The sequence below is a fragment of the Eurosta solidaginis genome, chromosome 5 (genome assembly GCF_040869045.1).
Source record: "Eurosta solidaginis isolate ZX-2024a chromosome 5, ASM4086904v1, whole genome shotgun sequence".
NCBI classification, from domain to species: domain Eukaryota; kingdom Metazoa; phylum Arthropoda; class Insecta; order Diptera; family Tephritidae; genus Eurosta; species Eurosta solidaginis.
Genome location: NC_090323.1, coordinates 144,806,992 through 144,879,080, shown reverse-complemented (window position 1 = coordinate 144,879,080; position 72,089 = coordinate 144,806,992).

The window sequence follows — 72,089 nt, the reverse complement described above, 5'->3', positions numbered from 1 at the left end:
TTTACCCACGCTAGCATGGATAAAGCGATCTGTTGAAGAACTACAAACGAGAAAGATATTCATGAAAAAATTTCTTTGCAGATATCAGACAGAAAGATTGAGGAAAGGTATTTGTAGGGCATAATAGCTCAGGGACTAATGAATAAAGACGATGGAACGGAAAACGATACTACAACACCATGGCGCGCCGTCAAATATTTCTGGAAAATATCGAATATTAATAGGAAATTTATTGCAAAGAATTTACTGTGAGTTAATATGTCCCAACTAAGTCTTAAAACCAATGAGCATTTCTATTTTCATCTGCCACATACAGCAGCGAGCACGAAAAGAGCAACGGCAATAAATTTCTACAATTTCGTCAATTAAGTTATTCTTTGTTTTATTTGCGACTATTTGAGAAAAGGTTTCAATTAATATTTTAATTGAAACTCTGCAAGCTATTTGCAAAATCGCTTGCGAAAATATCGAATTTTTATTTAGAGTATTCTGAATCGGCGGCCACCGTGATATGATGGTAGCGTGCTCCGCCTACCACACCGTATGCCCTGGGTTCACACCCCGGGCAAAGCAACATCAAAATTTTAGAAATATGGTTTTTCAATTAGAAGAAAATTTTTCTAAGCGAGGTCGCCCCTCGGCAGTGTTTCGCAAGCGCTCCGGGTGTATTTCTGCCATGAATAGCTCTCAGTGAACTCATCTGCCTTGCAGATGCCGCTCGGAGTCGGCATAAAACATGTAGGTCCCGTCCGGGCAATTTGTAGGGAAAAGCTAGAGGAGCACAACGCAAATTGGAAGAGAAGCTCGGCCTTAGATCTCTTCGGAGTTTACCGCGCCTTACATTTATTTTTTTTATTTATTCTGAATTTTGTTTATTGGGCTATTCAAAAAAATCCTGAAAACTGTAAATAATTTTATGAAAATGTTCTCCAACTTTCGAATTTTTTCGAAAGCGGGTTTGAGATTGGTTTGTTTAAGTCCAGTTACAAAATGCATAAAAATGTTTGCTTGAATTATTGAAAATAAAGTAAAGAGAATTTAATTGACGAAATTTGATAAAATTGCCACTGCTATTTTCGTGTTCGCTGCTGTTAGTATTTAACCGTTTATTTTGTAAAGGAAAATCAATTACCCACATTGAACTTGTAAGACAAACGACTTAAAATGCAGAGTTTTTTACATACAACTATAAATATGTAGATAAATGTATGTACATTCCTTCGTTCAACATGTGGGTCAATGCAATCAATTTGACCTTCGGATATTCCTAATCCATCAAAACTCTTTGAAAATATTTGTAATTTTAAGTCTTAAATGAAATCACATTAAAATCTTGAATCAAACTGCAATAATAATTGATTTTCTAGTACAATGGAATTGTCTTTATTTTCAAAACAATGTCAGCACCTAAACTGTCAATACTCGTATCAATGGGGCGCTGTTGTTATTAGTTTTAAATAAAAAACAAAAACATATTTTCATCATTAGATATTTGATTTGCAAAATTTATTGTTTATTATTGGAGGTTATTAACCAAAAATAATTGATGCTTTTAAAAACTTGTGTTGCTGGCAAGCGTAGTCGTATTTGCAATGGAGTTTTTGTTAATTTTGCAAATCTATTCATTTCCGAAAGTTAAATTCTTATTGCTAACAATAATGCATAACTTACCGTGAGTTTCTTTAATTGATTTATTATATTAACGGGGACAAATTTGTTAAAAACTGCTTCTAAAAACAAATAATTTTGTTGTGGTACAAAATCGTACTTAATGACCACGATAAGAAAATCCAGTAAACATTTTAAAGTACGAAGGCAAACCCTGCTTTTGATTATTTAATATCGCAATAATCTGACTAAGGTTTGGGAGCCAGCATCAACTCTAGAAACAACATCAGCATTGAAATCCAGCGAAGAATAAATCTTGCCAATAAATGCTACTTTGGACTAGGTAGGCAACTGAAAAGTAAAGTCCTCTTTCGGCAAACGAAAATCATACTCTACAAGTCACTTATCGTACTCGTACTGCTATATGGGGCAGAAGCATGGACCATGACAACAGCAGATGAAGCGGCTTTGGGAGTGTTCGACAGGAAAGTTTGAGAGATTTATGGACCTCTACGCGTTGGCGAAGGTGAGTACCGAAGAAGATTTAATGATGAGCTGTACGAGCTATACGCAGCCATCCACATAGTCCAGCGAATTAAAACGCAGCGGCTGCGCTGGCTTGGCCATATTATGCGAATGAAAGGTGATGCTCCCGCCAAGAAAGTGTTTCTATCGGAACCCGCCTATGGAAGCAGAGGTAGAGGGCGGCCCCCACTTCGTTGGGAGGACCAGGTGGAAAACGATTTAAATTCCCTTGGTGTGACCAATTGGCGCCGGTTGGCGGAGCGAAGGAGCGACTGACGCGCCTTGTTGAACGGCCATATCCGTTTAGACGGTTAAGCGCCAATTAAGTAAGTAAGTAATCTGACTAAGGTCTCTGCAAGCCAGATGAGTATTCACTGAGAAGCTTTTCGTGGAGAAAATACACTCAGAGTGCTTGTCAAGTCACTGCCGAAGGACGAACCAGGTTCGAAAAACTTGTTTCTAATTGAAAAAACTTGTTTATAAATTTTTGATGTTGCTTTGTCTGGGGCTTGAACCCACAATATTTGGTGTGGTAGGCGGAGCACACTACCACCACATCACGATAGCAGCGCAATTCTCTACTTTTGAAGCGGTTTTAAGATCTATGGCGGCCACCGTGGTGTGATGGTAGCGTGCTCCGCCTATCACACCGTATGCCCTGGGTTCAACTCCGGGCAAAGCAACATCAAAAATTTTAGAAATAAGATTTTTCAATTAGAAGAAAATTTTTCTAAGCGGGGTCGCCCCTCGGCAGTGTCTGGCAAGCGCTCCGATTATATTTCTGCCATGAAAAGCTCTCAGTGAAAACTCATCTGCCTTGCAGATGCCGTTCGGAGTCGGCATAAAATATGTAGGTCCCGTCCGGCCAATTTGTAGGGAAAAATCAAGAGGAGCACGACGCAAATTGGAAGAGAAGCTCGGCCTTAGATCTCTTCGGAGGTTATCGCGCCTTACATTTATTTATTTTTTTTTTTTTTTTAAGATCTATCCCGAAACGGAGACATGTGACCAAGCACTCAGTCAGATGGTAGCACGGGATGTATTGAGGCTTATTCCAGTTAAGAATACGGCCGTGCGTAGTGGCATATAATGTCGCTCTCGAGGTGGTTTTTAAAGCTCTAGTTATTCTGATACTTGATTATCTGCTTACCTGCTATCTTCCTTAAAGACTGCAAAAGTCCGGCCCTAAACCGGATATGTCATTTGGCTTGAGAAGTGCGAAATCGTTTCCTTATTGTTTTGTCTGCTAAACTTGTTATAGCCCTTAAAGTATGATTTTCTTTTCACCCAGTTATGAAAAAACGCCTATGTGAAAACGACTCTACAGCTGAAAAGAACGTTAAGATTACAACAACAACAAGATCATTAAGATTTTAAAGAGAGTTCAAGGAGTTGTGTAGCGCAACTCTAAGAAGAAGTGCTTCTCACAAGGTATGAAAAAATCCACTTCCACTAAGTTGCAGGGATTAAACATAGTAAAGGTAAATTTTCCCGAAGAAACCATCTTGACATAAGCTTAAACTATTGTAAACTTGTTTATTTCGTATGGGGACCAACTTATCCTAATGCTATGCACATCCCGAAGCGCCAGGCCTTTCACATAGTTGCTTCCTGGGATGCAGTTGCTATTTAAGACCACAGCAATATCACCTTCGTATGCCGTTTATTAGGCAGATCGTATTTCAAATAGCCTCCATTGTGAATTAACCCTCCAGCAATATAGCATACAATCGATTAAGACAGCAATGTCTTGGAAGGTCAGAGCTGGTAGAATCATTTACAATTACCATTACCATTACAAATACTTAAACTTGGCCCGATATACCTCTAAGGAGGTTTAGGTCGAGTTTTTCTCCCAATTTGCGTCGCGCTACTTTTCATTTTTTACCGGACATGATCGCAGTGCTTTTGTGTATGTGCAAAATAAGAGAAAAATTAAATTGTTTTAAAATGGGTGAACATTGGCACAGAGGAAATGTAATAGAAATCAAGACTTATAGTCAGAGCGCCAAGTAGCGGGACATTCTAGTTCAAGAGGCCCAGTGAAAAATCTGAAAACGTTTGTCTCAAAGCTCTCTACTTCACATTAGGCTGCATTTATGTAATAGAAAGTGTATTCAGACCCTCTAGTTGCCACAATAGGTCGCATTGGATTGATCGCGAGGTTGCTAAATTTAGCACATTCCTGGGAAATATAACATTGTAATGAATTTTAGTGGTATTCCTCTTATTTCACACCTTCTACTAGCGTTCGTATCGCTAAATCATTGAATAAATAACTCCAATATTCAATTATGCAAAATGGTCTTTATTAGACTACTTTCACAATAACAATTCTACTCCTCGACAGATAGCGTGCTTAAATCAAACTGAAAACAGATTCTCATCTTTACCTCCTAGGCGTTTCTAGAATTTAACTTAGTTACCAGCTATAAAATTACCAGCTATAACTACAGATGCGCGTGTATATGTGAGTAATACTTGCACAAATTATTGCCTACTTTTGTGAGCATTTCAGATAAGATATATGCATGTGTCTGTGCGTTTTCTCTCCGCTGCGTGTACGTACATATGTGTAGACATAACGATTGATTATTTTATGTAGATACAAGTGACTGCTTGCTTTATTGTTGTTGTGGCTTTATTTACTTAGTATCAGATTAGTGATGTGGGTATCACTTAGTGTCACTAATGTTCGTCACAATATTATACAATAATGAAAAGATGTACCTCTAAGACTAAGTCGCGGTGATCACCTCTTTATGGTCGAACAGTCGCACAAACATTGTTAAACACATTTTTTTAAGTATCTTTCATCCAAGTGAAGTTGCATTTTAGAGATGAAGGTTGGTTTGACGTCCCCCGGTACTGCAGATTGGAAATAGTTACCTAATGTGAATCTGTAAGGTGAAAAAATTCGGCTTTTAATTCAATACAAATTTTGATTTTTAAACTAAGAAATATGCTAATTATTTTATTGAACGGAAGTATTATTTTCTAATTTCTAGATCTTGAAATCATCAGAGTTCCGTTACCCGAATTCCTTTCGTCTCTTTGAGTTTACTAGGTATTAGCAAATACATAATTGAAAATAATTGAAAGTATTTCAAATAACTGATCAGGAATTGAAAAAAGATTTATTCATTACCAAGTAAAAGTAAAAAGAAATTGTTCTTGATAAATACATTTTTTAATTACCAAATACTTGTAATTGACCAATTACCATTACCAAGTATATACATTACTGCACAGCTCTGTAGATGGCTTTCCGTGTTTAGAACATCGTTATGCAATGCAGTGTCGCATTTTGTGTAGGTGTGTTTTCCTAATGAAAACCGAAGTCTAATTTATATACACCTCATGGAATAGTGCCTAAAATGTTCATTAGCAATACAAATAATACACCGGGTCATATGTTAATATGTGAGAACATTAGGGTTCAGTGCTTTCGAATGGCGAAAAATTTTTGTTGAGTTACGAAGCAAGACTTCCCTTAAAACTTTCGTTAGGTCATAACGCGGACTGTAAACATATTGTGGCGAATTTTAGCATCACTAAGCTCCTAGTAAATAAAGGCACAACAACAAAAAACATTAAAGCAAGCTACACTTGCTTACATGAACACATCAATAATCATTTATACATATACATACATAGAAGGCGACGAAGAGATAACTCACTCACACACATGTAATCATCAACCGAAATTGTTACTCACACATACACACGCATACAACTCAACTACCAAGCAGGAGATACAATAGTTCTAGAAGGCGAAACGTATAGACCTTAGCAGAAATATGCGGACGACGCAACAGAGAGTATAAAAGCAGCGAAAGCTGAGGAATGATTAATCAGTTTGATTAACACACGCTGTTGTGAAGTATAATTCTATCCCTCCCAAAGTAATCCAAATAATTACCAGTTTGCAATACTGAATATTGGAGTGATTTATTCAACAGTTTAGCGATTCGAACGTGCGAACAGAAGGTTTGAAATAAGCGGAATTTCCAAAAATTCGTTAAATATTTTAAAATCGGATAACTTTAATATCTGTCGCAAATGCCCTAAAGGTTGTAAATTGGGCGTGTGTACTTAAGGTCAAAATAAAAATGTGATGTTTTGAGGAATTTTACTCGAAAGCCGACGCTTAAGTTTAATATGGTGTTTTATCTCTTCCTGCGGTTTGTAACCAAGCTTCGCCAAAATAAGTGGTATTTCATTGAATTGGAATGCTTTATTTATTTTCATTTAATCCCCTCAAGCATTGTAAAGAATTTGTTTGTGTCATTTAAAAAGATTTTTTTTTTCAAAACCTAGAGCGGATGGAAAATCGATACCTAGTCAAGTCTTGCGTTGCAGCAAAAGGTGGCCATATAAGGCGGCTCCTAATGTATACCCACAAATACATAGTTTAATATGCCCATTCGTAATTATTGTACATGCAGACGTAAGATTTATTGTGACTGAATTGCGTTGGATATAAAAAAATTGTAATTTCAAAAGAGATTAAACTTTTGTATGACTGTCTACTGATCAGGTGTATTGTGACTTTCCGAGTGGAATTCTTTTGTTTGATCTTATTCAACCTTTCGTTTCGTAAATAACCATAAAAGAATACTTAGAAGCATGAAAATTGGCTCAATCATAAATGCGGCTACACAATCATTACGTATAATTTGGTGAAGGTCATACTTACTCTACAATCGTACATTAATAGAAAACCAGTAACAATAGTAAAATGTTGTGCGGGTGGTAAATGAGGAAAAACACAACAACATATTCAGATATATCTGCAGCTACCTAACAACTAATATTAATCACAATCCCAACAAGACATCCAACTACATTTCTGCCCAGCATCTCAACGGCGGCCGCCGTGGTGTGGTGGTAGCGTGCTCTGCCTACCACACCGAAGATCCTGGGTTCAATTCCCGACAAAAGCAAAAACAAAAATTTAGAAACAATTTTTTCAATTTGAGACAAGTTTTTCTAAGCGGGATCTTCCATCGGCAGTGATTTGGCAAACACTGCAAATATATATCTGCTTGAGGCCAATTTGTAGGAAAAATTAAAAAAGAGCACGATGCAAATTGAAAGAGAAGCCCGCCCTTAAATCTCTTCGGAGGTTATCGCTCTTTGTATTTATTAATTTTATTTATTTATTTATAGTAACTCGTATGGGAGCAACTCTTTAATATACTTTGGTTAATACATATATATTTGTAGATTTTTACTTTTTACTAGTGACCCCGCAGACTTCGTTCTGCACGAACTTTGGCTTCCATATACTCATATATTTTTCTCACTCAGCTCTCTCTCCCTTCACCCTAACTCTAAGTCTAGTTCTTCTTCTTTTCCCGTTTTATCTCCTTCTTTTCACTATTCTCATTCCCATTCCCACTCCTTAACCCTATTCTTCGCCATTCACGCTCTTACTACCACTCTCTCTCTCCCATTCATACCCATTCCCACTACCGTTCTTATTCCTTTGCCCTATAATTCGACGAGTAAATTATAGTTTTTGTCGAAAATTGCCATACAGTTTACTTGGAATTCGCCGTCGAGTTTTGAGGGGAGCAAACTTTTTAGTCTTATTTTCGCCTTCGTCATAAAATTGGACTTTAATTTCGCACTGCAATTCTTTTATTGAATTCGCATTCCCCCCTGAGTGCTAGGGATCAAGAATATACCCGCGGTAGGTATATCGATCGTAAAAGGCGATCAAAATACCATGGCTAACCAATAAATGAGTAAGGTGTCTTTGCTCCAAAGGGAGCAGAGTGGACGCGGCGTATCACCTGCGCGACCCTACCACGGTCTTTAATAACTGTGCTCGCGGGGAGCAGGTAAAGCCAGTTGTGACCTGATACAATGCATCGCGCGATGCTTGTATTCAGGCGTCACCTCATCTACTTGGGATCGGCCCCCTTGTGGGAGAATCGCGGGCTGTGGTTTCACCCCTAAGAGTTCACTTATAGATCTGAGTAGACAATAAAGTTTTTCCCTGGGAGTTCAGGCAGGGGAATTCGGGCTCTTGCTTGCCTCGGAAACCTCAATCATTGAAAATGACCCTGAGAGGCAGACGAAAAGGGTGGACACATCCCATAATTGTAACAATCGGAGAAAAAATGGTGCTTAGATGGAGAAACGTATGCCTATCGTCAGCTAAAAACAATCGATAATTGTACGAGTGGGACAGTGCTCATCTTGACTTTTGATATGTTTGAAGCTGCCTTAAGCTACGTTAAGAAAGGATGCATGAAAGGATGCTTTCGAAGAATGGATGGCCACCTGATTATGTTGGTCGACAGCAGTGGACGAACTCCTTTGCGAAGATATTGTTGAGGCATGAGCGCGTTGCAGACAGGTCTATGATAAGAAAAGGTTAGCCACAGCCCTCAATTGTGGTTTAAATTCGAGTGGAAATTGCAACGAAAATTTAAATCATAATTGAAGTGAAAATTGAAGCGAAAATGAAGCGTAATGAAGATGTATCTTGTATCTAATGTCTTTGTCAAGGGCCGGGGATTTAAGCAAGAAGGTGCATAATGTTTGGCAAAGGAAGTTCAGTTTTAAGCAATATCGAAACAAATGGAGTTTGTCGTCAACAATGTATCATACGTCGTGGCAACGGCTGGGCAGAAAAGGTTGGTCACATTCCTAAATTGCGATAAACAAATACATATCTCATACTGATTAACACCTTAATCAGATATTGAGATAACAAAAATTTATGAAAGAGGGATACTGCGACAGGCTCGGAACTCGCAGTGGACCTCACCAAGGCTGGTTGCCTTGAATACCCAAATTCAGTCCATTGGTACCAACTTTGTTGGGCCGGTGATCAAAGGATATTGATCCGTGTTTAAGTACACCGTGGGGTTGGGTCATCCATGACAGGTGCCCACGTAACTTTTTACAGTAGCTGAACCCAAATTAGCTCCCCTGCGCATAAGGGGTCAAAAATATGCCTGCGCTAGGTATACCGATCGATCATCAAAGGCAATTATAACACCATGGGTAAACAATCCTGAGTGGTGATAACCCGAAAGAGAGCAATGCGGCACGTGCATCGTTTGCGTCACCCTAGCACGTTTATTGACTTTAAAGCGGGGAGCACGATAAGCCGGTTGTGACGTGATACAATATATCGCGTTATGCTTTTATTCAGGTTTTGTGCTTTGACATAGTGAGGTTGAGCCTAAGAGGCAGGTACTCACGCTAAAAGCATATTATTAATTGTACTCGCAATAACCCCGAATTCGCATTTCACATTTACGTTCCCGTTCAAATTCATTCGAGAACTTCGTTTTTCTGTTTTTCTTCAACATTTCTTACTTGTACTTCTACCCTTTTTTCCCTTCTTTTTTCTTACTCCCAAATTCTACAATTGTTGTTTTGATTCGATTTCTGGGCACGTCTCGTTAGACTTTTAATTCAAATTACAAATACGTGAAACTTTATGAAATTCTTCTGAGTCGAAACATCTTGGTAAGAGATTAGAATGTACCCCCAGTAGCTAAGAATAATCCTGTGGTGGGTACGCCTGTCGTAGAAAGCGACTAAATCCGAAAGTTCTCAGCTCTTCAAACTATTGTGGTCACATGTAAGATAAAAAATAACTTAATAAAACACAATATACAATTAGCAGCATTAGAAAACAATGATTATAACCTAAGAAACTCTCAGAACATCAGGACTCGCTTTTTTCGAACGGAAATATGCGCTAGATCTATTAGAAGCTACGGTATAAGATTATTCAATAAATTACCGTTAGAGATACAAAATATATATATCATCCTACTATTCAAAAGATATGTAACAAATTTACTTCTAACTACAATTTTAGAATATAAACATATATATCACCACATACTTAGAATATTTGTGGAACAATCCAATCCACCGTGGTGTGATGGCAGCGTGCTCCGCCTACCACACCGTATGCCCTGGGTTCACACCCTGGGCAAAGCAACATCAAAATTTTAGAAACTAGTTTTTTCAATTAGAAGAAAGTTTTTCTAAGCGGGGTCGCCCCTCAGCAGTGTTTGGCAAGCGCTCCGGGTGTATTTCTGCCATGAAAAGCTCTCAGTGAAAACTCATCTGCCTTGCAGATGCCGTTCGGAGTCGGCATAAAACATGTAGGTCCCGTCCGGCCAATTTGTAGGGAAAAGCAAGAGGAGCACGATGCAAATTGGAAGAGAAGCTCCGCCTTAGATCTCTTCGGAGGTTATCGCGCCTTACATTTATTTTTATTTTAATCCAAATTATTTTTTCCCCTAATTAGAAATATTTTCTCTTGCCAGAACTGATTGATGCAAAATGAGAAAAATAATTCGTTATCAGTATGAGCTTTAAGCGGAGATTACCCTCATTGCTTTAAATGTATGAAAACATTTATTTGATGCAATTTTTAATTTATAATTTATTTAATAATTTGGAAAAAATTTAAACAGCGTGACATCAGGACGGACAAACTGACAGCTGTTTCGATTATACATTGTAAATCTCTTCAAGCAAAGGCAAAGGCTTTGAAGAGATTTACAAGGTATAATCGAAACAGCTATCGCCTTGCCCGTCCTGATGTCACGCTGTTTAAATTTTTCCCAAATTATTAAATAAATTATAAATTGCTTCAAATAAATGTTTTCATACATTTAAAGCAATAAGGGTAATCCCCGATTAAAATTTATACAAATAGACAACATTGGTTAATTCGTTGTAGTTCTGTAAATAGAACAAAAGCAACAACACCAAGTTTCTTTCAAACCGCCTTACCAACGCATAACTTTACCACATGATGCCATACGAAGTGTGTACTGTGAATAAAGAAAATATGCAAAGAAGGCAATTGGGGTAAGGTTTACAACAACTAAGGCATGACGTGGCTGAATGCGTTTGTAACACTTCAACCATCGTAGAAGTGTGGGTTCAAATCCAACTCTCGGGAGAAAAGGCTTTGAAGAGATTTATTTATTTATTTATTTATTTATCTCGTTTTAATCTAGAAAATGTGAACATTTTCATACAGATTACAAGAAAAAAAATAGACACACAGTTATTTAATCGTAAAAACTAAAAGTTACCTAAAAGTTTACGTACATAAATCATTTAATATCGATTTAAACATATGTTTTGTGGAGGAAAAGTCCAGACCCACAGGATCTGATAGCATATTAAACTCTTTTAAATCTCTTGAAATTGGAGCATTAGACGCGTAATTTGTTCTAACCGTGTCCAGCCAGAAAGTATCGTGATTGCGTAGACTCCTCTGTGGGATGTTGAAACAAATTCTGGCCAGCAGAAATGGGCAGTCAATCGCTCCACTTATCAAGTCAAAAACAAAGGTGAGAGACAGAATAGAACGTCTGCTGTTTAACGATTTTAGGCTTATGAGCAAACAGCGACTACTGTAAGAAGGAATCGGGTCATTGAAACGCAACGACCGTAGGGCAAAGCGAACAAAAACTTTATGCACACGTTCAAGCCTGGTAATGTGACAATTATAGAATGGCCTCCAGATAAAGACGGCGTATTCTAATTTAGACCGCACAAGAGAGGTGTATAGCAATTTTAATGTGTAAGGATCGGTAAAATCAGAGCTAAATCGTTTGATGAAGGCAAGTGTTGAATATGCCTTCGCTATTATGTAATTCAAATGGGCTTGAAACAGAAATTTACAATCGAATACAACACCAAGATCAGTAATTTCACTTAAAGTGGATAATCGAAGACCATCGATTTTATACCATGTGGGTAACGGACAGCGAGACTTTGAGTAGCAAACATGTGAGCACTTTTTTATATTAAGATTCAACTTATTACGTTTACACCAGTCGGTAACATTATCTATATCAGATTGTAGCCTTACCATGTCTTCATTGCTCGTAATTGTCGAAAAAATCTTAAGATCATCAGCGTACAACAGAAAATTTGCGTAATTGAAACAGCTGGTTATATCATTGATGAAAATTACGAAGAGAAGCGGGCCCACTATGCTACCCTGTGGAACTCCAGAAGTCGCAACGAAAGGATCAGATGATGCCCCAGCAACCGTAACCACACATTTACGAGAGGAGAGATAGGATTCAAGCCATTTTAAAAGAGTGGAAAGAAGTCCTAGAGCTGTCAGTTTCAATAATAAAATTGTGTGGTTCACCTTGTCAAAAGCTTTTGAAAAGTCAGTGTAAACTGAATCAACTTGAAGGCGATTTTGAAACGCAGAAATGCAGTATTCCGAAAATACGGCGAGGTTTGAGACTGTTGAGCGATCTTTAACAAAACCGTGTTGTTGAGCGGAGATCAAGTGATTTACCGTAAAATAAATTTTGTTTTTAACTATAGCCTCAAATAGTTTTGAGACTGAGGATATCTTTGAAATTGGCCGATAATTCGCAATATTGTTCTTATTACCACTTTTAAACACTGGAGTGATAGAACTGACTTTCCACGCATCAATAAACACTCCTCGTTCAAGTGATTTATTGAACCGAACTAACAATGGGGAAGCAAGGGCAGAACATTTTTTTAATAGGTATGAAGACAACCCATCCACATCGGTTTTAGTAGACATCTTCAGTTGTCGGATTCCTTCTTCTATATCAGCGAGCGTTAGGGTTAGCGATCCAAAATTTATTGGGGAATTTATGTTCGTGTAACACACCTGATCAAAGTGAGTGTCAGCTTCGAAGTTTGACTTGAAGAAATCAGCAAAGAGATTAACAGCTTCAATAGTGGAGTGCGCTTTGGTCTCATTGAGATAGACAACAGAAGGTATACTCGAACACGATTTTCTGGAATTGACATATCTCCAAAATGATTTCGAGTTTTGCTTTATATCCGATTCGAACTTACGAGTATAATTACGCTTCAAGTCCCTGTTCATGGATTTAAATTTACTTGAATAAAACAGAAATTTCTCTTTATATATAACAGATTTGGACAATTTAAACTTCTTGAAATATTTGTTTCTTAAATTCTTAACTTTTAACAATCGTTTTGTATACCAAGGTATTTTATATCTGGGTTTCTTAAGGATTGGGTTGTGCTTAACGCAGATCTCACCTAACTTATATTTAAAGATTACAAGGTATAATCGAAACAGCTGTCGCCTTGTCCGTCCTGATGTATTCGTTATCTTCTCGCACAAGATTTTATATTTTTTGAAAAAATTTACAATATACTATATACATACATAATGTATATCAAAGTTGTTATTATTATTATTCCATACTCCATTAGGAGCTTAAGGATTCAACAAAAGTTTTCCAATTATCTCTATTTCGTGCTATTTGCCTTAATTCGTTAAACGATTTTCCAGTTTCCTGAAGAACCATTCTTCTCCAAGTCATCTTTGGTCGGCCCCTGCATCGTGTCCCTTGAGGATTCCAGGTTAAGGCAGCATGTGCAACGTCATCGTATGGCTTTCGTAATGTGTGGCCTATCCAGCCATATTTACGCTTCCGTATTTCAATATGTACACTGGTTTGGTTGGTCAGCCTCCATAACTCTTCGCTCGATATCGTTCTAGGCCACCATATCTGCATTATATTTCTCAAGCAGCGGTTAGCTTTAGTTTCAGCAGTTACAAGCCAAGTTTCCGAGCCGTACAACAAAACAGACTTCACACATGCGTTAAAAATTTTTATTTTTGTTTCACTTCGAAGGTTGTTAGCGCGCCATACACCACGAAGTCTGACAAAAGCTCCCCGGGCTTTTTGGATTCCAGCGTTTATATCTCTTTTTGCACCACTATCTACGGCGAGAATACTTCCCAAGTATGTAAAGCTTTCGGTATCTGCAAAATTTTGGCCATCAATTGTGAAATTTGCTGAGTTGTTACCTTTAATGCGCATAGACTCGGTTTTTCTTATATTTATTTTCAACCCAAATTTTGACGACTGGTGATGCAGGTGGTCGAGTTTTGCCTGTATGTGCTGGTGTGTGTGTGATAGCAGGACAATGTCATCTGCGTAATCCAAATCCTCAAGATTGGAGTTAAGTCTCCAGTTTATGCCCTTATTTTGCGAGTCGAATATTTCAAACACCCAGTCCAACACCAAAATAAACAACAGTGGGGATAATATACACCCCTGCTTACACCTGTAGTCGATTCAAATGCATTGCTTAGTTTCTCATTATCCAACACTCTGCATTTTGAATTTTCATAGCTTTTCCTTATAATGTAAATAATTTTTTGAGGAACTCCAATTCTCTGCAAGGAAAGTCAGATGCAGTCCCTTTTAATAGAATCAAAAGCCTTCTCAGAGTCTACAAAAATTGCATACAACGTGCTGCTGTACTCAATGCATTGTTCTATGATAGCTCGCATAGCGTTAACGTTGTCAATATAGGAGCGATTAGGACGAAAACCAGACTGTTGCTTTCGTAGACGTTCGTTTAGAGGCTGAACAATGCGCTCCAATATAACCTTGTTGAAGACTTTGCTCACCACAAGGGCAAGCACAATACCTCTCAATTGTTGCAGTCAGTTAAATCGCCTTTCTTTGGTATCCTTACGATGATTTTCGTAAAAACCAAAGTTGTTAATAAAGGGAAAAAAAAATTCCACAGACCCGAAGTTTCGAAGGGTAAAAGAAAACGTCCTAAAAGCAGCGGGCTTGTGCCTTATTTCTGCTAGTACCAGAGCGCACAAGATTTATATCTGGTACAGGATTGCCTACATTCGCAACATTCTTCTAATTCCTCGAGCAGTGTTTTTGCTATTACAACCAAAAACAACAACTTGCTACGTGCCAATTCAAGAAGAGATCACTCGATATGAGAAAGTACTGCTTCATTACACAAAAATGGAAATGTGTATATGTATAAATTGAAGCATATTATTAGCGGAGGTTTTGTACATTTGTAAGTCGAGCCGTTTAACTGAACCAAATCTCATGTTAATGGAAACCCCCACTTTTTTCATTGCTTTTTCGTCTCTGATTTCATCAAGAAAATTACATATTTCACAAAATTTTGCCATTCAAATGGTATAATAACCTTAATATTATTTTGAGAACTTGCAACATACTTAGAAGATTTGTATTTATGTACACTAAACCACATGTTTTGAATAATGTTACGAACAGAAAATTGGGAAATCCCGCGGTCGCAGAGATCTAACGCTACCTCTGCTGCATTAGCATTGAGTATTGAAGGGTTTCGTGAATTATTATTACTTTTATTTAAACTTGTTGGATCATATTCAGTAATAAATAGAGGCTTCAAGTTACACAAAAGCTTTTTTGGCAATGCATGTTTTTGCTGTGAAGCCTAGGTTGATAATTTAAAATATTAAACATGCGGTTTGCAACAAATGGCCGAGACACAATGAAGTTTTTCATATAGATGCGTTCAACGTAATATTTGTAAATATGAAGGAACTTCGAAGTTTATTTCGCCTTGCCCATAAACAAAATTTCGCGAAGCACTGTTATAAACATTCTCACTGTACAATAAATTTACTTGCTAATATATTTTGTGTCCTATTCATTTGTTATATTGCAGTTTTCAACTGTGAAAAATGTTAGAAAAGTTACCAACGAGAGGGAAAAATAATTTCACTTGCAAACTGTGAAAGCACCTTTTGCCAGCAAATGTCAAATTCTTCTCCTTATGCTTAGCTTGCAACAAAAGTTGCAAGTTGGCTACCTTTTGATGTCAGATGGCGTCAGTGTCGCTCAATCTACCGTTTTCCATAAAAATACGTGCAATCTACTCATAATGCATAAAATTGAGTAAAACGCATCTATATGAAAAACTGCTTATGGGAGGGAGCTTAAATGTGTATGGGTACATACCGAATATACATATGTGTATCTACAGGTAGAACACGTGGAGGTAATGTGGTTTAGGGTACGATTACAATTCCGTGTTTAATGTTAGGCTATGGAAACGATTTCTATCATATCTCACAGTTCACGCTAATTCATAACCGGAGTTTTCTTTATTATTTGCATGTTTGATCCAATTAAAGTGCATTGCAATATTGCCCGCCAAATGGAAGCTCTCAGTTGACTGTAATCACTTCAAATAATTGTTGTAGCAAAACATTGAGCCAAAGCTACGGAGGTACATATGACTGCATGTAGCTTTGGTTTCCAAGTATGCAGCCTTTTTTCCTCACATCTGGAGATCGCGCAATCGCAAGTCTTTGTTGCGGTTTTATTTGATCTGCCACACATTTGCAACTTTTTTTAAATTTATTAAATGTGTAAATATTGTTATTCGTTTGTAAATTTGTGTACTTAAAATCTGTCAGCTTACATTTTGGTGATTAAAAAAAAACACATCTATATATGAATGTGTTTGTGTTTAGAGAAATATGTCAATCTAAAGAACTTCCAAAGAGTATACAATTTACCACCATTAAAAATATTTTATTAAGTCCCTTAAATGTTTGTGATCGAAAATCATTGCAATATTTATGAACATACATACATATGTATGTATGTTCGCCAATATATTGTGTCCTTCAATTATTTTAGTTAGCATATCAAAATTTCAAGCCATACCATAAAACCCAATGTTAAATCTTGATATATAACAAAAAATTCATAAGTAACGGATCGAATTAACTGACTGTCATATTTCTAATTAACATGCACACTATCATTAGAAAAAGAATACAAAACTCAAAAAATTGTTCAAAATTAAGAAATTTCCAAGTTTTTCCTATTGTCATATTTATGTAAGTCGAATGTTGTTTCCATGCTGTTAAATATAATAATTTTTAAAACAACAAATTCATCGAATAATGCACAATAAGAGGCCAGTGAACTCCATAAATGTGTGTTATGAAGCCATTGGGTGCATAGGAAACTAATGTGTTTAAATTAACTACCGCCCGCACAGGGGTTGTAGTTAAACCACAACAGATGTAACTTTACCTAAAACAAATAATTTCAGCTTTTTGAAACGAGCTTTGTCGGCTTCTTATCGGTAACAATTGACACCGATAAGTTATTGTTTTATTATAGGCTTGCTATCGAGAGCGAATTAGTATAGTCGTGTTAACGGTTTATTATCTCCGAGTCAGCATTTTCTTATCGACTTATCCTATCGGCTTATTATTGAATTCTTATAATGGTATTTGTTTCATAACAAACCGTTATATTTATTTCATAACTAATCGATGAGCCGCTGCTAACACTATGATAAGAAATCGATAAATATTCAATAGCACGCTGATAACAATTTGGCAACACTCTGATAACTAATCGGTTTGTTTTTTAAAAATTAATCGAAAATTTTTCGATAGCAAATCGAAATTCTTTCCATAAAACACGGAAAACTTTTTATTCCCAGCTGTATTCCTCATGGAGCATAACAATCACAAGCTACATACGTATATACTCACTTTCTATATTAACCGATGTAGGTAAGATTCTTAATTACTTAATCAATTCACGATTAACTTTTTAAGAAGGAGCTCCAGCCGCTTCTTCGCTGTTGTAGCTAGTGGAAACTAGTAATACCGAGGGAATTCAAATCATTTTCCACCTGGTCCTCCCAGCGGTGTGCCAATCTTCTTTCTCTTCTTCCGTAGGTGGGCTCTTTCTTTATTACTTTCTTAGCCAGAACATGATATTTCATTCCCATAACATGGCCTAGCCAGTGTAACCGATGTCTTTTAATTCGCTAGACTATGTTGATGACTGCGTAAAGCTCATATAGCTCATCATTTAATCTTCTTTGGAACTCACTGTTGCTAATGCGTAGCAGCCCGTAAATCTTTTGAAGAACTTTTTTCTCAAAAACTTCCAGAGCTGCCTCAACTGCTGTTGTTAGGCTCAATGTTTCTGCACTATATAGCAGGACCGGTACGATAAATGACTTGTAGAGAATGACTTTCGTTTGCTGATAATTGCCTACCTAGTCAAAAATAGGAGTTATTGGAAAGAAAGATTCTTAGCTGGATTTCAAAGCTGATGTTGTTGTTTGTGTTAATACTGGTTCCCAAATAAACGAAGTCTTTTACTATTTAAACATTATGGCTGCCAACAGTGACGTCGTTGCCAAGGCTCAAATACGCTAACAGCAGGTACATTATTTTGCCTCATTCACCATCAATGTGGGGTAAGCAGAACCTACGTACTAAATTCCGGATTCGCGCATACCGCGAGAAAAGATGTTTGAACAACAAAAAAATCAAGCGATGTTGAAATAGTACCCACCTGTTTTGGTGTGATCTTGCGAAGCTACTTGGATGAAAAATATTGCTACTAAATACATGATTTCTGCCTATGTAGAAATCAAAAATCAGATAGAAAACGGAAGTGAGTCAACAACTTAGACATAGGAGCTAAACAATTGTAGAAAATTAGCAAAGAATTAACAAAGAAGCATGTCTTCATTTGCCTTGCGAAAAATTTGTGACCAAATATTCTTTCTGACACATGTAAATTACAACTTTGCATGCACTCGTTCATATGTATGTATGTATGTACTTAAATTCCTACCTATATAATGTAATAACTTGCCACATAATGCAAATTTGCCAACACATTTTTGCCCGCATTCCTAGTTGACATAGTCTGTTTCTAAGACGACGATTGTGCTTCTATTATGCGCTTAATTTACCACATTTATTGAGTGCAAATTACAAAAGTCGTCATTGTTGTTACTACATTACGGTTGCTACATTACAACAATTGTCGTCAACGCGACATCACAGCTGAGAGTCCACATCTACGAACTTTAATTCTGCTTTAGTGGTTTTACATATACCAAAAGCGAGTTTTTTTGCTTCCCTGCCACCAATAACAATCACCATATGCTAAGTATAAGCATTTTTATATGTACATATATTTGTATTATGTAAATACTTATATATCTTAAAAATCATTTTGCCTTAATTTTCTAGAGTTTGATTTGTGTGTTATAGCTTTTGCGGTACACGAAGAAACTGTAACGATAAAAGTGCTTATTGCAAACAATTGTTTAGCCTTAAATATGACAAAGCATACAATTTGAATTTGTATAAAATTGTACGAGTGCTATGTAGGAGTAGGCAGTCATGAAACTATAAACGTTAGCCTAATCTAAGCTGTGTAAGTTAAGCTAAGATGCAGGCACAGCTCGATTTGATTTGAAAAAAGTAAAGCAAAAATTGACACGCTTATGCAAGAATGACCATTGGGCATGGGCGCGCTTTTATTGTACACCGCCGCCAATAGATCGCGCTAACACTCAAAAACTAACACAATATTTCATATCCCCAAAGTCAGGAGAATGGACGATTTAGATATTTTGGGTTATTGGGTCGTTGCTTTTTTACGGCACGAATTTTGCGTTCAAAACCGTAGCGCGCCACTTTACTAATGGGGAGTTGCAAAAATGTAAGTAATGTAAAAATAAAAATGTGCAAATTTTGAGTGTTCGATGACATAATGCAGTTAAATTCATTAAAATGTGTTAGTTATTTGAGAATTTATTTCTTTTTGACGACATTTTCGTTTTTTTGGCGAAGTGTAAAAGCAGCATGAAATATTTTTTAGTAATATTAATTTAACAGTACAATTTTGGCGGTTTTTCTTTAAATTAACAAATTAAACTTTTCTTTCTAATAACTTTTAGTGCTGTTGTATAGTTTGGTAATTTGTGTGTAGCTTACGAAAGAGCAATAGGGACCCGTTATCGAATGCAAAATATCGATATGATACTCACTTCAGTAGTGAAATTTACTAACTTTTTTAACGACATTTGCCATCGTTTTATTTGCAAATCGATAACTATAACGATTTCGTTATGCAGTAACTATTTTGTATCTATATTTGTTTATCGACGATCAGCTGTGTTGTTAAATAAACGGCAAGTAAATTGGCTGCGTTAAAAATCACGAAATTAATATTTATGGCAATTTTAGTCGGAAAATCGGAACTTTAATTAAATACTTTCAAACACAAAAAGCTGCTTTATTTATAAATCAAATGACATATCAGAACTTGGCGTACGTTTTATCATAAGATGAAGAATTACTAAGTCCATCGCCAGTGGACAGACACCTTCTTAGAGAAGTAGATAACCCATTCGACTTGAATGCAACGGAGTTTCGTAAGCTGTACCGACTAACCCCAGACTTGGCTCATGATATTATTTCTCGACTTGATGGTCAATTAAGGGGTATAAGAATAACTGCGATATCAACAGAGAAAAATAAATTAATACCGCATTTACCTTTCGTTAAAATATTGTAACGAATTTACTGCAATTTCCCTTATTTGGAATCTTCTGATAACGTTCGTACCGCTAAACTGTTGAATAAATAACTCCAATATTGAATAATGGAAAAATGGCCTTTATTAAAGTATTTCACAATAAAACTTATACTTTGCAACTAGCTTGCTTAATAACCAAACTGACTGATAGCTTAAGTGAAACTCTACTATTGCCCGACAGATTTCGTGCTTAATCAAACTGCTTATAGCGCCTCTACAGCTGGTGCTTTTATACTCTGTGATTTCCTCGTGGCATCTTCTAGGCGCTTCCAGAATTTACTTAGTTACCGCCATATAATTATAACTACTGATGCACGTATATAGCTTCTCATATGCGTGTATTTGTGAGCGACACTTCAACAATTGCATACTTTTGGGAGCATCTCAGATAAGATATCTGCATGTGTTTGTGCATCTCCTCTCTGCTGCGTGTACGTACATATATGTAGACATAATGTTTTATGTCGGCCACCGTGGTGTGATGGTAGCGTGCTCCGCCTACCACACCATATGCCCTGGGTTCACACCCCGGGCAAAGCAACATCAACATTTTAGAAATAAGGTTTTTTAATTACAAGAAAATTTTTCTAAGCGGGGTCGCCGCTCGGCAGTGTTTGGCAAGCGCTTCGGGTGTGTTTCTGCCATGAAAAGCTCTCAGTGAAAACTCATCTGCCTTGCAGATGCCGTTCGGAGTCGGCATAAAACATGTAGGTCCCGTCCGGCCAATTTGTAGGCAAAATCAAGAGGAGCACGACGCAAATTGGAAGAGATGCTCGGCCTTAGATCTCTTCGGGGTTATCGCGCCTTATATTTATTTTTTTATTTTTTTAATGTTTTATTCGCTTATGTAGGTACAAGCGACTGTCTGCTTTATTGTTGTTGTGACTTCATTTACTTAGCATCAGACTAGGGATGTGAGTATCACTTAGTGTCACTCATATTCGTCACAATATGTAAAAACTTGCACAATAATGACTTTTAAAAGCAGTTAGTATATGGAATTAATTTAATTTTGGCATTCCTATTTTTTAGGGTTCGTTAAGCTGTGCTGCCACCTTCCTATTTATAAAAAGAAATTTAAATGTCAACTATTTCGAGTCGTTAAAACTAAGTTAGTGAATAGTACAATCGATAAGGCAAGCGAGAAAATCGTTAGCTAAAATCTCTACAAGTCGCATCGTTATAAGTTAGTGAATTCCACTACAGGTTTCACTCTGCAAGTATCGGGTGCCACATGGTATCGAATAAAAAAAAACTCGATGCTAAAGAAGTCGATGCTAAAATGACAAGACAAAGAGCGATTGAATGAAGTTTTTTGTTGTTATTTTTATGTTTCGGTATCTCATGAAGGAACCATCATAGTATGGCGGACAAGCGCTTTATTTGGTTCTTAACATAATTTTAAATAATTTATTTGTTAAAAGTCTATAATTAATTAAGATGCTGAATATTATTGAGATCCTCAATGCCGAATTGACGCTTTAGAGAACATTATTTGGGAGAAATTGATCCATCAGAAAAGTTACAGCTAAATGCTCCACAATGCTAAAACCGAACTTACAACAAAATTTTGCATTTGAGTCGCATCTCAAATCCCTTTATGGGAGATACTCCTTTACGGTACACTTCAATTGTATAAATTATTGAAAGATATTCAGCGTAAATTTTATACAAATTCTCTTCATAAATTAGAGAGGTAAAACATAGGGAGCGATCATTTAGGTCATAGTAGCGAGTCGAATAGTTCTTTCCTTGTGTATAGGGCCACCTTTCATGGAAAATTCGATACGATACGGGGTCGAAAAACTCGAAGACAAAAAGTATGATGATACAAGTATTGAGTATTATATATGGGTGCAGAATGGTCAAAGTATCGATATTATAAAGTATCGTATCATATTGTAATTCATATAAGTATGTCGTCTTAGAATTTTTGATGTCTACGAAGCAAAGAAGTGAGTGATTACAATCAAATTCCTAAGAATTGAAGAAAAGCTCATACAAATGTGAACAACAAAAGACTTAGGCAACGAACTCGGAATAGCGCCGCGCATGTTTGTTTAACCAGGTATAATATCAAGCTTGCAAGTAATAGAGGTTTACGTGGTTCAGTTTATCGGCATCGGCGGCGGCAGCGAGGTCGGCGTTCTTACTTTAAAATACTTGATTTTTCTATTTAAAAAATAATATCTAGGAAAGGTTTTGCTTATATTGTAACGAATTTACTTGCAATCCTCTTATTTGCCCTTTTTCTGCATCGCCAAATGTACCACTCTTCTATTTCGTGATTTCCCAATTGCTTGTATGCGGTAGACGACATCACTGATCGTCTTCACAACTCTGTACGGGCCTTCCCAACTGGACCGATATTTGGATGGAACACCTTTCCGCCGGTGAGGGTTGTATAGCAGTACCAGATTTCCCTCCCGGAAACCTTCCAAATTATTTTCCTTGTCGTACCTGTATTTCATCTTACTACTCATTATACTGGATCGTTCCCTCGCACTCTGTTGCTTGGCCAATGAAGAACTACTTCGCAGAGCGTGATCTTGACGGATTGACTTTGCATCATCAGTATCGTCTTGACGTTTCACAACAGTAGTACCCGCTGGCTTGAAACCATCCTTGCATTCTTTCTGGAAAATTCTTTCAGTCGTTTTAGTGCGTCCATTAGGGTTTGTCAATGTCAGTGTTTTTCTCGCAGGTACTTTTGATTTCGCTTTATTTGGCCCATTCCATCCATCAACCTTTGCTCGATCTACTTTCCTGGACTTTCGTGGTCTCTATCGAATCTCCTCAACCAGCACTCGCTTACTGCTGAACCCTTTTTCCAATCTGAAGTTAAGTGGTACATCTTGGTTCTCATAATGCATCACCCTTCTCTGCATATCGATGTTGATGTCATGGTCAACCAAGAAATCCACTTCCAATATAACTTCATCAACAATCTCCGCCACAACGAATTTTTGTAAACCCATGACCTTCCCAATTAAGACTTCACAGATCACTTCTCCCCGGACTTGGATATACTCGCCAGTGACCGTACGCAACCTCGCTCCAGGTAACGGTTTTACTCTCCTGTTGACCAAGTCAGATCGGATCAAGGAATGAGATGCGCCCGTATCTACAGTCAGTTCACGCTCCTTGCCATCCACATTCCCTCTGACGGTAAGACTGCTTGATTTCCTTCCAATTTGCGACACAAATATCACAGGACATTCAATAGCCGGTGCAAGTTTTCGTTCTTTACATCCGACACGCTCTTGCTCATTTCCTCCAGCTTTGCGTTTACGGCCACCCCCATTGTTGGAACTATTAGAACCAAGATCGCAATGACGTGCAATGTGACCGGACTTCCTGCATTTGAAGTATTTGGTAACTTTTTCACTCCGCTTTTGCGATCCTTTCAGCGCCTCCAATATTGCGTCTACCCACTCTGGCCTTTCTACTTCCACACGGCGTGCTTTGAAAACTGGCTTACACAGAAGCGACGCTGTTTCCTGAATCAGAGCTTGTGACATCGTTTCTGCGAATGTTGGCTTTGGGTTTGCGTATGTAGCTCGCTTTGTTTCGACGTCCCGTATGCCATTTATAAAACTCTGGATTTTTACCCTCTCGGCGTATTCCACGGGTGCATTTGCGAGATGAGCCAACCTTTCAACATCCGAGACAAACTCCTGCAAAGTCTCATTCGCTCTTTGGTGACGGTTTTGCAACTCAATTTGAATATATGTTTCCTATGCTCGCTTCCATAACGTCTCTCGACAGCGGCCATCAATGCTACATAGTTGTTCCGCTCTCCTTTGGGAATCGTTTGTAAGATTTCGGCTGCTGGCCCTTTCAATGCCACGAATAGAGCTGCGACTTTATCTTCAGCATTCCAGTTCTTCACTTATGCGGTCTCCTCAAACTGTAGCTGAAGACTTGGAAAGGAACAGAACCGTCAAAGGATGGTGTTTATACCTTTGGATTGCTTGCTGAAACAGCTGGGCGATTTAATTGCCACTCTTGTATACAACCTCTCAAAGCATCCACCTCGGCTTCGATTTTTTCCTCAAACTGTAAAATTTTTGTATCTTGCGCCTCCAACTTCGAGGAAATACGTCCTTCTTGCTCTTCCAGTTGAGCAGAGATCTGCGATGACATCTGTGCTGAAATTTGCGCCGACATTTCGGATATCCGTGCCTCTTGTGCTTCAATCTTCGCTGTTATACGGTTCTCCTGCGATTCCAGCTGAGATGGCATTTGCGACGACATTTTGGATATACGCGTTTCTTGTGCTTCTATATTCGATGTTATTTCTGACGACATTTCTGCAATATGTGTCTTCTGTTCTTCCAGTTGAGATGACATGTTGGTGGATATTTGTGATGACATTTCTGTTATACGTGCCTCCTGTGCTTCCATCTTGGATGTTAAACGTGTCTCCTGCGATTCCAGCTGAGATGCCACTGTCGATGTTTGAGCAGTTATTGCAGCCAATATCATGTTCAAGTCTGCGATGTTTCGTTTTTCTCTTCAATTTTTGTTGTCTCCTCGCCATCAAGATGAAAGACATACTCTTCCACATCAATTCCTTCTGCTTCCATTGCCTCTCGTAGCCGTGCCTGAAGTTCGAGTTTAACGCCGCTTATATTCAATCCACGGCTCTCCAAATCCTTCTTTAGTTGCTGGATCTTCAATTCACTGAACTTTGCCATGTCCTTGTTGTCCTATGGAATTTATTCAACAATTCCTCTTCTAACACCAATTGTAACGAATTTACTTACAATCCTCTTATTTGCAATCCTCTGCTAAGTTCGAATCACTAAACTGTTGAATAAATAACTCCAATATGTAATAATGCAAAATGGTCTTTATTAAAGTACTTCACAATAACACTCAAACTGTGCAACGAATAGCTTGCTTAATAACCAAACTGATTGATAGCTCAAATGAAACTCTACTATTCAAAATAATACTGCGCTTGCTCGCTAGATAGCGTCTTATTCGAAATCTCAAATCAAACTGAATTCCAGCGCCACTACAGTTACCGCCTTTTATACTCTTTGATTTTAACCCTCGCATCTTCTAGGCGCTTCCAGAATCTACTAGTCCAGCAGCTCTCAAAATTCTCAGCTGTACCTCAATTGCACAATTTTATAGTTATTCTCGTTGCATACTTGTAGGAGTATCTCAGATATATGCATGTGTTTGTGCATTGACTCTCCGCTGCTCGTATACGTACATGGTACATATGTGTCGACGCAATTATTGTTTCGTTTATGTAGATACATAATGATTGATCTATGGATGTGAATTCACGTCACTGCTTAGCATCGGCTTAGAGACAGCAGATAAGGAAATCAACGTTTTGTGCCATTTCCGAAAGATACGGGGTTTTTGCCTCAAATTCGCGCGAATCGTTCAAAAACTTTCAGGAGTAGCTCCTTGCGGAGGGACTGTACTTCGTTCATTTACTCAAGGCAGGCTTCGAACCTAAGCCCGGTCTTAGTGACTGGTACTGCTGCGTCTGCCAAAAAAATGTTAATACTTAAAATGATCACACATTTGTCTGTATGTCTCGTACGAAACGTAGTTTCACTGAAGGAGATGTTCTGGCTAACCCCTAATACTCGTCGTCGACGCGAATTCTTTAAATCCTTTGTGGCTACTTGTGGGTCACGCATAAATGCGACTTACTGTTGCTGTTAATGGTAATGGTAATAGTCATGACTCTCGTGGCACAATTTTATGGATTAGTATTAACGCTGGCCTATTGCTGATCACGCTAAACGGCACCTCCATTTTTTTCGGCTCTTTTTGAGAGCTATAATTCCCTATGTGCCAACAGTAGCAATCCTGACAACCAGTCGCTACCACGCCTCTTAGCCCTTACTCCAAATGTCAGCACAGAAGCTGTAGAACTGTGACTGCGAACCCATACCTTCGTCGACGTCACTTTCCTAGAAGCTCTAGGTGTAGCTCCCAAGATTTTTTAAAGTCTTTTTTGTCGCGCTATGCTGTCGAGTAATAGCAGAGAACTACCTTGAAACGAAACTGTTGAAGTCGAAACTGTCGTTTTCCGGCCTTTTGATACAAGAGTTCATTATGTAGCTTCAGTTTTCAGTCTAGTTCGACAATCCACTACGTTAGGGTAGTAGCACACCCGGATATTTGTGCCACTGTCTTGGGGAAAACTTTTGCTTCACCACTTCGAGTCTTCTTGGGAAGGAAAAAACCTCACTTGGTAAATATATGTGCCTGCGCATTCACATGTGTACCAGGAGCCGTAACGTGTACGTGATATTTAAACGTGGTTGATAGGTTATAGCCAATGTGATTCACATCAAGGGACTAGTTGGGATAGGGCTGCCAACTTTAGGAAATGTCAAATCGGGAGGCTTGGGTGTTGAAAGATGAAGTGTGTAAATCAAAATCAACATTTCAGCCGCTATTTTAAAGTTTCACAAATAAACAACAGATGTTTGAATATAAGGCTAAAATATTTTTTAAACCCTCCTCATACGTACATATATCTTCAACTTAAGTATTAGGTGAGAATCATTTCAAAGGAGTGTTTAAACCCCTGGAAATTAATAAAGGATTTTGCATCATTGATTTCTAGGCCGGTCGATTTGTGGGGAGGCAAAAAAATCGCCCATTGCTCTGTGAAAATCATATTCTAGGGATCAAAATAAGAAACCATACCTCTAAAACGAATTCTGATGCCCCCCCCCCCCCCCCCCCCCCCTTTGTGTCGTAGGGGCAAATTTTGAAAAATCCCACTTTGAAATGCCTATGTTTTTTCTTTTTGGAGTTTATTTTTCTCTTTAGAAATTTATTTAGTGAAAATATTAATTTAACTTAGTAATAGAAAAGAAATTAAAAAAAATTATTAGAAATTTACGTTTTTGCAATACCCTTTTAAAACCAAGGCATCACTGTGATGCATTTGCATGTCGTAAACATAGTTGTGTGGGGTTTTTATTCAACCGTTTTAAAAAATGAAGGTATCACTGTGACACAATTGCAGATCGTAAAATTGCTTGTATTGTTTTTTTAAGCCACCACAAGACACAGCAGGTAGAATTGAAATTACCCCTACCCAAAAGTTCGACCCAAAGAGGGGGACATCAGAATTCATTTTAGAGGTATGGTTCCTTCGGCAAAGTTTATTACTTTGATCCCTAGAATACGATTTTCACAGAGCAATGAGCGATTTTTAAATCGACCCGCCCTATTGATTTCGCTTTTCCTTTTAGCCAATCGGAATATAGAATTTTCGAAAAAATCGGCACTTTTTCCGGGTAACTTGCTTTTTTAACAACTTGAGGACAATTTGAAAACATATTCGACTTGGGTCATTTTATTTTAATTCATTGTCCTTTGTAAATTTTTTAAAAAAATACACTTTGCATAAATTTTCCAAAAAATTTAAATTTTTTATGTAACTTTTATTTTAGTGTTTTGTTTTAATAATTTGGTGAATTCGGTGATGAAAAGTCCGTGTTAAGTTGGCGTTGACAGCGCCTGTTTTTTAAATAACTTTCGATTGGTTAGAAATAGTTAAATATCGCGATTGGATTCGCAGTGCTGCGCATTCGTTGATTACACCGCGTTACACACATTCTGTCCTATGAATCAAATATGTTTTTTCGGAAAGGGGAGAAAAAATAAAAATACGCGTGTGTCGGTGATTTTCATTTACATTTCAGAATTTTTCTTTTATGTATAAAGTATAAAGCTCATAGTGTCCGTCTGTCCGCCTGTGTGAAAGACTTTCACCCTTATCGCGAGTTTTATTTTCACCAGAAAATATTCACAGTTTTTGTTCACCCTATCGCAGAGGGTGGCGAAAAAATTTTTCGTGCTCGAAAAAGATTTCACCTTATCGGCAACTCTTTGTTCGGGCGAAATGAACACCCAAATTTGTTCACTTATATTTTACAGGCGAACGAGAGGAAAACAAAATTTAAGTAATTTTTTGTTTCGAAATTTGATACTCTTATAATTATATGTTCTTTTATTATTAGAAATAAATCAATAAATAATGCACAATCGGAAGCTGAGTAGAAGAAGTGAATTTCCTGTATTGCTGTAAATTCAGCCAAGCCAGTTGGCCAAGTTATCCATTGTGGACAAAGCAACGGTTCCAAAATGTTGAGCACATCACTGAAACAAGATTGGCTGACCCACTTCATGGTCCTTTCCGACGCCTTTTCCCTATGCGAAAAAACGAAGACATGTACACAATTTTACAATTAGTGGAACTCCAAATTTTTGCTTCAATGTTGGCAAGGAGTGGTAAGAATAACTAGCAAATATTAGAATGCGGACTTGTTTAGCCTGTAATATTGGAGAAAACTAATTGAAAAAAATTTACTTGTTATTCAAAAGTGCTGAAAATAGTAATTTTTAACTTACAGTGAATCATTTAGCTCCAAAGGGTTAGAACTTTCCCTTAATTGCCTCCGAACCGCTTTCACATTTATGTATATTCTCCTCACGCTCAATCAATACCAACCTAAGTGTAATACTAAACAATATTTTATACATATTTTATTTCTATTTTTGATGTATTTTAAGGAAATATATGCTTGCTTACAAAATTTACACAATTGTAAGTAAATTATTTGTTCACTGCCAATTCGCAATAGAGCATCAGCAGTTTCGAAGTGAACTTTTGTTCACCCGAAATTGCCGATAGACGGAAAAAGTTCACCCGAACAAAAGAAGTGAAGGCGAACACTTTTCCGCGTGAACTTCGCGATAAGGGTGTTTGGTTCGATTTTTAACCCTTTTTCCGTGAACCAATCGAGCTGAATTTTTGCACACTCGTGGAAATGTCTATATCACGTCAAATTAAAAAACAAAAAATTTTTATCAATTCTCAGATTTTCCTGAATTAAAAAAAAAAAAAATAAATTTTTTCACTTTTTTCGGCATAAATTGATGGGACTCCAAATTTTTAAACTACTAAAACTTTCCGAAAAAAAAAATGTTTTTCGACACATCCTACTCCATATATTTGTAGTTTATCAATAGTAACTTTCTAACACTAAACTGTTAATGACTTTTACAACACTTACAACTGGTACGACAGATGAAACATTGAATTGCACAATTAATATTTCATCATTTAAATTCGTTTAATTTATTGTTTGATACAACAAACTCTGTGCCGTTTCTGTGTTTGTTCGGATCAGCTGACAGATGCGCTACTAGGAGACGTATACTTTGCCAATTGTTTTAAGTTCTGTTGTGCGAAAACGTATTTCTATATATTTCATCTGAGAAAAAATGCAGTGCCCGACTCGAAATAACTTTTGCTACGTTAGTGGCTTATTCGCACCAATTAAACATTTTAAAAATATTACGAAAACTGGTTAATTCGTTTCAGGAAGTATTCAAGACTGCTTATTTTCCTTACTTTTGGTATACTCCGGAAGTCGTGTGCGACTATTGCTATAGAAAGTTATGCAAGTTTACTGATGGAAGCTCAACAATAAAGTACGCTGTACCAACAATTTGGCTACCACGTACGGAGCACTGCAATGAATTGTGCTACTTTTACGTAACTTTTACTCAAACTAAAGGGTACCAATACTTTCGCCGCAACAAAATTCGCTACGCTAATGTAGAATCGGTTATTCCAGCGGTTATGTACTCACCAGAAGAACGTATAGCGGCTTCAATGGAGATTTTTGATGATGTTCCCGAATTAAGCGATGGAGAACCAAACAAAAATTTTTTTGGGAAATCTGAGAATTGATAAAAATCTATTTTTTAAAAAATTTGACGCTATACAGACATTTCCAAGAGACTGCCTGCAAAAATTCATCGGTAGAATCACGGAAAAAGGGTTAAAAATCGATCCAAAGTCTTTCACACAGGGGGAAAGACGGACACTACGAGCTTTATACTTTATACTGTAACGATTTTACTTGCAACTCCTCTTATTTGCAATCCTCTGCTAAGTTCGAATCACTAAACTGTTGAATAAATAACCCCAATTTGTAATAATGCAAAATGGCCTTTATAAAAGTACTTCACAATAACACTCAAACTGTGCAACGAATAGCTTGCTTAATAACCAAACTGATTGATAGCTCAAATGAAACTCAACTCTCAATTATTCAAAATAATACTGCTCTTGCTCACTAGATAGCGTCTTAGTCGAAACTGCTTGACAAATCAAATCAATTGAATTCCAGTGCCTCTACAATTGCCGCCTTTTATACTCTTTGATTTCAACCTTCGCATCTTCTAGGCGCTTCCAGAATCTACTAGTCCAGCAGCTCTCAAACTTCTCAGCTGTAACTACAATTGCACAATTTTATAGTTCTTCTCATTGCATACTTATAGGATTATCTCAGAGATATTAATGTGTTTGTACATTGACTCTCCGCTGCTCGTATACGTACATGGTACATATGTGTAGACGCAATTATTGTTTCGTTTATGTAGATACATAATGATTGATCTATGGATGTGAATTCACGTCACTGTTTAGCATCGGCTTAGAGACGATAGCATCGCTCAGTGCTGTTAACATTCGTTACACTACCCTCCACCTTAGTCTGATCGTCCCGATCAGACAAATCTCTCGATATAAACGTCGCCAGCCTTTCCAAATTAACCACTCTTCTAATCCGTGGTGTCCCAGTGGTTTGTATGCGATAGATGGTATCACTGATCTTCTTCACAACTTTGTACGGGCCTTCCCAACTGCACCGAATCTTGGATGGAACACCTTTCCGCCGGTGAGGGTTGTATAACAGTACCAAATCTCCCTCCAAGAAACCTTCCGAATTATTTTCCTTGTCGTACCTGTGTTTCCTCTTACTACTCATTATCCTGGATCATTCCCTCTCACTCTGTTGCTTGGCCAATGAAGAACTACTTCGCAGAGCTTGATCTTGGCAGATTGACTTTGCATCATCATTATCGTCTGGACGTTTCACAACAGTAGTGCGTGGTGGCTTGAAACCACCCTTGAATTCTTTCTGAAAATTTCTTTCAGTCGCTTTAGTGCGCCTATTAGGGTTTGTCGATGCCGATCTTTTTCTAGCAAGTACTTTTAATTTCGCTTTATTTGGCCCATTCGATCCATCAACCTTTGTTTGATCTACTTTCCTTGACTTTCGTGGCCTCTGTCGAATCTCCTCCACCAGCAATCGCCTACTGCTGAACCTTTTCTCCAACTTGAAGTTAAGTGGTATGTCGTGGTTCTTATAGCGCATAATTTTTCTCCGCATATCGATCCTGATGTCATGGTCAACCAAGAAGTCCACTCCCAATATGACTTCATCAACGATCTCCGCCACAACGAATTTGTGTAAAACCATGACCTTCCCAATTAGGACTTCACATATCACTTCTCCCTGGACTTGGTTATACTCTTCTGTGACCGTACGCAACCTTGCTCCAGGTAATGACTTTACTCTCCTGTAGACCAAATCAGGTCGAATCAAGGAATGAGATGCGCCCGTATCTACAGTCAGTACATGTTCTTTGCCATCCACATTCCCTCTGACGGTAAGCCTGCTTGATTTCCTTCCAATTTGCGACACAGATATCACAGGACATTCAGTAGCCGGGGCAAGTTTTCGTTATTTACATCCGACACGCTTTTGCTCATTTCCGCCAGCTTTGCATTTACGGCCACCCACATTGCTGGCACTATTAGGACCAAGATCGCAATGACGTGCAATGTGACCTGGGTTGCCGCACTTGAAACATTTAATAACTCCGGCATTCCTCTGTTGAGATCCCTTCAGTGCTTCCAAAATTGTGTTTTCCCACTCTGCCCTTCCTACTTCCACATGGCGTGCTTTGAAAACTGGCTTACACAGAAGCGACGCTGTTTCCTGAATCAGAGCATGCGATACCGTTTCTGCGAATGTTGGCTTTGGGTTTGCGTATGTAGCTCGCTTTGTTTCGACGTCCCGTATGCCATTTATAAAGCTCTGAATCTTTACCCTTTCAGTGTATTCCATGGGTACGTCCGCATTCGCTAAATGTGCCAGCCTTTCAACATCCGAGGCAAACTCCTGCAAAGTCTCATTCGCTCTTTGGTGACGGTTTTGTAACTCAATTTGGAATATCTGTTTCCTATGCTCGCTTCCATAACGTCGTTCTACAGCAGCCATCAATGCTTCATAACTGTTCCGTTCGTACTCTGGAATCGTCTGTAAGGTTTCCGCTGCAGGCCCTTTCAATGCCACGAACAGTGCAGCAACTTTATCTTCCGCATTCCAGTTGTTCACTGCTGCGGTCTTCTCAAACTGTAGCTTAAAGACCTTGAAAGGAATAGAACCGTCAAATGATGGTGTTTTTAACTTTGGATTGCTTGCTGAAACAGCTGGGCGGTTTAGTTGTAACTGCTCCATACGACCTTTTAACGCTTCTATTTCGGCATCAATTTTGTCCTCGAGTTGTAAAATTTTTGCATCCTGCTCTTCCAGTTTCACAAAGAGCTGCGATGATACCTGTTCCGAAATTTGTGCCGACATTTCAGATATATGTGCCTCTTGCGCTTCCAGTTCAGATGCCAAATATGTCTTCTGTTCTTCCAATTGTGATGTTATACGGGTTTCCTGCGATTTCAGTTGGGATACCATATACGTCTTCTGTTCTTCCAGTTGTGAAGAAATTTGCGTTTCCTGTGCTTCAATCTTCGATATTATTCGTGTCTCTTGGGATTCAATCTGTGATGACATATACGATGTTTGAGCAGATATTGCAGCCAAAATCATGTTCAGGTCTGTGTTCGCCATTTTCCGCGGTGTTTCTTCCATTTTTGTTATTTCCTCGCCATCAGAATGAAAGTCATACTCTTCCACATCAATTCCTTCTGCTTCCATTACCTCTCGTAGCCGTGCCTGAAGTTCAAGTTTAACGCCGCTTGTATTCAATCTACGGCTCTCCAACTCCTTCTTTTGTTGCTGGATCTTCAATTCACTGAACTTTGCCATGCCCTTGTTGTCCTCTGGAATTTATTCAACAAATTTTACTTGCAGCTCCTCTTATTTGCAATTCTCTGCTAAGTTCGAATCACTAAACTGTTGAATAAATAACCCCAATTTGTAATAATGCAAAATGGCCTTTATTAAAGTACTTCACAATAACACCCAAACTGTGCAACGAATAGCTTGCTTAATAACCAAGCTGATTGATAGCTCAAATGAAACTCTACTATTCAATATAATACTGCTATTGCTCGCTAGATAGCGTCTTAGTCTGTAACGAAGCTTTTTCCGTCCCGGCGCTTCTTCAATAAGTGCTAGGGGTATACTCGCCGTGTACAAGGTTCGCTTACAATAGATTGGTAAATTTGGGACACCGTGCAAATCGTTTTCATATAAATTCACTTTATTTCTCTAATTCTATATATGTATGTGCACTATAATTAAAATGAAAAATTTTACGTAATCAAAAGAAGAAATATTTGTTGTTTTCGTTTCACTGTATGCTTGCTCTATACTGCGTGGTGGGCCAACGGTACTCGTGTCCCGTTATGACGCCTCGATGGTCGTTGCTTGTGTGTGTGTAAATGTGTTTTATGACGCCCTTCGTCGGCGTGCGTGTCCCGTTAGGAACGTCCCGTTAGGACGCCCGGCTGGTCGTTGCCTGAGTGCGTGTAAAACGTGTTTCGGTGATGCCTTGCGTTGGCGTGTATGTACGCAACCCTAGTGTGGTTGATGTCGTGTATTTGCGTGCCTCTGCTGTGTCACCGTAGTATGTGTGCGTAGTGCTGTTGTGGCCAGCGTGGTGCGGTGACCAACGTAATGTGCTTGCGTAGCGCTGTTGTGGCCCGCGTCGTATGTTGGCGCTTGCGGTCAGCGTAGTGGGTTGGCGTAATGCTGTGGCCAACGTCGTATGTTTGCGTAGTGATGTGGTCCACGTAATATGTTAGCGTGGTGCGGTCGCGGTCAGCGTAGTGGCTGGCATAATGTTGTGGCCGACGTAGTGTATGTGCGATTGTGGCCGGGGTAGTGGATTGGCGTAATGCTATGGCCAACGTAGTATGTTTGTGATTGTAACCAGCGTGGTAGTTTGGCTGGCGAATGTCACCTGCTCGCGGGGCGCGGGGGTGGTATAACCGACACATTCACCACTTGAGGCCACGACTCACTCCTGTGAAGCGACCTGTCCGCATGGTAGAACCGACAACTTCAAGGGACGCTGCACAAGTAACTCTAGTCACGACCACAGCTCCGTGCTTCGGCACGAGGGTAACTCTGGTACAGTTGGCGTAGTAGGTTTGCGTAACTTTGCTGTGTCAACGCAGTATATTATCGGGGCGCTGTCGTGGTCAGCGTAGTAGATCGGCGCAGTACTGAAGCCAACGTAGTGTATTAGCTATGGTGCTGTTGCGGCCAGCGTAGTAGATTGGCGTAATGGTATGGCCAGCGTATATATTAGCTATGATGCTGTTGCGGCTAGCGTTGTACGTTTGCGTAGTGTTGCTGCGGCCAATGTATATGCTTGCGTAGCGCTGTTACTGTCGGCGCAGGCGGGCGGACGCTGCCTGTTCGCGGGTGCGCGTTACTGTGGTAGTGCCGTTGCTGGCGAAGTCTCAAGCGGTGTTTGGTGGTATAACCGACACATTCACCACTTGAGGCTACGACTTACTCCTGTGAAACCACCTGTCCGCATGGTAGAACCGACAACTTCAAGGAACGCTCCACAAGTAGCTCTGGTCACGGCCGCAGCTCCGTGCTAACTAACTTCTGTCCTGCTGTGTTGCTCCTTTTATTGCTTTGTTTGGTACTGCTGGCTCGTATGGTTGCGTTGCCATGGTTTCTGTTCGATGTTGCGAACGCTCGTTGCGTTGCTGAGATTTGTTAGTTTGTTGTGTTGGCATTAAATTGTTGTGCTTGCCCGTTGTGTTGCTGAGACTTGTTGGTTGGTCTGCTGCTATAGCCTTTTGTGACTGGCTGTTGTGTCAATGCTGTATTGAACTTGTTGGTTCCTCTGTTGCTATAGCCTTTTGTGACTGGCTGTTGTGTTGGTGTTGTATCGAATATGATGTATGCTGTATTGAACTTGTTGGTTGGTCTGTTGCTATAGCCTTTTGTGACTGGCTGTTGTGTTAGTGCTGTATCGAATATGATGTGGGGTCGTTTTGTGTGGGCCAAATTAATGGTGTTATATTTGGTCCTCACACACTTGCTCGCCATTTGCTCCGTGAACGGCTGTTTACACAGTCCGGGCATTCCTTCTCCGCTCCCTGTGTATCGTAAAACCCTCTCCATATTGTCGGCTACGTAGACGCCACAGTCGTTGTTGTTGAGTTGTTGGGGCACCTCGAATATTAGTTCCTGCGCTTTAAAACCGTCGTGTCCGTACCGCTGTATGTATTCCCACCGGAGGAAATCTACCCAAACCTGGGTTGCGTGGGGGACTCTGGCCCTGTGCATTGAGTCTGCTACCCATATATATCATTCCTGCCAGCATTCTGTGTCGGTGACGTGGTGTTATCATTGGTCCCCGTGATGTGTGGTAGTTTAATGATGCGTGCGACGTCAGCGTACCTGTTTGCGCGTGTAGTTCCACGCGTGTTGTTGACGTCGCCGCCTGTAGTATTTAATGGTGTAATGCCGTGTACGACGTCAGCGTACCTGTTTGCGCGTATAGTTGCAGGCGTGTGGCTGACGTCGGACCCAGTAGTGTTTAATGGTGTAATGATGTGTTCGACGTCAGCGTACCTGTTTGCGCGTATAGTTGCACGCGTGTGGCTGACGTCGGTGCCTGTAACTCCTTCCAGCAATACGGCCCTCGGGCGTTTTGCTTCCTCCTCCTCGTAGCACTGGCGCATACGCTTGACGCTGTTGGTTAGTCTAGCGTTATAGCTCTGCATTGTAGATTATTGGTTTGTGAAAAAAATTCGTAGCAAAAGAAAACGATGTTGTCACCTCGGTGGTTTGCGTTGGAATGACCGGCGCTTGATTGTCCTTGATATTAATTAATAATATAAAAAATTGTTCTCCCTGAATTTGTTTGGTTTCACGCGATGATCTCTGCTGTATGATATGCTTTTAGTTCCGCGATGTTGACAGTTTTTTCCCTTCCTCTGTTGGGTTTTCGTATTTTGAGTATCACTGGGGATCCTAGGATTTGGTAGGGTCCGTCATATTTGGGGGCCAACTTTGCCGCGAAATTTTCCCCGGCCTTGGAGAGATGGTGTTCCTTTGCGAGCACTAGTTCGCCGATTACGGGGGTCCATTTTCTCCGCCGTAGATTGTAATGCCATGCTTGGTCTGCCGCTGCTCGTTCCATGTTCTGCCTCACTATTCTGAATGCCTCTTGCATTCTGCCGGATTTTTCTTCTGCCGTGGTGGTGGCTGTGCCCGTCCCCAGGTTGACCTCGTCAAACAATGCCCCTGGTAATCGCGGTTCCCGTCCTTGTACGAGGAAGGCTGGACTGTAATCTGTGGACGCGGTTACACTGGTGTTGATGGCCAGCTCGATCTCTGGGAGAAAGTCGTCCCATTTGTTGTGTTGTGATTTGGTGAGTTGCGCTATGATCCTCTTTACCTTTCTGTTCGCCCGTTCCGTCGGGTTTTCTTGCGGTGTGTAGGGCGCCGTGAATTGTTGTCGTATCCCCATTTCCTTGAGGTAACGCTGCCACATTGTGCTGGTGAACTGAACGCCGTTGTCCGATATCAGTATCTTGGGAGCACCAAATCTTGCTAGGATGCGTTCTCTGAACGCGCGGCGAAGGCCCTCTGCTGCCGCACGCCTCATGGGGGCCAATTCCACCCATTTGCTGAAGCGGTCGAAAAATACTAATAACATCGTGTTCCCGTGTGTGGATCGTGGGAGTGGTCCAACGAAATCGACGCATACCGTGGCGAATGGTTCTTGGCCCACCTGGGTGCGCATCTTTCCTGCTGGTTTTTGCTGTACCTCCTTGTATTTCTGGCAAGACTCGCACTGCCGTACATATCGACTGATGTCCCGAAACATGCCGGGCCAGTAATACCGGTTGGCAATTCGTGCTACCGTCCGGCGGATGCCCATGTGTCCAGCGCTTGGGATGTTGTGGTTTTCTTCTAACACTCGTTGTCGCAGTGGTGTTGGTACACAAAATTTCCAAGGGACCGTTTCCTCATCGTGTGACCTGCAGGGAATATGGCGGTACAGTTGCCCATCTTGTATCATGTAGTCAGAAAATTTCTCGGGGTTAGTGCGTACTTCGCCGACGCGCTTGTGCCACCACTTGCATTGTGGCTCTGTTGCCGTTGCTAGGCGTAGGGTCTCCAGTGGCTGCCGTGATAGTGCGTCCGCTACCAGGTTCAGCTTCCCTTTCCTGTACTCGATGTCGAAAGTGTGTTGTTGAAGCTCCAAGGCCCATCGTGCTATACGGACTAAAGGGCTTTCGATGGAGTTTAACCACTTTAGAGACATATGGTCCGTGATTACCTTGAATCGGTATCCTTCTAAGTATGACCTCATCTTGCGTATTCCCCAGACTATCGCGAGGCACTCCTTCTCGGTGGGCGAGTAGTTGGTTTCCGCCTTGTTGAGTTTCCTGCTGGCGTAGGCGATCACGCGTTCTCCGCCTTCCAGGTCCTGCGTCAATACGGCACCCAGCCCGAAATTGCTGGCGTCCGTGAAAGTCTTGGTGAAGTCCGGGCAGGCAAGTATCGGTGCTTCCGTGAGCTCTTGCTTTAAGACCTCGAAGGCCTCCTGTTGTTTGGCCCCCCACTTCCAGTGTTTGCCCTTTTTCAGCAGGGTTGTGAGTGGTTGGCTGATCGTGGCGAAGTCGGGTACGAAACGTCGGTACCAGGATGCTATACCGAGATATTGGCGTACCTCTTTCACGTTCGTTGGTGGCTTCAAGTCTTTGATGGCTGTGACTTTCTCGGGGTCGGTGTGAATTCCCTTGTCGCTTACTAAGTGTCCTAGGTATCGGATTTCCTTCTTGAAGAATTCGCATTTCTCCGGATTTATTCTGAGGTTGGCGCGCTGTAGTCGTAGCATTACTTCTCTCAGATTGCGATTGTGCTCCTCCACAGTGGATCCTATGACGATTATTTCATCGAGGTATGCGAAGGCGTGGGGTTCCATTTCAGGCCCAATAACCTGATCTCGTGCTCTTTGAAACGTTGCGGTTGCAGAGTGTAGGCTGAAAGGCATAACGCGCCACTGGAATAATCCGCGTCCCGGTACTGTGAAAGCTGTGTAGGGCCGGCTCCTGGGCTCCAGTGGTATTTGCCAGTAGCCGTTCTTCAAGTCCAAGCTGATGATGTACTTCGCTCGTCGTAGTTTGTCCAGGATGTGTTGTATTCTGGGTAAAGGGTATGCGTCGGGTACGGATCGGGCGTTGAGCTGTCGATAGTCCACGCATAACCTCCACTTCCCGTTTTTCTTCTCGGCCAGTACGATCGGTGCGCTGTGTGGGCTACAGGATGGCTCGATGCATCCTTTCTGGAGCAATTCGTCAACTTCGCTGTTGATGATTATCTGCATGGCTGGGTTGCGTGGGAAGTAACGTTGCTTGATGGGGCGTTCGTCCATCAGGACAATCTTGTGCTCGGCTATTGTCGTCACTCCACTCATGCTCTCGAATTTTCGGAGTTCCTTTGCCAGAAAACCGCGCACTCGTTCCGCTTCTTCTTGTATGTCGTCGTCGTTGTTTTGCATAATGCCGTCGTCCTTGAAGTTACTACCGCTCGGTGCGGTTACACGCTAAATGGTTCCAGATGGGGCTCCAGGGGTGTCGTACCCGGCGTTACCTTTTCTCTCTCGTGTTATACTCTGATTAGTTTCTGGCGATGTGTCGCGTAACTTCGCGGTGATGTCCGCCTGATGATCTTCGATAGTCCTCGTGTATGTTCTCGTATTCTTCGGCAAGTGTCAGGAGCTATGCGAGATTAGTGAAGTCCCTCCGACGGATGTATAGTTGGTAATCGGGGTTGCTGTTACGGAAGATTCGTTCCAGCCGCTGTTCGCTGGTGTACCCTGCGTGTCTCATCAAGCTCTGGATTCCTAGTACGTAGTCCTTATACCTCTCCTTTTTGTGTTGCCTTCGTTGGCGTATGTCGTCGTCGAGCCGATCGAAGTACCTGACTTGTAGGAAGAAACGTAAAAAATCCTTTTTGAAGCTTGTCCACTCTCCCCAGTGCGCATTGTTATTGCGGTACCATTGTAGCGCGGCGCCCCCTAGTAGCTAGGGCATGGTTTTTGGCAGGAGGTCCACGTTTAGCGCGTATACTTCGGCCAACTCCTCTAACAGTTTGATGAACGCTAACGGGTCCCATCCACCTTCATACTTTACGGACCACTTTCTTACCTGGTCGATGATGGGCGCGAACATCACGGTCGCTGCTTGAGTTACCTGGCATGTGCAGTTCATGGCTGGTGCCGTCATTCCCGCTGGTAAGTACGGTTGCGTGGGTTGAGATGTGCCGGTTGACGATGCCGTAATTTCTGATGGTACGTGCTGTTGTGTGGTTACTGTACTCCTGGGAGGTGTCTGAGATATACCGTTGGGTGGTACCGCTATTCCTGATGGTAAGTACTGTATTCCTGGGAGGAAACGCGAATTGAGTTTGTTCTACTGTTGTAACGGCGACCTTCGGTGTGCCTCCTCCGTTCGACGGAGTCGGTGTCTTAACCTCATTTACGTCGCTCATGTGCGTAGTTTCCTTGTAGGTGGCTTGTAGGGATAAACATTTTTCGTGGATTTTCGAGTCCGTATTTGCCTTTGAGGCCAGTGCTGCTATGCACTTTCGGATTTCTCGGGTGGTACCTGTCTGCTCAATACACAATTCCTGTGTGATGGATATCAGCTGCTCCTTTGAAATTGTGTCTAACCACGTGGTATCGATCTGGTCGACCATTTTGTGGTTAGGTTTCACGTCAGGAATGTTCCTTCTGACGTGGTAACGATTTGCAGGGTCCCTGCTCGGGCGCCAATTGTAACGAAGCTTTTTCCGTCCCGGCGCTTCTTCAATAAATGCTAGGGGTATACTCGCCGTGTCCAAGGTTCGCTTACAATAGATTTGTAAATTTGGGACACCGTGCAAATCGTTTTCATATAAATTCACTTTATTTCTCTAATTCTATATACATATGTATGTACACTATAATTAAAATGAAAAATTTTACGTAATCAAAAGAAGAAATATTTTTTGTTTTCGTTTCACTGTATGCTTGCTCTATACTGCGTGGTGGGCCAACGGTACTCGTGTCCCGTTATGACGCTTCGATGGTCGTTGCTTGTGTGTGTGCAAATGTGTTTTGTGACGCCCTGCGTCGGCGTGCGTGTCCCGTTAGGAACGTCCCGTTAGGACGCCCGGCTGGTCGTTGCCTGAGTGCGTGTAAAACGTGTTTCGGTGACGCCTTGCGTTGGCGTGTATGTACGCAACCCTAGTGTGGTTGACGTCGTGTATTTGCATGACTCTGCTGTGGTCACCGTAGTATATGTGCGTAGTGCTGTTGTGGATAGCGTGGTGGGGTGACCAACATAATGTGCTTGCGTAGCGCTGTTGTGGCCCGCGTCGTATGTTGGCGCTTGCGGTCAGCGTAGTGGGTTGGCGCAATGCTGTGGCCAACGTCGTATGTTTGCGTAGTGATGTGGTCCACGTAATATGTTAGCGTGGTGCGGTCGCGGTCAGCGTAATGGCTGGCGTAATGTTGTGACCGACGTAGTGTGTGTGCGATTGTGGCCGGGGTAGTGGATTGGCGTAATGCTATGGCCAACGTAGTATGTTTGCGATTGTAACCAGCGTGGTAGTTTGGCTGGCGAATGTCACCTGCTCGCGGGGCGCGTCACTGTGGTGGTGCCGTTGCTCACGCGGTCTCAAGCGGTGTTTGGTGGTATAACCGACACATTCACCACTTGAGGCCACGACTCACTCCTGTGAAGCGGCCTGTCCGCATGGTAGAACCGACAACTTCAAGGGACGCTCCACAAGTAGCTCTGGTCACGACCACAGCTCCGTGCTTCGGCACGAGGGTAACTCTGGTACAGTTGGCGTAGTATGTTTGCGTAACTTTGCTGTGTCAACGCAGTATATTATCGGGGCGCTGTCGTGGTCAGCGTAGTAGATCGGCGCAGTGCTGAAGCCAACGTAGTGTATAAGCTATGGTGCGGCCAGCGTAGTAGATTGGCGTAATGGTATGGCCAGCGTATATATTAGCTACGATGCTGTTGCGGCTAGCGTTGTATGTTTGCGTAGTATTGCTGCGGCCAACGTATATGCTTGCGTAGCGCTGTTTGTGGCGCTGTTACTGTCGGCGCAGGCGGGCGTACGCTGCCTGTTAGCGGGTGCGCGTTACTGTGGTAGTGCCGTTGCTGGCGAAGTCTCAAGCGGTGTTTGGTGGTACAACCGACACATTCACCACTTGAGGCCACGACTTACTCCTGTGAAACAACCTGTCCGCATAATAGAACCGACAGCTTCAAGGAACGCTCCACAAGTAGCTCTGGTCACGGTCACAGCTCCGTGCTAACTAACTTCTGTCCTGCTGTGTTGCTCCTTTTATTGCTTTGTTTGGTACTGCTGGCTCGAATGGTTGCGTTGCCATGGTTGCTGTTCGATGTTGCGAACGCTCGTTGCGTTGCTGAGATTTGTTAGTTTGTTGTGTTGTAATTAAAGTGTTGTGCTTGCCCGTTGTGTTGCTGATACTTGTTGGTTGGTCTGCTGTAATAGCCTTTTGTGAGTGGCTGTTGTGTCAATGCTGTATTGAACTTGTTGGTTGGTCTGTTGCTATAGCCTTTTGTGACTGGCTGTTGTGTTAGTGTTGTATCGAATATGCTGTATGCTGTATTGAACTTGTTGGTTGGTCTGTTGATATAGCCTTTTGTGACTGGCTGTTGTGTTAGCGCTGTATCGAATATGATGTGTGTGTAACTTCTGTCCTGCTGTGTTGCTCCTTTTATTGCTTTGTTTGGTACTGCTGGCTCGAATGGTTGCGTTGCCATGGTTGCTGTTCGATGTTGCGAACGCTCGTTGCGTTGCTGAGATTTGTTAGTTTGTTGTGTTGTAATTAAAGTGTTGTGCTTGCCCGTTGTGTTGCTGATACTTGTTGGTTGGTCTGCTGCAATAGCCTTTTGTGAGTGGCTGTTGTGTCAACGCTGTATTGAACTTGTTGGTTGGTCTGTTGCTATAGCCTTTTGTGACTGGCTGTTGTGTTAGTGTTGTATCGAATATGATGTATGCTGTATTGAACTTGTTGGTTGGTCTGTTGCTATAGCCTTTTGTGACTGGCTGAAGTGTTAGTGCTGTATCGAATATGATGTGGGGTCGTTTTATGTGGGCCAAATTAATGGTGTTATATTTGGTCCTCACAAGTCGAAACTGCTTGACAAATCAAATCAGTTGAATTCCAGTGCCTCTACAATTGCCGCCTTTTATACTCTTTGATTTCAACCTTCGCATCTTCTAGGCGCTTCCAGAATCTACTAGTCCAGCAGCTCTCAAACTTCTCAGCTGTAACTTCAATTGCACAATTTTATAGTTCTTCTCATTGCATACTTATAGGAGTATCTCAGATATATGCATGTGTTTGTGCATTGACTCTCCGCTGCTCGTATACGTACATGGTACATATGTGTAGACGCAATTATTGTTTCGTTTATGTAGGTACATACTGATTGATCTATGGATGTGAATTCACGTCACTGCTTAGCATCGGCTTAGAGACGATAGCATCGCTCAGTGCTGCTAACATTCGTTACACTACCCTCCACCTAAGTCTGATCGTCCCGATCAGCCAAAAATCTCTCGATATAAACGTCGCCAGCCTTTCCAAATGAACCACTCTTCTAATCCGTGGTGTCCCAGTGGTTTGTATGCGATAGATGGTATCACTGATCTTCTTAACAACTTTGTGCGGGCCTTCCCAACTGCACCGAATCTTGGATGGAACACCTTTCCGCCGGTGAGGGTTGTATAATAGTACCAAATCTCCCTCTAAGAAACCTTCCGAATTATTTTCCTTGTCGTACCTGTGTTTCATCTTATTACTCATTATCCTGGATCGTTCCCTCGCAATCTGTTGCTTGGCCAATGAAGAACTGCTTCGCAGAGCTTGATCTTGACAGATTGACTTTGCATCATCATTATCGTCTGGACGTTTCACAACAGTAGTGCGCGGTGGCTTGAAACCACCCTTGAATTCTTTCTGAAAATTTCTTTCAGTCGCCTTAGTGCGCCCATTAGGGTTTGTCGATGCCGATCTTATTCTCGCAGGTACTTTTAATTTCGCTTTATTTGGCCCATTCGATCCATCAACCTTTGCTTGATCTACTTTCCTTGACTTTCGTGGCCTCTGTCGAATCTCCTCCACCAGCACTCGGTTACTGCTGAACCCTTTCTCCAACTTGAGGTTAAGTGGTATGTCCTGGTTCTTATAGCGCATAATTTTTCTCCGCATATCGATCCTGATGTCAAGGTCAACCAAGAAGTCCACTCCCAATATGACTTCATCAACGATCTCCGCCACAACGAATTTGTGTAAAACCATGACCTTCCCAATTAGGACTTCACATATCACTTCTCCCTGGACTTGGTTATACTCGCCTGTGACCGTACGCAACCTTGCTCCAGGTAATGACTTTACTCTCCTGTAGACCAAATCAGATCGAATCAAGGAATGAGATGCGCCCGTATCTACAGTCAGTACATGTTCTTTGCCATCCACATTCCCTCTGACGGTAAGCCTGCTTGATTTCCTTCCAATTTGCGACACAGATATCACAGGACATTCAATAGCCGGGGCAAGTTTTCGTTCTTTACATCCGACACGCTCTTGCTCATTTCCGCCAGCTTTGCATTTACGGCCACCCACATTGTTGGAACTATTAGGACCAAGATCGCAATGACGTGCAATGTGACCTGGGTTTCCGCACTTGAAACATTTAATAACTCCGGCATTCTTCTGTAGAGATCCCTTCAGTGCTTCCAAAATTGTGTTTTCCCACTCTGGCCTTCCTACTTCCACATGGCGTGCTTTGAAAACTGGCTTACACAGAAGCGACGCTGTTTCCTGAATCAGAGCATGTGATACCGTTTCTGCGAATGTTGGCTTTGGGTTTGCGTATGTAGCTCGCTTTGTTTCGACGTCCCGTATGCCATTTATAAAGCTCTGAATCTTTACCCTTTCAGTGTATTCCATGGGTGCGTCCGCATTCGCTAAATGTGCCAGCCTTTCAACATTCGAGGCAAACTCCTGCAAAGTCTCATTCGCTCTTTGGTGACGGTTTGCAACTCAATTTGGAATATCTGTTTCCTATGCTCGCTTCCATAACGTCGTTCTACAGCAACCATCAATGCTTCATAACTGTTCCGTTCGTACTCTGGAATCGTCTGTAAGGTTTCCGCTGCAGGCCCTTTCAATGCCACGAACAGTGCAGCAACTTTATCTTCCGCATTCCAGTTGTTCACTGCTGCGGTCTTCTCAAACTGTAGCTTAAAGATCTGGAAAGGAACAGAACCGTCAAATGATGGTGTTTTTACCTTTGGATTGCTTGCTGAAACAGCTGGGCGGTTTACTTGTAACTGCTCCATACGACCTTTTAACGCTTCTATTTCGGCATCAATTTTGTCCGCGAGTTGTAAAATGTTTGCATCCTGCTTTTCCAGTTTCACAAAGAGCTGCGATGATACCTGTTCCGAAATTTGTGCCGACATTTCAGATATACGTGCCTCTTGCGCTTCCAGTTGAGATGCCAAATATGTCTTCTATTCTTCCAATTGTGATGTTATACGGGTTTCCTGCGATTCCAGTTGGGATACCATATACGTCTTCTGTTCTTCCAGTTGTGAAGAAATTTGTGTTTCCTGTGCTTCAATCTTCGATGTTATTCGTGTCTCTTGGGATTCCATCTGTGATGACATATACGATGTTTGAGCAGATATTGCAGCCAAAATCATGTTCAGGTCTGTGTTCGCCATTGTCCGCGGTGTTTCTTCCATTTTTGTTATTTCCTCGCCATCAAGATGAAAGCCATACTCTTCCGCATCAATTCCTTCTGCTTCCATTACTTCTCGTAGCCGTGCTTGAAGTTCAAGTTTAACGCCGCTTGTATTCAATCCACGGCTCTCCAACTCCTTCTTTAGTTGCTGGATCTTCAATTCACTGAACTTTGCCATGCCCTTGTTGTCCTCTGGAATTTATTCAACAAATTTTACTTGCAACTCCTCTCATTTGCAATCCTCTGCTAAGTTCGAATCACTAAACTGTTGAATAAATAACCCCAATTTGTAATAATGCAAAATGGCCTTTATTAAAGTACTTCACAATAACACTCAAACTGTGCAACGAATAGCTTGCTTAATAACGAAACTGATTGATAGCTCAAATGAAACTCTACTATTCAAAATAATACTGCTCTTGCTCGCTAGATAGCGCCTTAGTCGAAACTGCTTGACAACTCAAATCAAACTGAATTCCAGTGTCTCTACAATTGCCGCCTTTTACATTCTCTGATTTCAACCTTCGCATCTTCTAGGCGCTTCCAGAATCTACTAGTCCAGCAGCTCTCAAACTTCTCAGCTGTAACTACAATTGCACAATTTTATAGTTTTTCTCATTGCATACTTACAGGAGTATCTCCGATATATGCATGTGTTTGTGCATTGACTCTCCACTGCTCGTATACGTACATGGTACATATGTGTAGACGCGATTATTGTTTCGTTTATGTAGATACATAATGATTGATCTATGGATGTGAATTCACGTCACTGCTTAGCATCGGCTTAGAGACGATAGCATCGCTTAGTGCTGCTAAAATTCGTTACAATACATAAAAAAAATTCTAATGTGTACATGAAAATCGCCGATACACGTGTATTATTATTTTTTCTCCCCTTTCCGAAAAAGTATATTTGGTTCTAAGGAGAGAACTAAAGCACGTTTTTGTAACGCAGTGTAAAAAAATAAATGTAAGGCGTGATAACCTCCGAAGAGATCTAAGGCCGAGCTTCTCTTCCAATTTGCGTCGTGCTCCTCTGGATTTTCCCTACAAATTGGCCGGACGGCATCTGCAAGGCAGATGAGTTTTCACTGAGAGCTTTTCATGGCAGAAATACACCCGGAGCGTTTGCCAATCACTGCCGAGGAGCGACGCCGCTTAGAAAAATTTTCTTCTAATTGAAAAACCTTATTTCTAAAATTTTGATGTTGCTATGCCCGGGGTGCGAACCCAGGGCATACGGTGTGATAGGCGGAGCACGCTACCATCACACCACAGTGGCCGCAGTGTAACCCTTTCGACAATATCGGATAAATTTTCGACATGAACACTATATGGCCTAGACAGGCTTAATGTTTTTGACATTTGGCGCCGGCGTGAGAAAAACAACAATAATTTGCGGCGTATATCTTTATCAAGTAAACAACTTTCGTTTTCATTCGCAACAAACAAGTTTCTCCAAGTATTTGATTTATTTATTTACATTGCTTTGTATGGTGAAAAATGTGACGCTTGCTTCTTCTAATTACCTCTCCATCCATTGCTCCGCAAGGTTAATGGGTCATTCAGTTTTTTCTTCCTTTATTTGTCACTGCAATATATACATTCATCAACAAATATGTATGGAAGTATGTTCTTGTGAACTTATCACACGTACACTAAGCCGTTAAATTTACAGTTAACTCATAAATGTGCGCTATATACGTATTTGAACTAAGTAAATATATTTAGCTTGTTAAAGGTTTAAAAGCGTTAAAATAATTCTCTCATAAGGGCTATTTGTGTTAGGGTGGTCCCCATAAATGACTGTTTCTAGTCTCAGCCCTTCAAGTGGTAACATATAGGTCAAAAATATCACATATAAATTTTGGTTCCGATTGGAGACGTTTAAAGCGGGTCACACAGGGTTTAAAATTATGATTTCTCATGGAGACTCAAAAAAAGAAAACTTAATTTTCTTGGTTTCCAATACTCAAAATAGATAAAAAAATAATACTTGGCACGATTTACCTCCGAAGAGATTCAGGCCGAGCTTCCCTTCCAAATTTCGTCATGCTCATTTTTATTTTCCCTATAAATTGGCGAGACGGCACCTACATATTTTATGCCGACTCCGAACGGCAAGGCAGATGCATTTTCACTGAGAACCTTTTCATGGCAGAAATTTATTCGGAGTGTTTGCCAAATCACTGCCGAGGGGCGAGGTTACTTTGCCTGGGAGTTGAACCCAAAACTTCGGCGGAGCACGCTAAGATCACACCACGGCGGCCGCTGGTAAAATTTATTTAGAGAAATAGCAAATATATTTTGGCTCTGATAAGAAACGGTTAAAGGGCGTCGCACAGTGCTTGAAGTTAAGATTTGATTAACTATATTGAGTCTTTATAGGGCAATCATTGGATAGCTCTGAAATATGCCTTAACCTTTTCCAATCGAGATTGAAATTTTTATGTGATATCGTTAGTTATAATATTAATGATTTTGGGTATTTCATATCAGCCTCAATAGAGAAATCTTAACTTTGACCGTCTCCAATCGGTACCAAAATTTATATGCCATATTTCTGATTTTATAAAGACCACCCTAATGTAGAAATACTAAAGTTAATACAAAAGTTTAATATGAAGTAGCTCTGTAGCAAGTTTGAAGCTAAAGTGCATACATTTTCCAACAAACCGTGTAATAGCATTAAACGCGTATCAAATCATTTGATTAACGCATTTTCTTTATTTTGAAATCAAGTAGTAAATAACAAAGTGCACATTAGGGCAATCTTAAATCAATGGAATGAATGTTTTGAAAATTTTGATACTGAGTGGAGGCGGCGCATATGTAGTCTGTGAACTTTGACCCCTGATGAGCAAATATTTATATTGTAACGAATTATCTGCAATTCCGCTTATTTGCAACCTTCGGCTAACGTTCGAATCACTAAACTGTTGAATAAATAACTCCAATATTCGATAATGCAAAATGGTCTTTATTAGACTACTTTCAAAATAACACTTCTATTGCCCGACAGATAGCGTGCTTAAATCAAAACTGACTTTCGTGCCTCAACTGTTGCTGCCTTTATACTCTGTGCTTTGTACCTCGCATACTTCTAGGCGTTTCTATTTCTAGAATCGACTACTTATTTATCAGCTATAAACTTATCAGCTATAACTACAGATGCACGATTTTATAGCTTCTCTCATAGCCCATGCGCGTGCATTTGTGAGTGATACTTGCACAATTATTGCATACTTTCGGGAGTATCTCAGATATATGCATGTGGTTGTGCGTTTCTTCTCCGCTGCGTGTACGTACATATGTGTAGACATAATGTTTGATTTATTGCTGTAGATATAATTGACTGTCTGCTTTATTGGTGTTGTGGGTTCATTTACTTAGCACCAGACTAGTGATGTGAGTATCACTTAGTGTCACTAATATTCGTCACAATATATTCGTTAGATTTTTGACCGTGGTTTAACTGTTTGAAGTGTTGAGACTGTAAAAAATGTTATATTTGATTTTTAAAGGCTACCCTAGTGCACATATACTCAAGGCAAATATTATCAGATTTAGTTAAATTGGCATCATACTGCGAAATTTAATTAATATGTAATTTCATTTGCAAATACGCAGCAGTTTAGGAAATATGTGAGCTAAAATATGCATTTAATGGTAATTACATAATTAAGTTCACTTTGAGTAAATTAAAATTACGGTACGTGAATTGCCATAATTTACTCATTAAGTTGTTGCTTTAGGCATTTCAGCTAAAATTTGTTTATTTAAAATTTTATAAATATCGGTGGCGTGAGCTTTTAGAATATTGGCAGAAAATCATCAAACGCATTCAAAATATGTAAATGTTGTAGAGAATTCTAGGAAGCTTTTGACTATTATCCACCTTCTTTTATTAAATATTCAGTATAGCAAAATTTTCCTTATCTACAACACTATTGTTGTAGTACTTCACAATTAAATTACTCGCGTACTTCACTTTCAACGCTTAAAATCAAACTCATTTCTTATTCCTCAGCTGGCGCTGCTTTTATACTCTTAGTTGCCTCGTTCGCCTATTTCTCCCATGGCCCAGACTTTTCGTGAACAGGCTTCTCAAATGTCTTCTGGGTATATGCGTGTATATGGCAGTGTAATATGAACTGTTTGTTCTGTGTACATGTATGTGTGACTGTTTTCTCTTTCATCTGCATAGTGAATTTTAGAAACTGTTAGTATTTGCCACATTATCCTCGCCAATTACCCAAATGTCAGAAAAATGTATGTGGAAAATTTAAATTTTTGGGAAACAAGTGGAAAATTGGCATCAATTTTTAAAAAACTTTTCGTTGACCTAGAAACATAAAACCATGCTAATAGTTTAGGACACCATGACAACGCTACAGAAGGAGAAAACATTTCCTATAGACGGCACAATCGTCAAGATCATTGAAAAATTCATGCAACATTTGGAATATTGGGATCGATTTTTAAGTAAGTTTCCGATGTGCGAGAGAATAGACATTTAAAATTTGGTTTAGAGGTTAATCTGTTATTGATTTTTGAACGACATTTTAACCGGTATGAAAAAAAATTTCCGCTAGATGTTGAACGGTTCTCAAAATTTAGAAAAATTGTACAGGTTCAATGGAGTCTTGCGATCAATTTCTTAGAAACTTCCAATTGAGCTATTATTAATATCTCATAAGCAGTTGCGGTATTAAATAAGGGACAAACTCGGAAAGCTCGTGCCCGGGTCAGATATTTTATATCAAATTGGGGAATTTTTGGATGAAATCTTAAGAAACTTCCCACTAAAAAAACACATTAGATATCTCACACATATTTCAGAGTACCGAGACAATGACACAAATGAAACGGAGATATCTAAATTTTAAACACTCTCCTTGTATAAATGGATCAAAATGCATCGGAAAATGTGTCCTTAAAAACAGACATGATATCGGTGAGCCTATATATTTTTTGTCACTAATAAAGTGCCTAATAAGCTATTGTGAAAATTTCCAAATCAGAATTTATCACCATTTAAAAAAAAAAATAAATACTTCGGTTGAAATACAAATGTTCCTAGGTGACTTAGACCGAGATTCTCTTACATTATAACTTGTGCTACTTTTGAAATTTTCTTACAAATTGGCCTGAGGGGACCTTACGTCTTATGCCAAATCAAAATGCCATCTGCAAGGGAGGCTGAGAGGCTTTTCATGGCAGGAATGCACTCGGAGTGTTTGCCAAGCAATTTCCAAGGAGCTACATTGTTTAAAAAAAATTGTCTAAATGTTTAGGGACACATTTTCCGCCTGAGCTTCGACCCATTTTTAATAAATAAAGTGCTTACAAATTTGCTTTTCCTCTATTTATTTAAATTTGGCTGTCAGTTTTATGTACACAAATTTAAGAATTAAAATTATAAACTAGGCTTTAAATTTCTAAGAACCACAAATAAATTTGCTATCTAACAACAATTTTAATATTCAAGGAAATTGCAATCTGCATCATTACTTAGTTGATCATGCAAGCAAAATTGATTATTTTATCAAACTTTAATTACTTATCGATAATATTGATTGAACGACTGTCATTACAAGAACAATACAAATTCAAAACCATGTACTTATGTGTATATGGAAATATATACAAGGAAACCATTATTTCATATTGCAGGTGTCTATAGCTATGATTTAACATCTGTTTTAGGGCCATATGGTACGTGGAGCATGACAAAGACAATACATGCGGCTATATATGTACGTACTTACATAACATATTTACATATATTGATATATCATTTGCAGGAAAGTGAACACCGTTGGGCATACAAAATAAATACGATTAAATCTTTGCTTAACTTTTCATGGATATACAAATACTTAGGTGTCTATATAAGACCATTATTAAATATACATTGAAGTATACAAGCAAACATACATACATAAAGGTATGTATATGAAAATACAAGAATTCAATTGTGTGAAACGACATTGACAAGGCCATTCAGCCACTTGGTTAGATGCGATTGTAACAGAAATTGGGCCAATTCTCTGTCTAACACTACAAATACCCGCCAAAAAACAATCACTGTATATACGGCTGATTTTCGTTTCAACGACATGATACTCTCAATCGTACGGAATTCAGTTCAATGCATTATTATAATTTAAGAGCCAGTGATTGCCAGATCGTCGTCATTTTATAAAAGATTAAATTTCGCCGGTGCATACTTCCACCTGAATAAAAAATGTTTATACTATGAAGCTTGAGCCATATTGGCTTGAGCAGATATCGCGTGAAAATTGTGCAACAAACAAGACCCTTACTTTCGACATTTTATAAAGAGACTGACTTTCATTTTTTGTCTTCTTAACGATATTAGAAGTCACAAGTGGCTTTGTCCAGCCAGACACTGATAAAATACTCCCAACGTCCACCTGATGCGCAGTTGAAAACCCACTCAACACCTAATTTGGCAGCCCTGCTTTCTATTTTCCGCACGCCTAGTAGTTGTTCGCATTATTTCAACTCTTTTTTAACACCCAATAAATTTGTGCCTATGTCTCTTCTAATGCAGACTGGTGTACTGCAACGGGTAATGCTGTTCCTGCGAAAATCAGAAACTCATAGGTTTCCATGGTGTCTTCCGATCGTAAAGCCATCATCTGGTTATGGACCTAAGAGTGGTGATAAATAAAGTTTAGGTCGTCAAAATATTGACCATTAGCTCTGGAACGGGTTGATGTATCGTACACGGTTTAAAATTTGATCCTACATTTAAAATTTTCATAAGCTTTAGTAACTTTTTACTAATTTTTGTGCTTGTTAAAATTCAAATCTTTCAATTTTATTTCGTTAAATCAAATTTAAATTGGCGGCCACCGTGGTGTGATGGTAGCGTGCTCCGCCTACCACACCGGATGCCCTGGGTTCAAACCACAGGCAAAGCAACATCAAAAATTTTAGAAATAAGGCTTTTCAATTAGAATAAAACCTTTCTAAGCGGGGTCGCCCCTCGGCAATGTTTGGCAAGCACTCCGAGTGTATTTCTGCCATGAAAAGCTCTCAGTGAAAACTCATCTGCCTTGCAGATTCCGTTCGGAGTCGGCTTAAAACATGTAGGTCCCGTCCGGCCAATTTGTAGGGAAAATCAATAGGAGCACGACGCAAATTAGAAGAGAAGCTCGGCCATAGATCTCTTCAGAGCTTATCGCGCCTTACATTTTTTTTTTTATAAATTAAATTAGAAAAATGGAAAGACGAAATTAAAATTGTTTTAAAATAAATTCTAAAAGTTTGAAAATGGAAAACTACAAAGTGAAAATGGAAGCAATGAACAAAAATTGTTTAAAAATTAAGCCAATATATTTCGAAATAAAACAATTTATAGACAATGAAACGTTAAAAATTATTAAGAGAATAACGTAACTTTCAAAGTTGGTAAATTACAAAAATTCCTGTTCAGTATTTTAAATTTAAGAAAATAAAACTGTAGTGTATCGAAATATGTATAGTGTATAAAGAAAAATACAACATACATACCTGTGCAATTTTTCTGATTTGATTAGGACATTGGATCTAATTTAACGGAATTAGCGAAAAAGCGAGATTATATACATATAATATATTTGCATACCATTTGGGACAATTTATTTTTAGTGTCATCTAACATTTTATTTGTCATTTAATTCGATGCATTATTTCAGCAAAACACATCGGTCCATTAAAAACTTTACCTTTATTTGCTTCCAAACTTTAATATTCGCGAGTTTTTATTTGGAATTTCAAACCGAACTTGGCTTAGTCATATCCGTAGTCGAAAAAAGGTTTAACTTTTAGACTGAAGTTTCTTACCCTGAAACAAATTCAAACTAAACTATTAAAAATACTTAACAAATAAAACGAGACTTTTTTCAAATCTAATGCAGCTTTTTTCATATCAAATAAAAATATTTTTTGGCTTATGAGAGATTTTCTTCCAAAACTATTGTGATATTAAAAGTGTACTATGGTAGCTTCCTATCAACTATGTGACACCGAAAACATACCTGGGAAGTCATACCATATTTTCCCGGAGACCCCCAAAATTGTGAGTTATGGACGAAAACCCGGTGTTCGTACTTTTGGACCTTGACGAGCCTATAATTTAGCTTGTTATAAACCGATTTTCAGTTTGTTTACAGATTTAAAAGAAAAGAATCCGAACTTTTTTACGATATACATATCAACTAGGATAACTAAAGAAAACTGTGAAAATTTTCCCAATGAACGATTTCTTTTTTCATCTTTTTCGGGTTTATACATTTTTTTTTTATATCTGTATCTGTACACTAATTGATATGCAGACTGCACCAACCCCGACTTGCGTCGGAAATCAAAATTAATTATGGGTTCAATGAGTATTCATTATCTTTAATATATTCAAAACTGACTGAGTTATTAAAATTTTTATGAAAACAAAATTTGAAACAAATATAAAATTGTATCAAGAATACTCAGAAATGTTTACTTGGAAATCGTTGTCTAATCTGACTGCTACTTATATAGTTCTTAACCGATTTTAGCTTGTAACTACTTTAAAATAGACATATTAGGATATAATATGAAATTTGTGTGTATTTACCCAAGAAACATTTTAACAAAAAAATTTGATTTGCTGAGTGAATACCCATAAATCCACACACATTCTAAAAAGTGTATTTGTCATTTTAAAGGATGAAGTTTTGTCTATACAAAACTGGTAAAAAGGTTGCATAAGTTACAGTCATATTAGACCCTAATTGCAAAGTAAACAATTCTGAGTCGGCTTGATACAAATTTATAGTTTTTTGAAAATCGGTTTTTAACCAACAGAGTTATAGGGTCATTAGGATCCAAAGGTAAGAAAAACCAGTTTCTTAACCGTAACGCACGATTTTGGAGGTGTGCAAGGAAAATATTATATGCAGTCGTCCTTAGATTTTTATATCTACAAGAATAATGGCATCACTTTCCAGATATTTTCACTTTTGTCTTCTTTGTAAGAAAAAAAACGCTTTATCTCAGAAAGCTCTTGAAAAAAGCCATTTCAGGTTTTGTTTGAAAAACTCTCTTCTTCTGACTAAAAAAAGTCTAACAGCAGTAAAAGTGTAGAACAGCAGTCGACTGCTAATGCGCATCCAAAAAGATCAGGAGAGGTGTTGCATGATGCATCTATCAGTTTCGAACTCTTTGGATGCTTTTCATCTTCTCGTTCGCTAATATGAATACAACAAAAATATTTACGACCCCTAATTATAAGAAATATTGTATATAATTGACCTTTTGTAATTTTCAAGCTTCATTTTGCAAGTTTTTTGTTCAAATGAAATAAGCCCTATTTAAGGTGTACATTTTTTATGGGGTACGTATGCTTGTTTGATTTCAATACAATTGAGGTAATTTTATTACATTAGGTGGCAAAATATTGTTATTAAACATGTTTACATATGTATCTACATACATACATCCGTACGCCTAATACACGCCTGATGCAGTTGCATATGAGGTTCTCATGTAAATTTTAACTTTTGTAATTTTACTGCAATGATACAGGAATGTATTTGTTAATATGTATAATATGAATAGTATGCTCATAATTACAAAATTTTAAAATAATCCAACTTTGTGAGATATCATTTACGATTTTGTTGTAGTAAAATATAGAAGGCGTTGTTTAATCACCTGCAATTTTTCATTTATCTAACAAAGTTTTTTATATATCAGCGCGAGAAACTATCTTAATTAAACATTTTTTCTTTTCATGTAGTGAGTATTTTATGTTACTTTTAACTTTATTCTTAATATTTGTTATTCCAAAACTCAGGTAAAGTCTTTAAGGCCGCGGCACAATGCAATGTTTCATACAAATGCGCTTAACACAAGCTTATACATGCCAGTAGCATCGCCACAATCAACCAAGATATTGCGTTTATAAATATGAAGGAACTTCAGACTTGGCAATTAAAGTTTATTTCGCCTTGCTCACTCACATAAAAAATTTCGCAAAGTACTGGTATAAACATTCTCCCTATACAACAAAAATACTCGCTAACATATTGTTACGAATATTAGCAAAACTAAGGGGTGCTGCTATCTCTAAGCCGATGCTAAGCAGTGACGTGAATTCACATCAATAATTCAATCATCTACATAAACGAAACAATAATTGCGTCTACACATATGTACCATGTACGTATACGAGCAGCGGAGAATCAATGCACAAACACATGCATACATCTGAGATACTCCTGAAAGTATGCAATGAGAGAAGCTATAAAATCGTGCAATTGTAGTTACAGCTGAGAAGTTTGAGAGCTGATGGCAACTAGTAGATTCTGGAAGCGCCTAGAAGATGCGAACGTTGAAATCAGAGAGTATAAAAAGCAGCAAATGTAGAGTCGCTGGAATTCATTTTGATTTGAGCTATCGAGCAGTTTTGATTAAGCACGCAATCTGTCGGGCTATAGAAGAGTTTCATTTGAGATATCAATCAGTTTGGTTGTTAAGCAAGCTAGTTGCAAAGTATAAGTGTTATTGTGAAGTATTTTTATAAAAGGCCATTTTTCCATTATTCAATATTGGAGTTATTTATTCAACAGTTTAGTGATTCGAAATTAGCAGAAGGGCAAATAAGAGGATTTGCAAGTAAATTCGTTACAATTGGTGTCAGAAGAGGAATTGGTGAATAAATTCCAGAGGACAACAAGGACATGGCAAAGTTCAGTGAATTGAAGATCCAGCAACTGAAGAAGGAGTTGGAGAACCGTGGATTGAATACAAGAGGCGTTAAACTCGAACCTCAGGCACGGCTACGAGAGGCAATGGAAGCAGAAGGAATTGATGTGGACGAGTATTTCTTTTATCCTGATGGGGACGAGACAACAGCAAAAATTGAAGAGAAAAATAAAACACCGCAGACAATGGCGAACACAGACCTGAACATGATATTGGCTGCAATATCGGCACAAACGTCCGAAATGTCATCACAAATATCTACCAACATGTCATCACAATTGGAATCGCAGGAGACACGCATAACATCCAAGATGGAAACTCAACTGGAAGAACAGAAAACGTATATGTTATCACAGATGGAATCACAGGAGACACGTATAGCATCTCAACTGGAATCGCAGGAAATCCGTATAACATCACAATTGGAAGAACAGAAGACATATTTGGCATTTCAACTGGAATCGCAAGAGGCACGTATATCTGAAATGTCGGCACAAATTTCGTAACAGGTATCATCGCAGCTCTTTGTGAAACTAGAAGAGCAGGATGCAAAAATTTTACAACTCGAGGACAAAAATTGATGCCGAAATAGAAGCGTTAAAAGGTCGTATGAAGCAGTTACAACTAAACCGCCTAGCTGTTTCAGCAAGCAATACAAAGGTAAAAATACCATCATTTGACGGTTCTGTTCCTTTCCAGGTCTTTAAGCTACAGTTTGAGAAGACCGCAGCGGTGAACAACTGGAATGCGGAAGATAAAGTTGCTGCACTGTTCGTGGCATTGAAAGGGCATGCATCGGAAACCTTACAGACGATTCCAGAGTACGAACGGAACAGTTATGAAGCATTGATGGCTGCTGTAGAACGACGTTATGGAAGCGAGCATAGGAAACAGATATTCCAAATTGAGTTGCAAACCGTCACCAAAGAGCGAATGAGACTTTGCAGGAGTTTGCCTCGGATGTTGAAAGGCTGGCACATTTAGCGAATGCGGACGCACCCATGGAATACACGGAAAGAGTGAAGATTCAGAGCTTTATAAATGGCATACGGGACGTAGAAACGAAGAGAGTGACATGTGCAAACCCAAAACCCACATTCGCAGAAACAGTATCCTATGCACTGACTCAAGAAACAGCGTCACTTTTGAGTAAGCCAGCGTACAAAGCTCATCGCGTGGAAGTGGAAAGGCCAAACTGGGTAGACGTAATTTTGGAAGCATTGAAGGGTACGCAGCAGAAGAATAATGGTGCAGTCAAATGCTTCAAATTCCGGAGGTCCGGTCACATTGCACGTCATTGCTATCTTGGTCCTAATAATTCCAACAATGTGGCGGAGATTGTTGATGAAATCATATTGGGAGTGGACTTGTTAGTTGACCATGACATCAGGATCGGCATGCGGAGAAATATTATGCGCTATAAGAACCAGGATATACCACTTAACTTCAGTTTGGAAAAAGGGTTCAGCAGTAAGCGAGTGCTGATGGAGGAGATTCGACAGAGACCACCAAAATCAAGGAAAGTAGATCGAGCAAAGGTTGATGGATCGAATGGGCCAAATATAGCGAAATCAAAGGTACCTGCGGGAAAAGAACTGGCACTGACAAACCCTAATGGACGCACTAAAACGACTGAAAGAATTTTCCAGGAAGAATGCAAGTGTGGTTTCAAGCCAGCGCGCATTACTCTTGTGAAACATCAAGGCGATACTGATGATTCAAAGTCAATCCATCAAGATCAAGCTCTGCGAAGAAGTTCTTCATTGGCCAAGCAACAGAGTGCGAGGGAACGATCCAGGATAATGAGCAGTAAGATGAAACACAGGTACGACAAGGAAAATAATTCGGAAGGTTTCCGGGAGGGAGATGTGGTACTGCTATACAACCCTCACCGGCGGAAAGGTGTTCCATCCAAATATCGGTGCAGTTGGGAAGGCCCGTACAGAGTTATGAAGACGATCAGTGATGTCATCTACCGCATACAAGCAATTGGGAAATCACGAAATAGAAGAGTGGTACATTTGGCGATGCTAGCAGCGTTTAGATCGGGAGATTTGTCTAATCGGGACGATCAGACTTAGGTGGAGGGTAATGTTGCGAATATTAGCAAAACTAAGGGGTGCTGCTATCTCTAAGCCGATGCTAAGCAGTGACGTGAATTCACATCAATAATTCAATCATTATGTATCTACATAAACGAAACAATAATTGCGTCTACATATATGTACCATGTACGTATACGAGCAGCGGAGAATCAATGCACAAACACATGCATACATCTGAGATACTCCTGAAAGTATGCAATGAGAGAAGCTATAAAATCGTGCAATTGTAGTTACAGCTGAGAAGTTTGAGAGCTGATGGCAACTAGTAGATTATGGAAGCGCCTAGAAGATGCGAACGTTGAAATCAGAGAGTATAAAAGGCAGCAAATGTAGAGGCGCTGGAATTCAGTTTGATGTGAGCTATCCAGCAGTTTTGATTAAGCACGCAATCTGTCGGGCTATAGAAGAGTTTCATTTGAGCTATCAATCAGTTTGGTTGTTAAGCGAGCTAGGTGCAAAGTATAAGTGTTATTGTGAAGTACTTTAATAAAGGCCACTTTTCCACTATTCAATATTGGAGTTATTTATTCAACAGTTTAGTGATTCGAACTTAGTAGAAGGGCAAATAAGAGGATTTGCAAGTAAATTCGTTACAATATTTTGTATCATATTCGTTTGTTATATTGCAGTTTTTAATTGCGAAAAATGTTAGAAAAGTTACCAACGAGTGGGATAAATAATTTCACTTGCAAAGTGTGCAAGCATCCTTAGCCAAAACAAAGGCCCGAACACATAAGAATAACCTATTTCAAGATCGGCATACAGACACATGCAGTCAACTTATCTGTCAGCGCACGATGCTGCAGTTGACTGCATGTGTTTGTATGGAGATCGTCAAATAGGTTATTCTTATGTGTTCGGGCCTCAAATGTCAAATTTTTTTTCTTATGCTTTGCTTGCAACAAAAGTTTGCAAATTTATAAATATTTAGTTCATTAAAATGAGCATTTGTGGCCATAAATTAAAACAGGGTATATTTGTTATTTCCGACGCGTTTCGACGGTACCTAACGTCTTCTTCTTTGGGGATCTGTTTAATGTTAAGTATATAAAATTAAATACATTAAACTTTATTTTAGGATATATAACAATAAACATAAAACTGGCACATCACTTAACACTTATTTAGCTACTTACATTAATATTCACTTTAATAATTATTTATTTCAGGTACTAATATAAATAAATAAATAAAATTATATTAGTACGTGAAATAAATAATTATTAATGTGAATATTAATGTAAGTAGCTAAATAAGTGCTAAGTGATGTGCCAGTTTTATGTTTATTGTTAGATATCCTAAAATAAAGTTTAATGTGTTTAATTTTATATACTTAACATTGACAAGATCCCCAAAGAAGAAGACGTTAGGTAACGTCGAAACGCGTCGGAAATAACAAATATACCCTGTTTTTATTTATAGCCACAAATGCTCATTTTAGCAAACCAAAAGTTTGCAAAGTTGACTACTTTTCCATGTCAGATGGCGCCAGTATCATCTACCGTTCCCCATAAAAATACGTGAAATCTACTCATAATGCATAAATAAAATAAAAAAAATAAATGTAAGGCGCGATAACCTCCGAAGAGATCTAAGGCCGAGCTTCTCTTCCAATTTGCGTCGTGCTCCTCTTGATTTTTCCCTACAAATTGGCCGGACGGGACCTACATGTTTTATGCCGACTCCGAACGGCATCTGCAAGGCAGATGAGTTTTCACTGAGAGCTTTTCATGGCAGAAATACAATCGGAGCGCTTGCCAGACACTGCCGAGGGGCGACCCCACTTAGAAAAATTTTCTTCTAATTGAAAAATCTTATTTCTAAAATTTTGATGTTGCTTTGCCCGGGAGTTGAACCCAGGGCATACGGTGTGATAGGCGGAGCACGCTACCATCACACCACGGTGATGTGACGGGGCTTTTTGCAACTCTGAGGTACCTTACTTATTTGTTTAAAAACTTATGGCGTTAGGCAACATATGTATTGACTTTAGTTGTATATTCACAATCAGGATTTGACTAACGCAACATTTAAATTGAATTTATTTTATGTCATATTCAAATTTATAATCTGAGGTCAGCTCTCATAATTCTGCACTCAATGCTGGACATACTCTACTAAATTCTTATTACATCTGTTTATTCAAATTGATATCCTTTCACAATAGTATAAGTATAAACTTGGCACACCCTTATGGAGTTTTTATTGTTGCGAAAAAAACCTATGAGTTTTTTCAGCGAACTAAAAAAAATTAACCATGCTTACTAGTGAAAAACACTATTTAACTACTCTTATAGAGATGTCATACATACATACATATACATGCTATTGTCTTTTTCCCGCAATCGTGCTAGTAATCCCTAAGGAGAAGGGTCTATGGCTGATATCTTTTCTCTGCAGTGGGTTATGGATCAATTAGCCTAGCCCTTTATATGTACTGTTGGGATTAGTCAGTATGAAAATTATATAGCTTATTTTGAGAACTTGTCCGGCAGTACTAATAAGCAAACAAAGAAAACCTGTCCAAAAGGCTCGCAGGGGTATAAAGAGGACATATGTATATCATACCACCTGTAGTGGTACAAAGAGGGCATGTCCGACAGAGCCAGTTCAGGTGAACTGTGCCAAATTATTGTTATAAATTGACTGATCGACTAAGCTCAGCGACAAAATGTCTCTCACTTAAGTTTAAGAATATTTTTTTCATGTGGTAGTTGGTTCAACTCAAATCTCTGCTCAACTCACGGAAACATGTTTGCAACTGTATCAATAAAAGTTGTGTTCGCGAAAGCTCTCTTTGTATGGAAAAAAGTGTGAATATGCGGCTACAACCAGCTGCGATATTTTTATATGGGTACAAAACAAGTTTCATATCTCATTCACATTGACCGGATGTGGAGCGACAGATAGCTCATCACCACGTCCATCTGACATGCAAATGAAGCCAACTTTACACTTTTGTTGCAATCAAAGCATAAGAAGGAGAACTAGACAATTTTTTTAGCTATGAGTGCTTTTAGACTTTGCACGTATAATTATTTTTTGCACTTGTTGGTAATTTTTTATCACTTTTCTCAATTAAAAACTGCATTTTAACAAACTAATGGAAGGCAAAATATGTTAGCAAGTATTTTTTTTCTATAGTAAGAAAGTTAATAACAGTGTTTCGCGAATTTTTTAATGTGAATGACCGAAATAAGTTTCGCGATTGTGAGAATTTTCGCTTCGTCATAAAAACACACGAACATGAGATAATTTATTGTGAAACGGGCTTGAGTATTAATGTTAATTATTTTGACGTCTATGCTATAGTTCTCAAATGGCCACAATGATCTTAAGCACAATGATCAACGCATCGAACAAATACCCTCCTCTGATATTATAGTGATCTCATTTTGTGTCACTTCCTTTCAATGATGCCCCTATATTCAACGCATTGTCATATAAAAGGAGGGATATTTGTGGTCTGCCCCCCTTTTTAGCCAAAGGCCATTTTTAAAATAAAAAGTAAAAATAAATTATTGGCCCAATATACCTCCTAGAAGATATAAGCCAAGTTCCTTCTTCTTTTTCCCGCGCAGACTTTTTTCTTATTGAAAATAAAATAAAAATAAAAACAGCCTCTTTGACACCATTCTGCAATTAAGTAACAGGAAACCAACAAAAAGTCAATCTGTTGGGTGAATGGCCAATACACTAAGCAGTTAATCAACAGTTGTGTGTTCGAAACGCTCCCAATGAATCACTTGTCCTTTTCGACTTTAAACACAGATACATACGCACACTAGAAATAAATAACAACAAATTATAACAAATTGCTTAAAGTCAAGCAACACAATTGGTCAATGGTCGCCAATGCGTTGACTTTTATCTTGAACTACGCACATGACATTCGATTTTGCGCGTTGCGTTTGAATGCAGAACAAAAACAAAAAGAAAACATAATTTAACTACGTGCAAGGTTAGAAAAGTGCATGCACTACCGCAAAACAATAAATAAACTAACGGTAAATGGAGTGATGTGGCATTTTGAGGCACGCAACCACAGTTTCACGCGCCAAGGTGTCATTGACTGGCGGCCGCACTGAATTGCGTATTTTGAGTATTTGCCGACATATCGGTTTTATTGCTGCAGATTGCATAATTTTACAATTTTGTCAACTTAAGTAGACCATAAACCGTTGTAAATTCATTTTGGTATGCCAAGAAACGAGTTTTGTTACGAGTTCGTTGCTTCAGTCTTTTGAATTTTTGTTTTTCAATGTGTGCCAATATCAATTGCTGTTGGGTTTGTTTGGCTAAAGTTATGAGTTATGCTAACATTTTCCAAGTCGTCGGTATTGCGCAATGTATGTAATAGTGAAAATAATAGTGTGGCATGCAGAAGCTGAACGTAATAATGAACTTGACATAATTTTATGTTTTTATATTTTTCTTTACGATGATTTTTAATCGGCATCATGGAATTTCACTGGCTACATAAACTAAGGATTTGCTTTGTTATAAACATTACTTTTTGGAGTTTGTGATAATAAGTCATAGCTACAACAAAGACACAAAATGAAATTTCTGGGAACCAGAGTTAACACGAATGACAACGTCAGCCTAGAAATCTAGATACAATTTTTCTTGCTAAAAACTGCACCTTTGGATTGAGTAGCAGTAATGAGATTCGCTCTTTGTAGTAAATTATAATTATTATTAAATTATTAATATAATTAAATATTACCCAAAAAAGGATTGAATACAGTACAACGCATTGTCATGGTCCATGCTTATGTACCATACAACAGACAGGTACGATGACTGATTTGTAGGGCATGATTTTCTTTGCCGAGAGCGGACTTTATTTTTCAATTGCCTATCTTGTGCAAAGTAGCATTTATTGGCAAGAGCGATTTTTTGCTACGTTGGTAAATAAATAAAGTCTTTTAGTAGTTCGAAGATATGGCTGGCAACAGTGACGTGGTTGCCAATGCGTAAATGCGTTTATTCTTTGCTTGATGACAGCAGGTACTTCTTTTTGTCGTCATTCGCCAGCAAGCCCATCCCTTCTTTTTCCAGTTTGTAGTAAGAAAAGCTCACGGTGCGGATGTTCAAGCCGATGATATCGATTTCATCAGCGTACGCCAGTAAGTGCACGCTTTTATAGAAGATTGTTCCAGAGCGGCTAAGTTCTGCAGCTAATATCATTTTCTTCAGCATCAAATTGAAGAAATCGCATGGTAGGGCGACCCTTTGCCCTGCCTGAAACTTAGTTTAGTTCCGAATGGCTCGGAGAGGTCCTTCCCAATTCTGACTGAGCTGATGGGGTTGCTCAATGTCATTTTGCAAAGCCGTACAGGTTTTGCGGGGAAAACAAATTAAGACATAGCGGCATATAGGCAGCTCCTTTTCGTGCTCGATGAAGAGGTGATGTGGGTCGATTATTTTTCATTGGTGTTTGGCGCATAGGCTAAACCGATTCGCGGTGGGTTTATATCGCACTCACGCGCTCTTCATGTTGCGCTCGCTTTTTACCTTGCACTGTATACAGCATTTTTTTTTTTTGGTTGCAGTGCTGCTTAAAAACTCACTTCAAAGATTTCGAGTGAATTGAATTGTGTTTAGCGTGACGGATCATTGGACATTCACAGCGAAATGGGCGATATCCGTAGTGGATGAATACATTTATTGCACTTATAGTTTCTAGTCTATTGATATAAAAGACGTATATATGCTGAAGAATGTTTTAGTTATTATCAGCTGGTAAGATTTCTGAAATCATATGCTTATAAACTCACTTCAAAGATTTCGAGTGAATTGAATTGTGTTTAGCGTGACTGATCATTGGAAATTCACAGCGAAATGGGCGATATCCGTAGTGGATCAATACATTTATTGCACTTATAGTTTCTAGTCTATTGGTATAATGCTGCGGTAATAACAACCTGACTCTGAACCAAAGAAGGAAGAAATTCCCAAAATTCGTTATAATACTATAGAAGATTTCATTGAAGAGAGGTATACTTCGTCAAGCCTCCGATAGAAGATGTAACAGTATCAATATTTTTAAAAAAAATTTAAGCCGGTTTGAAATCAATGAGCAAATTACGGAATACGGGTCTGCTTAAAATAAACACAGAATTTGCGTGGCTGTTTTCGAAATGTTGTCATCGCAATAAGTCAGTAAATATTCCTTTCTGTTCAATTACTCTTAATAAACAAAAAATAATTATTGAATAATATAACGAATTTTTTGAGATTTTTGATAATTTTGCATCTTCTGCTATTTTTTGATTCGCTAAGCTGGCGAATAAATAACTCAAATATTCATTAAAACAAAATGTTTTTTATTTACCATACTACTTTGGTATAGAGATTTACGTCGATCACTTTATCGGCAGCGGCGGCGGCCTAGGCTCTATTATATACTGGCGGCGGCGGCATGGGCGGCGCGCCGGCGTACGCCGGTGTTCTCACTTAAAAAATATTGATTTTTCTGTTAAAAAAAATATAATTTAGGAAAGGTTTTGTTTGGATGTATTTAAAGAAATCAACGTTTTGACCATTTCGGTAAGATCCGGGGGTTTTGCCTCAAAATTTCGCAGATCATTCAAAAATTTTCAGGAGTAGCTCCTTGCGGAACGATTGTCACTCATTCACTTACTCCAGAGAGGCTTCGATTGCTGCATCTGCTGAAAAGAAATAGAGATACATAAAATGGTCACACTTTTTTCTGTATATCTCGTGCAAAGCATATTTTCACCCGGGATTAACTCCTAATAATCGTCACGAACACAATTTATTTCCATCGCGGTCACGCAAAAGGCGCGATAAGCTCCGAAGAGATTTTAGGTAGAGCTTCTCTTCCAATTTGCGTCGTACTCCCCTTGCTTTTTCCTAAAAATTGACCGGAGGGGACCTACATGTTTTTTGCCGACTCCGAACGGCATCTTTTTATGGCACGGGAGCTTTTTGTGGCAACAATTCACTCGGAGCGCTTGCCAAACACTGCTGAGGCGCGACTCCGCTTAGAAAGTTTTCTTCTAATTGAAAAACTTTATTTCTAAAATTTTTGATGTTGCTTTGCCCAGGGCATTCGGTGTGGTAGGCGGAGCACGCTGCCATCACACCAGGCGACTTATGGTTGCTATTAATGGTCTCGTGGCACAGAGCGCCTTCAGTTTTTAAGTGCAACCATTTCCGATGTGCGAACAGGAGTTATCCCGACCACCAGTCGCTACCACGCCTCCTAACCCTCACAACATATGCCAGCACAGAAGCTATAGGACTGCGACTTCGAACTCATATGTACCTTCGTCAACGTCACTTTCCTAGAAGCCCTAGACGTAGCTCCGAAGACTTTCTAACGGATATTTTTGTCGCGCTATGCTGCCGTGCTACACCATAGAAACACCTTGAAACGTTAGGGAGTGACTATTCAGCCAAGGATGCCGCCCTCGATTCATAAGCAGTCTAAGTGGATGTCATTGCGTAACTCATGGGTGAAAATTATATAATCCTCGGCGCTTCTACATAATTAAACTTTTACAAGGACCCTGGATAAAATTTTTTAAATGTAAACCAAAGTTTGCAGACGTTTTTGTTCACAACATTGATTTCAATAGCCTTCGTTAAATCAAAACGGTATTTTAAAATGAAAGTCGACCTATTTTAAGTTGAAAAATGTTAACTGCTGTTTTATGGCCTTATGTTATAAGAGCTCATTTTGATGACGGGGTAGCTTCAGTTTTCAGACTAGTTCGACTGTCCACTACGTTAGGGTAGTGGCACACACGGTCATTAGTTCGACTGTCTTGGGAAAGCTTTTGCTTCACCATTTTGAGTGTTCTTGAGAAGGACAAAGCCTCACCTGGTAAATATATGATCCTACGTATTCACATTTGTAAAAGGAGCCGTAACGTGTAGGTGATATTTAAACTTGGCTGATAGCCTATAATCAATGGGATTCACTCCTAGGTGCTAGTTTTCGATAGGGCCGCCAACTTTAGGAAATGTCAAACCGGGAGACTTGGGTGTTGAAGGATGAAGTGTGAAAATTGAAATTAACATTTCAGACGCTTTGTATAGTTTCACAAATAAATAACAGATGTTTGAATGTAAGCCCAAGTGATTTTTCAAGCCCTTCTCATACGTGCATATATCCTCAACTTAAGTATGAGATAAGAATCGTTTCAAAGGAGTGTTTATGCCCCTAGAACCTACTAAAGGACTTTGCGTTACTGATTTCGCATATTTTTTCAGCCAATCGCAATATAAAAATTTAAAAAAAATCGGCACCTTTTTTGAGTATATTGCTTTTTTTAACAACTTCACAATTTGAAAATATGTCGCTTGGGTCATTTTATTTGAATTCATTGTTCATTATTAATTTTTTGAAAAAATATGCAAAGTGAGCATATAAATTTATTATATAACTTTCCTTTTATTGCTTTGTTTTAATAACTTGATGAATTGGGTCCGTTTTAAGCTGACATCGAAAGCACCTGTTTTTTTTTAAATAACTTTTTAACAGTTAGAAAGAGTTAAATTCCGCTTTCGACCATATCCAACCAATTTTCGACATGAACAATAAATGGCCTAAGCAGTTGAAACGAGTAGAAAATATAGTAACGCGCTGGACGCCGCCGCCGCGCCGAAATTTTTGACATTCGGCGGCATCGGCGTTTATCGGCGGCGTATATCTCTACTTTGGTAGTTATAGTTGACAACTTAATTGCTCGCGTACTTCAACTAAAGCTTGTTAAAATCAAACTGATTCATTATTCCTCAGCTTGCGCTGCTTTTTTACTCTCTATTGCTTAGTTTACCTATTTCTTCTAGGGACTAGACTTTTCATGAACAGATTTCTCGAATAGTTGCTTATTTATTTCTCATTTTAGTAGTCATATTCGCGTTTGTCTTCTTGTTATATGCGTGTATGTGTGTGTAATAGCGTTTGAGCTCTTATGCGTTCTCACTGTTGCCTTCTGTACATATGTGTGTATATAGCTGAGTAATATGCACCGTTTATCCTTGTGTACATGTGTCTTTTTTCTGCTGTATGTGTGGTTGCTTGCTTTGCTGTTGTTGTGCATTTATTTACTAGCAGCATAGTGACATATCGAAATGCTAGTGTTGGCCACAACAACTACTATTATTAACCGGTGTTAAGCTCATGAAGTTTTAAAATTTAATTAGCGAAGATGGCGCCTTGGACTAAAGTAAGGAATTTCAGCCCTCAAAAATGCGATTAATGTACTTTAACTTAAGGGTTATTGATTTCACTTACAGAACAAACATTGATTTTTACCAATTTTCTGATACTGCCGCAATTGTATTTAAAGTTGAAGAGATGGAGTTTTTTGAACTTATTGCCTTTAGTGCAAGCTTTATCCAGGGGGCGAGTTGTGCCATCTATCGTTTAGGTGCTATGCCTTGTAAATTATGCCAGAAAAATCAGGCTATATACAAGAACATTTTAGTTCACTGCTCAATCAAGCACAACGAAAAATAAATACATTTCGCGTTTAACAGAAAATAATTATTAAATTGTAAAAAATATAGCTACATACGTGCACATATAGGCTGATTAAATAATACACCGCACAATAGACCATCGAATTCAATTCCATTTACTAATTGAATTTTTAATTTTCTTAATGAACATTTCATTATTACGAAAATATTCTTTTTAAAAATTTTCATGAACAACAAAAAATATGACTAATCAATTTTAAATTTAGCACGCATCTTAAGAAGGCTAAGCACATAAATTATTTCCGTATTTTAAACTGTTCCAAAGCTGCGGGAATCTTCTGCAAGCAACACACGCAATGAAATTGTGTCTAACTTAATAGCCGTTTAAAATAAAAAAAAAATATTACGAAATTTCTTATTCACATAAATATATGAATACGTATGCGTATATATATTTTTGCGTCTGTGTGCTATAATTGATGTTTAATTTATTTAATGAGCTCACATTTCAGGTGTTTGCTGTTTATCTTTCGTGTTATCTATCTATATACATATAAAAATCAAATTCTGTTTGTGTGTGTATGTTCGCTATGGAAACGTATTTTCCACACTTCAATCATCACCAAATTTGGGTTATAGATTCCTTCGATCAACGGGAAGGTTTTAGGCTAAAAGAAATTTCGATATATAAAAGGGGCGTAGCACCTCCCATACAAATGGAATTTTGGTACTGCATAACTATGAAGGTATACATGCCAGACCATTGAAATTCAGTAAGGAGTTATATGAGGTAAATCCCTAACACCGCCAAGAAAATGTGGAATTGGGAAAAAGGAGGCGTCACACCTCCCATACAAATGGAATATATCATACTGCATATCTCTGGATGCAGTAATGGTAGGATAATGACAATTGGTAAGGAGCTATATGACGTTAAGTCCTAAACACCTCCAGTAAAATGTGGAATGGGGAAAAGGGGCTTGGCACCTTCCCTACAAATGGGAATTTTCAGAACTATGACTGCCGTACAAACTAAAGTTATTTTAACACCTATAATTTGACTGCATTGTTGAGTTTGGCTGTTATGCCTTTTGGAGGTTTAGTAATCTGTCGCCGTTAAAAAAATTTATTAGCTTCAGTCTATCTACATATACATATATACATAAGTATATAAAAATCAAATTATGTGTGTGTGTTCCCTATGAAAACGTGTTTCCCATACTTCAATCATCACAAAATTTTGGATGTAGGTTCCTTGGATTAAGGCGAAAGTTTTTCATATTTAAGAATTAAGAATTTTAAATTTAAATGTTTTTGTTTTTTGGCTATGCGAAAGAACTATCTTAACTCCCAAAAATGATCATGTTAACAAAATCAATGATCGCATTCAAAACCAATTTCCTGGTGAATTTGCGAATCGATCGACACACTTACAGATGAAGATAAAATTGTGAATTACCAAATTGAATTTCTGAACTCTTTGGAACCACCAAAACTATTGTGTACCCACATGCATTACAATAAGATACAAGAATAAAATGTTTTAACAGAAAATTTCACCAAATATGCGTACAAAATTCAATTCAATTTACAGAACAATAAATTAAATTATCAACAAACAAAACAGATAAAACAACGCAACATTCATTCGATATCGGGCGTTACAACATAAGCCGGGTAAAGGTAGTGTGAAATAGGAAGGGCACATAATAGCTGTGTTTTTTTACACGCGTATACGTTTCGTTTGCGTGTGAAAAAAAAAAACGCTATCGCTTAGATTATGCTTAGGAAACCCATCTAGCGGCAGTGGTTAAATAACTAACATAAAAGCACAGAGTGTACCGAAAAGCGGAGACACAACCCTCTGATGGCCATAGGGTATAACATATAGCTGAATCAGTTGCGATGAATTGTGGAAACTTATAGAATACATAGAATTAGTGTAGAGGGTGAAACAAAACACACATATGTATTTCATATGAGTATAATGCGTATTGAAATTTAGTAGGACAAATTTTATGCGCAGCAATTTCAGAGGTGTATTTAAAGTTTGTCGCTGAAGGCGGCGGTACAATGATATTTTTCATATAGATGCGTTTAACACAAGCTTATGCATTGCAATAACATCGCCACAATCAACCAAGATGTTGCGTTTGTAAATATGAAGGAACTTCAGACTTGGCAATTGAAGTTTCTTACGCCTTGCCCACTCACATACAAAATTTCGCGAAGCACTGTTGTAAACATACTCCCTATACAACAAAAATACTTGCTAGCATATTTGTGTAGTATTCGATTGTTATATTGCAGTTTTTAATTGTGAAAAATATTAGAAAATTTACCAACCAGTGGAAAAAATAATTTCACTTGCAAAGTGTGCCAACACCCTTAGCCACAGCAAATGTCAAATTCTTCTTCTTATGATTTGCTTGGAACAAAATTGGGGAGTTGGCTACTTTTAAATATCAGATGGCGCCAGTGTCGCTCATTCTACCGTTCTCCATAAAAATACATGCAATCTACTCATAATGCATAAGCATGTGTTAAACTCATCTATATGAAAAACTGCTTATGTGGCGGACCTATTAGCAGTCCATATAAAGTTTAAGCGTAAACGTATATAGAAGTAAAAAAAAAACACAGCTAATGAGTGACATGAGTTCGTTGCTTAAGTCTTTTTATAAAGAGGGAACATTCTATATCCCCGATAGCAGATTAGCTTGTATTCAGAGACACAGGGTTATAGTCATAGTCAAAATAAAATAGGTTTTATATTTAGTTGCAGCTTTTTTGACACTGAAATTTAGCGGCAAAATAATTTTCTGCGCAGTCCATATAAAGAAGCAATAAAATATATATTGTTATGTATACTTAAATCCAATTCGTTTGATATTTTTGTTTTCAAAAATACGTGGGAACTAAACTCATCTCGACCTTGATGTTTTGATATCAAACAAAAACAAAAAATAGTATATTACATTGAGTAATAATTTCTTATGTATTTTATCACTTTGATTTTAAACATTTTATATGCTAATTGCACAGCTGGAAATAGCTTTTATAAAAGTGTGGGAAAAAATAATTTGTCCAGCCGCTTAATTGTATGTAATACCAAGAACGCCATATCGATAAATAATTATTTTAAGCGTTGTTAATTTAATAAATAATTAGCTATTTGTGAGAATGGTCAAATGAGAACAAACGCAATTGAGTTCATTTATACTGAGGTGTGGCTAGTGTTGTTCCGATACCACCTTGTACTCACAACCTGTAATTATTCAAAAGCATCGAGAGAAGTAATGAGTACAAAAAGTACTCGATATCTACTCGTATCGTACTCATTGAAAATCTCAGTGACATCATGATAGATAACCCGTTACTTAAATATTAAACAAGTAAGGAAGGCTAAGTTCGGGTGTAACCGAACATTACATACTCAGCTGAGAGCTTTGGATACAAATGTTGGAGTTGAATGTTGACATAATTTACTTATATACTGCAAAAATATTAAATTTTTTGTTAAAATTAAAAAAAAAAGTGCGCATGTTCGTCTTCCGATTTTGCTAATTTTTATTAAGAACACTTATAGTAATAGGAGTAATGTTAAGGCCAAATTTCATCATGATATCTTCAACGACTACCTTCTTTTAAAAGTGGGACGTGCCACGCCCATTGTCCAAAATTTTACAAATTTTCTATTCTGCGTCATAAGGTCAATCCACCTTCCAAGTTTCGTCGCTTTACCCGTCTTTGGTAATGAATTATCTTACTTTTTCGGGTTTTCGAAATTTTCGATATCGAAGAAGTGGGCGTGGTTATAGTCCGATTTCGTTCATTTTAAATAGCGATCTGAGATGAGTGCCGAATATCATGAAGATACCTCAAAATTTACTCAAGTTATCGTGTTCACGGACAGACGGATGGACGGACATGGCTAAATGAATTTCTCTTTTCGCCCAAATCATTTTGATATATAGAAGTCTATATCTATCTCGATTAGTTTATGCCGTTACTGGGTACCGTTATGCGAACAAAATTATATCTGCTCAGCTGAGTATAAAAACTATGAAACAAAGAAAACAGCTTATTTCTTAAAAAAATAAGCAAAGCTTATGCAAAATTTATGTACCAACAAGTAAGGAAGTCTACGTTCGGGTGAAACTGAACATTACATACCTAGCTGTACATTTGAAATGCTGTTGTTGATTGTTTTGTGTGCTTAATAGTGTTACAAGGCTGCGCAATAATACATATACACATGGTTCTATTTTGAACTATTTTTCGTTTAAAAGAAGCAAAAAGAATACAGAGGCTAACACCAATGACCTTGAGCGGGTAATAATGCAGTTTTTCTTCAGATGTGGGGATTTCCCTACTGTTTATTTTAAAATAAAGATATAAAAGAACAATAAACATAAACACACATGTGCCATTATACTAAAAAGCGTTATCACAAAAAAAGGGCAGGACTATTAACGAAATTTTCCA